This window comes from Anabas testudineus, chromosome 17, assembly GCF_900324465.2.
Source record: "Anabas testudineus chromosome 17, fAnaTes1.2, whole genome shotgun sequence".
Taxonomy (NCBI): Eukaryota; Metazoa; Chordata; class Actinopteri; order Anabantiformes; family Anabantidae; genus Anabas; species Anabas testudineus.
Genome location: NC_046626.1, coordinates 13,576,359 through 13,632,988, shown reverse-complemented (window position 1 = coordinate 13,632,988; position 56,630 = coordinate 13,576,359). Strand labels below are relative to the sequence as shown.

The 56,630-nt window shown below is 39.1% G+C and overlaps 3 protein-coding genes across 4 annotated transcripts; 2 read left to right on the top strand and 1 right to left on the bottom strand.

Annotated features, from left to right (window-relative positions):
* The first annotated feature begins 1,043 nt into the window (after positions 1–1,043).
* pcmtd1 (protein-L-isoaspartate (D-aspartate) O-methyltransferase domain containing 1) lies at positions 1,044–13,539 on the top strand. The gene is made up of 6 exons (XM_026374318.2): positions 1,044–1,262; positions 6,144–6,608; positions 6,858–6,960; positions 7,781–7,952; positions 10,321–10,444; positions 10,796–13,539. The coding sequence occupies exons 2-6, from the start codon at positions 6,302–6,304 to the stop codon at positions 11,167–11,169; spliced, it is 1,080 nt and encodes a 359-aa protein (XP_026230103.1). The 5' UTR covers positions 1,044–1,262; positions 6,144–6,301; the 3' UTR covers positions 11,170–13,539.
* A 1,789-nt stretch (positions 13,540–15,328) lies between these two features.
* sntg1 (syntrophin, gamma 1) lies at positions 15,329–52,315 on the bottom strand. 2 transcript variants are annotated; one of them, XM_026375119.1, is made up of 19 exons: positions 52,231–52,315; positions 39,980–40,329; positions 39,309–39,358; positions 36,932–37,066; positions 35,267–35,323; positions 33,539–33,596; positions 33,405–33,448; positions 32,958–32,999; positions 32,541–32,643; positions 31,901–31,983; positions 31,477–31,607; positions 30,047–30,176; positions 25,396–25,434; positions 23,376–23,492; positions 20,963–21,034; positions 20,334–20,486; positions 20,082–20,174; positions 17,642–17,752; positions 15,329–17,484 (listed from the first exon to the last, which is right to left on the bottom strand). In XM_026375119.1, the coding sequence occupies exons 3-19, from the start codon at positions 39,333–39,335 to the stop codon at positions 17,302–17,304; spliced, it is 1,578 nt and encodes a 525-aa protein (XP_026230904.1). In that variant the 5' UTR covers positions 39,336–39,358; positions 39,980–40,329; positions 52,231–52,315; the 3' UTR covers positions 15,329–17,301. The 2 variants fall into 2 exon arrangements, with proteins under 2 accessions (XP_026230904.1, XP_026230905.1); XM_026375120.1 differs by lacking the exon at positions 52,231–52,315 and adding an exon at positions 47,204–47,399.
* snai2 (snail family zinc finger 2) lies at positions 51,931–54,192 on the top strand. The gene is made up of 3 exons (XM_026375121.2): positions 51,931–52,177; positions 52,303–52,824; positions 53,234–54,192. The coding sequence occupies exons 1-3, from the start codon at positions 52,099–52,101 to the stop codon at positions 53,413–53,415; spliced, it is 783 nt and encodes a 260-aa protein (XP_026230906.1). The 5' UTR covers positions 51,931–52,098; the 3' UTR covers positions 53,416–54,192.
* Positions 54,193–56,630: the final 2,438 nt, after the last annotated feature.

Sequence of the window (56,630 nt, the reverse complement as noted above, 5' to 3'; positions counted from 1 at the left end):
GATCATTTTACATTTATGGGCCCTGAACGGTTATTGAAAAATAAACTGTGTGAGATGTTCACACGAGAACACACATTAACACCACCGTGGTGCCCTGACCAAGGCCTTTAATCAGTGGCTACAGGTCAGACTGTGGTTGTACTGGGCAGTTTCCAGCTGACAGATAAATGTTAGGTTAAAAAATATATTTCCTTCTGGTTTGCACTGGAACCAAAGTGCTTAAAAATGCACTTGGTCAATTTCCACCTCCATAATAATAAGTCAGCATTTATCACAGTTTTATGGTTATATTTCTTATTTAGAATCTGCATCTGCAAAAAGTACTAGTGATCTACAAGAAGCTCAGAACTGTAGTTAAGGACAGTACATGAGTAAATGTACTCAGAGTTACACGGAGATGTCTTTAAATTGTTCATTTTATCCAGTTTGCATGTTAGATGTTGTAATCAGCAAATGTCGTTTTGAATTTCTTTGTTTGTTTTGTGTAATTTTCAAAAATTATTACAGAGATTATTTGATCAGTAAAATAAGTTTTTGGTGATTATTCTAATGAATTAAATCAGACTCCAAATAAGTAAAAATGTGCACAGAAACAAGTTATAGGGGCCACAGACAGATAGATAGACAGACAGACAGACAGACAGATAGACAGACAGACAGACAGATAGATAGACAGACAGATAGATAGATAGACAGACAGACAGACAGATAGATAGATAGACAGACAGATAGACAGACAGACAGACAGACAGATAGACAGACAGATAGATAGACAGACAGACAGATAGATAGACAGACAGACAGACAGACAGACAGACAGACAGATAGATAGACAGACAGATAGATAGACAGACAGACAGACAGACAGACAGACAGACAGACAGATAGACAGATAGATAGACAGACAGACAGACAGATAGATAGATAGATAGATAGACAGACAGACAGACAGACAGACAGATAGACAGATAGATAGACAGACAGATAGATAGATAGATAGATAGATAGATGTGAAGCAACAGTGCTTCCCTCTAGCGACGTGCAGACCACGTGACCTGTGTTTACATCCTCAGCTGTTTCTTTCTTCTTCCACTCGGACTCCACGACTCGTCCTTACTACTTTACCCCTCCAGACAACTAGCTGGTTAGCTCTGTTAACTAGTCCCTGTGCTCTCAAAGCAGCCGCTTCACGTCAAAGTGACTGTCACTGACCGTCGCACTGAACGGTGCATCCGAGCAGAGAGTAAATGCGACACGGCACTGTGAGTACCCTTTTTCCCCCATTTCTTTTTTGTCAACTAGCCTCCGTTTTCCAGGGAGGTAGCCGGCTGCTGTCGTCTGCTAAGTGTGCGGCTGATAGTTTGGTTTTATTCAGGGTGACACCGCACCGAGGCTCCTGTTGTGCGTGTGTTTGCGGAGCAGCAGCGGGATAAAGAGGAGAGCTTACCTAACCTGCTTTGTCTCTTGTTTTGATGATGGCGCACTCAGGCCCAACAAAAGCTAGCATTAGCAGTAAGGGGGGGGGGGGGGGGGGGGGAAACTGCGACTCGGATGGCGTCGACACCACCTTTAACTTTAACGCACGACTGTCGGTGTAAACCCACCGACCTCGACCGAACATTTTGCAAACGAGCTCTCCGCATGTTTGCGTCTTTGGCGTCCACGCTGCACACAGGCGAGCTTCAGGAGACTTGGTGGCACTGATGTTGGTCACAACAGGCGGAAGAAGCTCGGGAGAGAAACACATTTATACGTAGTGTTTTTTCTAAGGGGGGGTGCATCATTTTCATACATCTACCAAACAGTGTAGTGTGTCGTGTTGATAACGTCACTCCAGCTCTGTTGCTCACGAACCGGTGGAGCCAGCGGCTGCAGATTGAGGTTAATCGCACTGCAGAGAGCCGCGTTATGGTCGACAAGTGGGACCAAAACTGGATGAATGCACGGAAACAAACGCGCAGAACAGCGTGCGTGTGCGCGCCAGGCTGTGCCGTGCACACGCTCCGCTCGTGCATTTTTTATTTTTTTCCTCACAGGTGTGCACGACTGGGATTAAGGAAACGGCAATGATTAATAACGCTTGAGCACATCTCATAAAAAAAAATAAAAAACGCTGGTGTTGTTTTTGCTCCCTCGTCACACGCAGTGCGAAAGAAAGTGTTTAGCGCCCTGCGATTGGCCGACAGGCTGCTGTCTGTGTGGCAACTGCAGCATGTGACCATGTGATGAAGCTGATTGGCTTCGTCAGGTGTCAGTTGTGGCACATTGAGGGAACATCTGTGAACGCCAGACCAGGAAAGGCTTGAAACACCTTTGCGCGATCATCTGGATGAGTTTAGTAAGTTCAGACCTGCTGTAGTGACCTGCTGCTGCAGCAGAACTCCTCCAGATGACATCATGTGTACTTGATGTCATCCGCAGGAGTTTCCCAGCTGGAAGTAGAGGATCCATTATGGCAGCAGTGACTGTAATCCAACGAAGATCTGAGTAGTTCTTCCACCACTGTTCAGAAATAATGCTGCATAATGCTCTGAATCACCACCAGAGATCTTGCTCGCATGCAGTCGACAAAGTCTTTTGTTTTCTCAAAATTTCCCACAAGTGTTTTGGAATAAAGAAGTAAGACTGGGTGATTAATATCTGATTAATCTGTTTTAATAATAATAGTTTTAAAGGATGCAAGCATGCAAAGAGTGTGTTTCAATGTTAGCTTCCTAAATGTATATGTCAAACAAGAATAGAGTCAAGAATAAAACAGGAACAACAGTATACAAACAGGTACAGTTACCTTACAAATAGTTAACAGCATATTGTGGTTGGAATTTGAAAAGCCTACAAGCCAGTTATGTTGACAGATTCAGTAAACCGATTACATGAAATTAGGCATGGACCATGGCCTCCCAGTGAAGAAGAAGAATGAGGAATGAGCTGTGGTGGATGCAGACTGATGTTCTCACCTGTCATTGTTCGTCTCAGTGTCTGTTTAAGCATTATTGAAAATACAATACAAAACCAGTTATCCTTTAGGAGACCAGGCTTGCAGCTTGTGGTTATATAGTTTATTTAAACTATCAGTGTTGCCCAATCATCAGCCAAAAAGTGGAAATATTTTCAGTCGTATAGGAAATATAAAAATAGCAGATCTTCACAACTGAGAAGCTAAAACCTTAATTACTGACCTATCAGTATGATGGCGAACCTGAATGACTTAAGCTGCAGCCCATACTTAAAAATACAAATAAACAATCAAACTTATTTGCTCAAGTTTTATCAAGTCTCACGAGTTTTATCAAGTCTCAAGAGTTTTATCTACATAAAGAAAAGAGAAATTTCTTGTTTTGTCCTATTATCAGTCCACAATCTCACTATTCACAGCTTGAATATATATATTCATATGCAACAAAGAAAAACAGGAAATAATTTTCTTTAAAAAGCTTAAAAGCCAGTAATTTATTTTAAAGTGTGTTTTTTTTTTTTTTTTTTTGTAATAATATTCATCATTGTTGAAAATGCGGGGGAGAAATGAGTCTTATTTTGTAGTAAACTGAATCATTTTGGACTATTGGTCAGACAAAACATGTTTACAAGTAATTGTAGCTTTAAGATACATTTTACCAGTGGTGAAAAAGGACAAATAGAAGATCTGACACAACATGCAGGCTACATCAAATAAGAACATCTCGGTGTGCTGCCTAGACAGGCTTTTGGTATTTACTTACTGCACAAGACTTGATCTTGGGTTGCCTGAGGCTCTGTTACAAGTTTCGTCATCCTGCACGGTTCAATGTCGCTAACAGCCGCCGGCCATGACCTGAGATGGTGTCTGTGCAGTTTCCATACATACCAGGGGTGAACCCAGGACATCCTGTTCATGTTTACCAGTGAATTCCTGTTTACAAAGAGAAGATTTATCTGATTAGCTTGGCTACAGCAACAGATGTTATTATCTAGCTGGTTTTTCATGTTGGAGTGGATGAATAATGACTCCTTCAAGACTCTGGATTATCATTGGTAAGACTGTACAGCAGTGCCCAACACCTTGAAGTTTTGCTCTCTTGACCCATTTTCCTGGATTCAGGCAAATCAAAGTACTATGCATTACAGACGGGGCAGAGGAGAAAAATCTTAGATTTAAAAAAATACACTGCTGTACAATCAGCGATGGTGAGCGAATCAGTGATTCTTTCTGCCTCAGAGAAAGAGCCGATGGAAAATTGCCTTAGCAGGCCTGCCACTACAAAGTCACCCCTGAACTGAAGCCTTATTAGCTGAGTCAGATGTGGAGATGCTGAGGAGGCAGAGGGGGAATTCAAGAATATCTCCCTTGGCTGCAACACAGTTACAGTATCCCCAGCCTCTTTTGTGCCAGTGTGGGATACTAGCTATCAAAGCATCTATAAAGTGTTTAAAAACCTGCTCATGTGAGGAATTTAATAGAGAATCACAACCTCATAAAGCCAGCAGCTCAGTATTTTTAATGTAAATACGTTTAAAATCACCAGGTTGTGTAGCAAAACATCTTTTCTGCGACTCCACCTCACAGGTAATGGCCTGTTGTTAGCCGTCCAACCAAAACAAGATTTTACTTGAGTTTTTGTGCAGAAACCGTTCAGTACTTTACAAAAAACAAAAAAGAATAAAGAAGATAAAAGTCTGGAAAATGAAATGTAATGTAAGAGGAAAATCTAAGCATAGCAAGACAGTTTTGCTTCTGTGTTCATCAGCTCAGTGTTTCAGTGATCAGACATTAGGCGTATAATATAAAAAAGGAATTTTAACAAGAGCATGGCCCCTGTGTGTAGTTTGATCCCAGTTTTAAAGACATGCATGTCAGCTGGAGCAATATCTAGATGTTTAAGTACTCATAAAACTGAAAGCACCTGCATTCATTTCCAGTTAATACATTGACAGATCTGTTTTGGAATTTTGCATTAATCACAACATGATTATAAAGAGTTTAATTTTCCGTGAGATGTGTTTGTGATATTTATATCAGTGAATTTGTATCAGATAAAACTAAATATTTTATAAACCTCTTTGTAAAACGCACAAAACTTCAGTTCCCCAAATTATTGTCCTCATTATCAAGTTCAGTGAAAGACAATAATCAGCTGCGTCTTAGTGGGATTCATTCCAGGTCTGTTAGTTTTAGCTTTATACAAACTATGGAACAGTGGACTATGAGTATAAATGTGGCTGTTATTTTTCTTTACCCTGTATGTAGCTATTACCTCAAGGTGTATGGCAGCTCTTTGTGCATGAGTGACTCAATTGATTTTCCAGAAACATTGCCATATCACAATATTTATCAATACTGCAAAATAAAATGACAAGCTCCATAACAGATGATTTATCTTTTTTTGCCCATCCCTAGCATCAGCTTTACATAACCTCACATCAACCCTCTGGACATAGCACACAACACACGCCACAGTACAGACTTAGTACTATGACACTGTGTGTAACCATAACATGGTTTGCTGGTTGGTTTGGTTGTTATTCTCTATTATTCTAAATATTCATTACACTGTGCATGCTGGTGAACTGAAGAGGCACTTGGGCATGTCACTGCAGGAAAGTCACTGGTGTAAAGTAATATATTAATAATGGATCTGTGCCATTAAGTGACGCAGCATGTGTAATACCAGGGCCCTTGAACTTGCACGTATAAATGCAATGCTGACGTAATAGGGCATATTAATTACACCTGTGCTTTTCCTGGTATGGGAAGACAGTGTGTTCTGGAAGAAAAGGCCCACATGTACTAAATACACTACAGTAACAAATAAATAAGCTAAAATAAATAGAAATAGTTGGCTGATCTCTGGGGTCAGGATGTGATATCCAAAATACATATTTGTTTTTGTCTATATGAGGCCAAAAAGAAAACAATTTCATTTTAACACAAATACAGCTGAATTGTGTAATTTGGTTTTATGCACATGCAATAAAACAAACTCTAAACTGATGAAGTGTTTAATGCAAAAGAGAAGTAATTAGTAGCCTAGTCTGTTATTGATTCTTCTGTTTCTCTCACAGTTTTGCATCAATCCCAGTTGTGTGAGAACATTAATAAATCTTTACTTTTCTAAATATTTAAACTCCCAAGGAGTCATTTATGTATTTTATTGAATTTTTCTCAGGTCACTTGCTGCTGGGACATGACCGTCATCTGAACTGAAGTTTAAGGAGTCACAGCGGCAGGATCCTTCAGCCAGCCGTTCATCTCCATGCCACTCTGAGGAGGAATCGCTCAGCTTGAGTACGAGTTTGTCCCTTGTGTTTCTCTTCTCTTTACGACATGGGGGGAGCCGTGAGTGCCGGAGAGGACAATGACGACCTCATTGATAATCTGAAGGAGGCTCAGTATATTCGCACAGAAAAAGTTGAACAAGCTTTTCGGGCCATAGACCGCGGGGATTACTATCTGGACGGTTACCGGGACAGTGCCTACAAAGACTTGGCATGGAAGCACGGCAACATACACCTGTCTGCTCCATGTATATACTCTGAGGTGATGGAGGCCCTAAAACTGAAGCCAGGACTTTCTTTCCTCAATCTGGGTAGTGGAACTGGCTACCTGAGCACAATGGTGGGCCTTATCATAGGTAGGCATAGTGCACCTTTTTTTTTTTTCCACAGCTGAATGTGCTGGAAGTGCTCAGATGTTCTGTATAATCAAGATAACACGTTTGACTGCGAAGGTACAGTGTGTACCTACTGTACAAAACAGAATCCCTGATAGCACTGTTTACTTTCCTTATTTATAGAATTGTTGTTTGGCTATAAAAGTTTTTATAGATTTTTAAAGATAATATTGATCCTGTTTTGTGTTTTGCCCCCCCCTCCCCCACCAGGACCATATGGTGTGAACCATGGAGTTGAACTTCATAAGGACGTGGTTGAATATGCCAGAGAGAAACTGGATGACTTCATAAAGAATAGCAACAGCTTTGATAAGTGAGTACATGCTTTAAACAACTTAGCTTAACACAGTCTGGTAAAAGGGAAACAGGTAGGTACCAACAAAATCTGTGCATCTGTAGCTCTCTCATTAAAATCTTTTGTAATGAGAAAATAGATGCTCGTCTGCACTGAAATTAGTTTGTATACTGTCTAAAAAACACCATCTATCGATCACTAAGATAATAATTTACAATACGTAGGCTGATTTTTACTTTAGAGTGGCACCTTCTTTCTTACTTTCTTCTGCAGAATATTTTGTAGCTAACATGTTTTATGTTACATGTTAATTTGTAGAAAAACTGAATTGTTAAAATGCAGCTTTACAGGGGTCACGTGTTGGACTATTTCTTGGCCAGGACCAGTTGCTAGGTAACCAGCAGAGACTCAATGAAGCTACTTGTCTTTTTTACGCTTCAGTTTTTGTACTAATGAAACATGCAAGATATATCATATTAATTAGTGAGGATTGTATGAGCTAGTTAGAAGATATTTTTACCTGCAGACAAAGGCAGGATGTGTCCAAGCCCTGATGCTAAGGCTTGAAGTCAAAATTAATAAGTATATATCCCAAAAAGTCAAACTGATCCTTTAACGAGAAGTACCTGGATTGACACCACAGCAGTTACAGTTTTACCTGCCAGGTTTGCGGATACGCACCTCGAGTCTTCGTCTTGCAAATTAAATACATTTAAGTCTTTAATTCTACTCATTTAATTTCCATATTTCTGTCGCAGCTTACACATTCTGAAAGAAAGGAGAAAGATGTGTTCTGTGGTTGCTTATTGTATTTTTATTTTTTTTGTCTTTTTCACAGGTTTGAGTTCTGTGAACCCGTCTTTGTGGTGGGGAATTGCCTTGAAATCTCAACAGACAGTCACCAATACGATCGCATTTATTGTGGCGCTGGAGTGCAAAAAGACCACGAAAATTACATGAAAGTACTGCTCAAAATTGGTGGCATTCTTGTGATGCCTATAGAGGATCAGGTAAGTGCTTCGTGCCATCAAAATAATACAGAATCAGCACATTGGGATGGCTGTCCAGAATGCTAGCACACGAGTGAAAACAGGGTAAAATAGCTTTGACCTACAAGACTGATGATGGAACTCTCACATGCATTATTGAGACACAACGGCTCCTGGGTTTGAGCAGCCATGTAAGGAGCTGTATAAATAAATGTTTTATTTAAAATGGTGAGAATTCAGCATATTTTTGGTTATTGGTGAAGAAAAGAAGGTTGTCAGCAATCTTTTCCAGTAAGAAGGGTAAAGATGTTGACAGATTCATGGTTGGATGGATGATTTGGGGCAATCTAAAGCATTTAAAGGGAAAAGGAGCTGAAATAAAGTAAAACTAGGCTTAGATGAGATATTGTAACGCAATATTTTATGGTGGAAGTTATTTAACCAAGGCCTGAGTATACTCTTGGAGTGAGTTTAGAGAGTTCAGAATACTCAATCAATCGGATGTGGTACTGTGTTTTCAAAGACGGTGGAGAGCGTTATTAAGGAGCATGCACACATTCACATTATTAAGCTGATTTCTGATCGTGGTGTTTGTAAGAGCGCATTAAAGCTCTAAAAACTATATTCACTCAGGCTACTTTTATACAAATACTAATAATTTTCAAAATGTGCTATTTTGCTTTTGTTGTGGCCTTTTTTTTCTGCTCCAAGCGGCTTGGAGCACTTAAAATCACTCTCCAGAGGAACAAATAGGAAACATCCCACTGCAGTAAAGGGTTCGGGAGAACAGAGCTTTTTGAAAGTGCCCGGTGGGAATGTCACAATATCAGAAATTTGCTAGATGGTACTAGAACCAGTATCAGTATCAGTAGTACTAGTACTACTGAAAGTCTGCCGCTCTCCATACCATGTATTTCTACATGAACTCCAGCATCAAGAGTGGGAGGGAGCGTTCAAATTACAAAAAAGCCATTCCTGTCATTTAAAGCAAAACGATATTGTGCCAAAAGAGCTACTGTATGGTGCATAGCATTTGCAGTTTCTGAGTCAGAAATAACAACTTTTTTATTTCATTTCACAAATACTTATGAACTAATCTTGACCTGCTTTTTTATTAATATATCTGTGCGGACTTATTATCTACTATAGAGTCATAGATATGCATATTTTTGCTGTTTAGAAGAAACAATATACAAAACAATAAACATAATTTCCTCATCAAAGATCAACAACAGAAAACACAACACAAACATAAATGTCAGCCCAGAAAGGTTTTTATATTTAACTCCCTCACTTTTCACTTAGTAGTGTCGGTATAATACATCATATGATACAAATGTCATTGTTAACGTATTCAGCTGCGAGGTGCCCCCTAAAAAATGTCATCTCCATGCTGCAGCCCAGGAGTTGCTGTTGGCCTTGATCAGAGTGTATTATTCATAACCTTTACTCAGAACACTATTTTAAACATGTCTACTTTGAGCAGAAAATGTAAACACTTGTATCGTGGCTATATTGAATAAAAAGTACCTATCCCCTTGTGTGTACAGTAAATCAAAGACGGCCATGAATAGAGGCATCTACTGGACCTACCGGTATTAGTAGACCTGCTGTGTGTCAGTTGAATGCCCCGACCATATACACTACCATTATCACGACTCATGCATGATGAGTTCCCATTCTCATGTGGTTTAACTGCGTTTTGATAGCTTTCATACTGTGGCTTGGTAATTACTTTAGGCTTGAGCCACCAGATATCTGTTATCTGCAGAGAGCCTTCTCTTGCACAGCAAACATCTCACACCAGCAGACATTTTGATAATGTGTCTTGTAGGCGTCAGCAATAAGACAGTATACTGTGTAATACATAGAACTGTGACAACTGGAGACCAGCAAATTTACTGTCTTGATTATACTCGATGTCCCACTGTGTTAACATACAAAGCAAGTGTAAGAATTGAGCTAATGCTAATTATGCTGACTATAGGAGCATGATGTATATGTCTCTTAGTACACAGTGTATATATCCGCCATCCATAATGAACACCTGCACTGCAGAGTCCTCTCTTAGGCATTAAGAGTATTATTTAATAAGTAAATACTGTATTTCTGCAGAAATAATTGCTACAGTGCATTTTCCTCATACGAGTTATCTTTATGCAAGGAACAAATTCTCCAAAAAAAAGCACTAGAAGCAGAGTCACATGGGCAAAATATCCTCACAGCTATTATTTATATTTACCAGCATGTGTGCAAACATAGATATAGATAGAGAGTTATACAATACATATTCTGAAGGAACTGACCTTGGCTCATGTTCTCTAAAGTTATACAATATTTCAATTCATAAATGTTCGGTGTTGAGTTCAGGTTTTGTGTCTTTATGCAGCTGACCCAGATAACTAGGACTGGTCAGTGCACGTGGGAGAGTAAAAACATCTTGGCAGTGTCCTTTGCCCCCTTGGTCCAGCAGAGCAGAGCTGATGGAGAGAAGCCTGACGCTGTCCAGCTGCGTAAGTGACCCCTCAGTTAACAAAACAAAAAAAGCTCGGTCTCATTGAGTTATATTATGCCTAACCAGTCCTGAAGAGTAACACAGGCAGTGTTTTAATGTCAGAAAATCCACGCAAACTGATGTGATGTGACGACTCCTAAAGCAGTGTTTGCTTTGGCGAAGCTCGCCCTGCAGCTGCTTCACTGAGCCAGTTATTCCCTTTTCCTTGAAATAGTGAGACACAGTTTCCTCTTTGATGGTCTCACTTGTTTGTGCTGACCTAGTTGAAAGACTAGTGCAGCTGTATGGATTATTCTTATTTTTGTGGCGCATTGCCCTGAAGGACTGTGTCATCTGTCTTTGTCCTCAGCCCCAGTGACTGTCCGCAGCCTTCAGGATCTGTCTCGGATCTACATACGCCGCACCCTCAGAAACCTGGCCAACGAGGACAGTCAGGGGAAGGGGATGGTGCAAAGAGTCCCACAGAAGCGCAAGCGCCGGCGGTGCCGGCGGCGACGCATCAACACCTACGTTTTTGTAGGCAACCAGCTGATCCCCCAAATGGTGGAGAGTGAGGAGGAGGAGCACACTGAAGAAGAACACAAGGAAGTGGAGGAGGAGGAGGAGAGAGACATTGGCGACATTGAAATTCTTAAGCAAGTGAACGTGTTGAGAGACCAAATAATGGCTTTACCGCTGCCTGAGTCACTGAAAGCATATTTGCTGTATTACAGAGAGAAATGACTGATCGACTTGATATTGATTCCTGGGCGCAGCGTCTGCTGAAATAGTTTTCTTCACCCTTTTCAGTACAAATGTAGCATTATTTCCATTAAATCTTGATGGTAAAACTGTGGAATGGAAAGAAACGTCATAGATAATATTGGATAATAATGTTATGATTGTCACAAGTTGTTAGTTTGTGTTGACACTTTCCTTTTGATTTGTTTATTAAAAAAAAAAAAACAATGTAAAAAGTATACTTATAAAATAGTTTCAGAAACCCATTTTGAGATTCAGATTTTATCACAATAAGTCAGGACTTCTGCAGAAGTGTGCAGATTTAAAATTGTATAAAGAAAAATGAAGTTCGTACTATATTTGTTAAAAGATGATCATGCTAAGATGAAGACTTTTATTGCACCTTTTTTAGAAGCTTTAACTTACTATCGGTGTCTGATGATTTGACGATGCTGAAAGAAGCAAAAGACACTGAAACGAGGCCACATCATCCCATTTGGAGCCCGAGAGTAAGGCGCTCTTGCATAATCATGAATGGAGCACTTATGTCATTACTCTTCTGGATTTTTCATTGTAGAGCAACGTGTTTTGTACCTTCCTATTACTATAGATCACTGAGAGACCAGATTGGTTCATGATGTTTTCTACAGGGCACCTTTTAACGTAACTTTTTTCTACAGGGTACTTAACATACATCCTTGTGTTTTCTCACTTTGCATATGAGTAGCTGACGGACGTCCTACTTTATTTAAGGTGTTCAAGGCTCTCTCCTCTCCGTGGTTTTCTTTCCATTTTTGATGCAAGTAATATATTCATTTGATTAATCATATCAGGGGTTCAAAATATTGATGACAGGTGTTTAACCTTGGTTCACATTTTCAGCTTGTTTATAGAGGGAACAGGTAATGGGGACATGTTATAACAAGTACATGCATGAATATACTGTATATGTCTTCGGTGTTCTGACTTTGCATCTTATGAATGGTCACAGGACATAATGTCCCAAGTGGCCAATTCGAAAATGTTTTGATGAAATGAAAAAAAAAAAGTATTTAAAGAGGATCAGATGGCCTTCAGACAAATCTCAAACCCTGTATAGTACTGTGTTTTGTTTTGTTTTTATTGACGACAATGCAAAATTAGAATTGCTGAAGATTTTGAAGCCTTTTGTAGAAGAGTCCAGCAAAGCACCTTAGTCTTCAGTCCTCAAGTGAGAGAAAAAAGGTGCCTTTTTTTTTTTTTTTTTTGCTAAACTGTGGACTGGACTTATTGTAATGTAAATCCTGTTAAATCAAAGTACAATTTGCTTGCAGAACTTTCCTGATAGTGGTGGCTTTAAAAGTGCCAGCATACCCCATCACATTAGGATTTCTGTGGGTTTTCTGGCATAGGAAGATTTAACGCAAACGAAGGTATATTTCTACAGAAACATTCCACAGTGAAAAAAACAAAACAAAAAAACAAAATGGCACATCACCGAGAGATGTCAGACTTTTTCTTCACTTCACCATCACAGACTTTTCTTCATCTTCCTTTACATGCATAATTTAGTATTCCAAAAGCTGAGTTGAATGTTGTTGATATCAATTCTATTCAATATAAAAGTGATATATATGTATTGTTATCATATAATTCTGCATACAGTTTAATTTGCATTTGGTTTGTTGTAGCGCCCTCTTGCTGTACTGTATCTTGACACTGGGAACTCTGTAGATTAAAACTCCACTGCTGTCTGTTAAATAGGTAAGATATATTAGTGCTATAGATCTTCATTTTGTTCTGGTGTATTGAAAATTATTTTGTTTTTAAACAGGGCAAATTATTTTGTTAGTAGTTCTTGTGTATGAAGAGGTAACATTTTTTTTTGTTTTTTTGTTTTTTTTTTTTTACAATCATTGAAAAGCTTTGCAAGTAAGCAATAATGGAATAATTTATCAGCTTATAATTACCCATACCAACATAGTCCCATTTGGTTCGGGTGGTATCCATTAAAATTCACATGACCAATTACAGGCATGCAACAGTTTATATACCATTATTATCTAAAGCGTAATTGCTAAGTAGAGAGCACATTAAGTATTGAAAGCAGGGGACCTACAACCTCAACTCTCAGGTCACGCCTTGCACCAAAGTTAATGGGACTGCTGTGATTACATTTGAAGTGGACAACATTCGACTACAAAAAATGGCACCCAGGGTAGTCATAACCAATTCAGCACTCTCATATTAGGCTAATTCGTTACGAGCCAAAACAGTTCTGTTAGAGTGTATCAGGCCTAGGTTGACTTTGCATAGAGTGTGCAGTTCATTTTGAAAATGTGTTGTTTCTTCGTAAATGTTTGGCACAGAAATAAAAGTCACAATCACATCGTGCCTCTTCGAATCATTGTAACTGCTCTTTTTTGTCTCATGCCCGTGTTTTTTTCTTTCTTTCTTTTCCTCCCTCAGGATTTTGTGCTAAAGGAGTCAAATGAGTCACCATGACAAACAGAAGCAGAGACAATAGTACAAATGTCAGTGTGGAGTCTACTGAAATAAAGCTTCTTACTGCAACTTGTACCTGACTCTGTAGAGCAGATTATGTGATGAAGGTCTCCGGCTGGAAACATCACAGGCACTTACCAGTACCAATTTACCTTTATTGTGTTATTTAAACAGTTTTGGATGCTGTGTTTGCCACAGATAAATCTTATCTGTGGCAATAATTAGTAGCTTGATTTCCATTGCATTTCTTATACTTATGTATTTTGTGCAATAAACCTTGTGTTCTATGTGACATTATATGTACGTAGAGCACAAGATAGATACTTTATTTAATCCCACAAGGGAAAATCAGGTGTTGCAGTAGATTTGTATGTGTTAGAAATTTGTTTTACTTTTGTGTCACATTAAGCATCTTTATAAGCCACCACAAATTTGCATGTACTGTACATGTGCATGTTTTCTCGTAGCACATGCGTCATTCACAAAATCAATCTCCTTTTTTTTAAGTTCTGTGCCGTTCCCAATATAAAAAAAAAAAGCACAAAGCAAATTTAAATACTACTCATTTTCTACCTCGAAATTGAGATACCATTCAGTTTGAACAGTAAGTGGTAAAATACCAAATGTCAGCTGGGTACAAAGAGACCTTTTCTTTTTAGAGAAGTTACAAAAGACATAATTCTATGTATCATATCCTGTTTTTTTCCTCTTTCTGAATGCATGCAGTTTTGGTTCAATCAAAGGCCACTGCCTTTTGTTTTGAGCAAACACAAATTCTCTGAAAATACAAATTCTGAGTCATTCATAATAGGGAAAGACTATAATTAAAATTTTAATACTATGTGCATATCTTTTAATTTGAAACCACAAATTAGCTTTTTTTCAAATGAATATCTTTCTTCTCACTCCATTTTCTTTCATGTTAATCAACAGCATAATGTTTCTAAACATCCTCCAGTGAACTTTAGACTATAGTATAATATGCAAAATACTTGAGGGACTTGAGTTTATTTAAGATAGTTGAGTTTTGATATACACAGGAGCATAACAAAGTTTTAGTTTTAGTTTTGTACTGAAAAATATAACTTAATTTGATAAAATATAAAATTGTAAAGTTACTGTACTGTAGACTTTGCATTTACAACAGCTTCCATGATGACTGGCTCTTGGAACACCACAACCCTTAACAGGAGAAGTGCTTAGTATAATGGATGGATGAATTTATATAAACATCATTTTGTTTATTCGAACATGATTCTGTAAAGCTAATGTTTCAAAGTTGAAATCTGATAAAGTTGCTTCAAGTATGGGTTCTGCTAAAGAAACTCTGAATCCTAGCAATAAAACTCAAGAGCCTGATTACAGCTCCCATAAAATTCTAGTGTGATAAAAAAAAACTTACACACATAGATATTTATTTATTATAAATATGTCTTTTTATTAATGTATTATTATTTCTTTCATTCTTTGTTTTGGTCAGTTCTCCTGCTGAAGATTTTACATTGAATTGTAATTTTAAGCCAAGTACTTAAGACTCCCTGATTAGTACCATTCTGCATGAATACAGAAAACAACCTCAACAGAGTCAAAGTTAAATGGTGGATTTGGTCAATTACACAAAAGCAAAATAACATGTTAATAAGTGAGCTTTGGAGGCGCTGGTAGGTGTATCGTCTTTGATGTTCCAGTTTATATGCAAAGATACATTAATGAATGTCATAGTTTAAAATTTAATTGAGATTAGTATCAATGCCACTGTCCAGAAGAAACCAGTAGGATTGTTTTTCCTAAATGTTAACTACTGACTAAGTAAATTTTAGTACTTGGCTACTTGCCTTTAATAGTATAAATTCAGTATGTCCACAAAAACACCAGAAAACATTTCAGTACAATCAAAATAAATGATTTGAGAACTGGTTGTGACTAAACTGAGCTTGATGTGTTAAATCAGAGGAACAGTCCGTGAGAAATAAAACTACTCACAAGTGGCCCGTGTTATAAAAGGTTTCATTTATTAATTTATTATACAGCATATTTGTTAATAAAACTTCTGCAAAAAATAAAATAAACCTCACTCTCTACATCTTGTGTTATAAGGGTATATGCGACCGAGATATTTTTAAAGCACAAAAGCATCACTCAGACTTTCTTTGCATAGACTGCACCACCATTAGTTTCCCTCAGACACTGCTGTCAGCTTAACAAGCCCGCACAGTACGAAGCACTTTATTGACCCCATTTAATTTGCTATCCTCTAGAGTTTACTTACCCATGGGCCTCTTGTGTTTGAATACTACTTTGTAAATTGAAGGTAAGAGCATGATTAATTGCGCTAATTGACCTGAACTCTTTGAATATGATAGTTTATTTGTCACTCTGCTGCATTTATGAACAGCTCCACACTGAGTGAGGTTTAAAGGGGCATCTCGAACCATGGAGGGCCGTGATGCTACTTTTTTTTCCTATTGTTGTTGCGGTGTGTTCTCATTTGTCAGTTATTATTTACAAGAGGAAGTCAAAAAACATGAGAGTAGTTAAAAAATATTCCATAGGTGAAGTTTTTTCTTCTTAATTGGTCCATAGAGCAGATGATGAAGAGAGGTTGTGAGCTAGTCATCTGGTGAACATCAAATTAACAAATGCAGTAATCCCTAAGAGTAATCCCTCACTATAATTCATAATTCTTTGAGTTCATCTGCATGTCAGTGTTTATTTACACAATCAAGGCTTGGTGAAAATGCTATAAATGTAATGGAAGGTGGTCTTTAATCATGTTTGGAGTGATTTGTTAAATTAAACGTGATTCTCAAAGGGTCATTTTTCATTCATACAGTAAAACCGACAGCATGTCTGTCCACTAATCTAGTAAATGGCTAAATGCTCACCTCACACTCGGGTGTACAGCATGTACAAAGACATATAAATGAGGTTACTGAGTATTTTCATACACACATACCATCTTACACAATTAATTTTTCCCACCAATGCTGCCAACAACCTAACTATATGATTAAGTTTTTGTATTGCAAAATCAGGCCGATACCATTTAGTTTTTAGTTTGACGAATTACACTGTTTATTGGTGGAAAATCTATTGAATTATGAATGTAGGTAAAGTTTTTTACCTCAGGAATACACAAAAAAAATGGAAATATAAAGCAACATCATATCCAGTGTCTATAAATACCCTTGCAGAACTGTGCAGTGATGTGTCGTCTGAGGTGGAAAAAGTTTATCTTAAACTCCAAATCTTCAGTAAAATTACTTAAAAAAGCAGACTAGTTTGGGAAAAACTACATTTCTCTTTGTGATCCTGTCCTTTGTGATGTGTTGATTATGGTGTCTGAGGGTCAAGAGAAAAACAAATTCACTTAAAAACTGTTTTATCACATGTGTCCATAGAGTCTTTTTCTGTGAATTATTCAAAGTAGAGGTTTGTGTTTATTGTTCCAGAAATCCCAGAATCCCTGGTGTTTCTTCAGAGATATTAAGTGTATCAATCCCAAAGAGTTTTTTTCCACCACTGTATACAGCTGTTTTCCACAATGTCACAATCCAAACATTTTCCAGTTCTCCTGTCCACCACTTTAGGGCCAAAGTCACGAATGTATCCAGCACCGTTTCAAAAGCGGTCTGGAGCGAGCAGCGCCTGTCAAGTGGCGTATTTCAGTTTTGGTGTCTGTGAATTGCACGAGATACTGGAAAGAGAGGGAATCCCAGTGCTAGTCGCAGTGCCATGGCTCTCCACAAACATCGGATCCAGGCAAGCAACTTTGGCAGCAAAGAAAGCGTGGATGCAATGAAGCACTGCGAAGAGATTTGAGAACTCCAGTTCCTGAAAGAGACCAAAAAAAAAAAATCTGTACTGAAGTGCTACATAAGTATTTATATTCCAAAGCTTTGTGGCTTAGCAACAGCAGTGAGACCTAACTAAATGCAGTGATGATGTTTTCCCTGACGTGCAGTATTAAACGCCTGTCCAAGTGAATTACCTTTGCTTCAATAGATTTGGACTCTTGATTTTGGAATAAAAACTTGATCTTGCTTTTTCCATCATCAGATGATCCTTTCAGTTGGGAGAACTTATATCTCCACAGTACTGCCTGAAATATAAAGAAATTAAAAAGATTATATGAATCAAACTTTCACCGGTAAACAACACCACAACTATAAATCTTTATTTACTATAATATCATTTGTGAATTCTTCCTTGTGTCACTACTTTATGAATATTTAAAGTTAAAATCCACACGGATCCAATGAGAAATGGGGCACGTCAGCAGATCAACCGGATACTGACTGTCATGTGATATAAACTTGTTATTTTTTGCCATATGGGAAATTTAACAAGCCAGAGCAATTTCACCTGAAATAGCAGCGCTTCAGTGATTCAATTAGTGTTGAACTGAATCAACAAAAGCTGCACAGTGAACCAGACGACAGTTTCCAGACGGACTTCTCAGGTCGACAAGCTGTCCACGCTTTTCACATGAATATGTATCTGTTCACATCACTCTGCAAGGCTGTAGTGTACTATAATAACTACTGTAAATACCAATCTGATGAATAGCAGCGGTAGAAACTGTACACTAAAGTACTGTACACTGTACTGCTGCTAATGAATCTGAATTTTTCTAATAAACTAAGGGAGTTCCTGTTAAGCTAAATTAGCTACTGTACTCTAAACTTTCTTAGATAACCTGCAAACGTGCATAAAACATAAATAATACAGTTCAAATTAGGGCGACCTTAAACAATTACAGTGAGAAAGTGCAACATGCACATGAATGCAAGGTAAATATAAATTCAAAACCATAACATATGATAACGAAATGAATCATTATCTGCATAATGTTTCTTTTTTATACAGCTTCTTAAATACTTTTACTAGTGAAGGATCTGAATTATTCTTGCAACAGCTAATTAAAAATCATGTTTCTACATAAAACTCCTTGTGATATTTTTGGAAAATATCTTTTTGTCTTCTTCATGAAACATTATCAGTGTCACTTTTCCTACTTTGCCTTTAAAAAACCCCTCTGACTTGTTGACCTAGATAGAAGTCATGATACCTCCAGCTCCTTCATGTCAATTACTAGAGCTTCACATCTCTATTATGTGAAGTCTCTCTTCTCCTTTCCTCATAAAGTAACACTTTCATGAGTCATTTTTGGTTTTATCTTTGTCAAAGTTAACATTATTATGTGAGAAACTTACAGTAGTTTCATCAGTATCATCAAGAAATTTGTTAATTTGGAAGCATCATCTGAAGCTATTATTTCCATGATAGTGGTTATTTTACAACACTATTTTATGCAAGACACAATAATCCATCCAGCATATCATACATACTGTATGTCCATGTGATACATGCATCCAAAAAAAAGCAGTCTGAAGGCCTTTTCAGTCAAATGCACATTGACCTTGTTGTGTTTGTTTGCTGCTCCCACTTGCATTTGTTTTCTGACAATATACCAGGTTAATTCAACAGCTGGCTCTAAAGATGTCTTCCCATGAGAAGATGAATCGTCTGACTGTTGACTGATTAGCTCACTTTGCACAACTATCATTCCACATATACGAATGCTGTGCTTCACACATTTCATGCCTTTTATTTAACAGATGACACAGAGTGCTTTATTCATCCGTCAGTTCTCAAGGGGCTGGAGTCTATCTCTGCACTCCCACTTACTCCCAGGTTTAATTTATACCTTTAAAGCTTTATACTGTATATTATAAATCACTATGCAATAGATGTCTGGGTTCTGTCAGCGAGGTCTAATTGAGATTTATTTTAAAATGTAGTGAGTTAAAAAGCTGTAGCTAAAAGACCAGAGCTGTGGAACATCTCACTACGTCCTGAGCAAACAGATTACATCTCAACTTGTAATTGGATTTGTGCTGTCTTTGTCTAAAACTAATTTTAGCATTGGTTTTGAAATTTGCCAATAGCAGCTTTTGATCATGGAGTAATACCACCCTGTGTATTGTCTTTTACATATGACTGTATTTTGTGCATTTCTCTCTGTAAACAATATGCTGGCAACATTTGTATCATCCTTGGGGGACATCGCTGCTTCACATTGCAGGAATTGGGGCCAAAATCTTAGAGAACAATATGGCAGCGCTTGAGTCCTGTTCATCCACATAATGTGCACCAATGGAATAGTCTGCATGGGCTCTCAGACTTGGGGAAAGGCCAAAATTAACTGCAGGCAGGAGTGAGAGGTTTGAGCTGGGGGGAACCAGCCGTCAAAACAAATGTGCTCATACTCCCAAAGTGCTCACAGTGCAGAATAAGTTAGCAGCACCAAAAAAAGAAAAAGGGAAGCTGAGGTGTTGTGATTTGTTTCATCACACTGTCTACAATACTGTTGCCTCCAATCTGTTTTTCATATTTTTACTGTTGTTAAAGGTCTGTTCAGCTCCCACCTTTGAAGCTGCATCAAAGCACACGAAGCCCATGCCGAAGTCAACTGTTAGTCCCATAAGGTGACTCTCCATGATACAGGCATACGTTTTGCACTAAAGAAGAGAAAAACAAGATGTTACTCACTAGGACACAGTCCAGAAAACATCATATGAGCATTATCAATCTTTGCACTAAAACAACTGAGCTGGAACCGCATGCTAGATTGAAATCATCACAATTCGCTGCACGTTGCCTACTGTTCAGGTGCGGACCTGTATCCTCTCCACCTCCAGGAAAGTGGCCATCTGAAAAGCCTTTTCCCAGATCAGCAGCTCACAGTCCAGCTCCACACTGAAGAACATGTCCTCCCCGCTCTCAGTTTGGACACTGAAGCAGTGCTTCCTTTTGTCCAAGAGGTCATTATCCTAAGATAAGACAGTAGTACTGCCATGTTAATCAGATGGACAGAGACGGCAATGCAGTTTCCTGAAGCTAAAAGGAAGTTTATTTCCCTAACGACACAGTAAAAAGGGAGAGCACTTCAGTCAGTTTACTTAGATGAAGTTAATACATTTAAATGCATGCCCTAACAATGTCTTTATAGCTTTATGCCCCCAGATGACACAGTGTAATAGGTACGGCAGCAAAGGTCAACCTATATCTGATTTAATATGTGAATCTATATGAATTAAATTAATCATAATGAGCTTCAAGCTAATGAAATGTAGATAAATCTCAAAACAGACAATTCAAACCAGCAGAGAAAGAAGAAAATGATTAACTTTATGAGACTAAAGACCACATTCAAACGAATAAATGAGTTATAAAATATTCTGCTTTCTGGTTTATATTCTCTCAGTGTATTACTGTAAAGGAAATTTAATAAAAGAGCCAAGATTACCTTTAAAATCTTGCACATGATCTCATACACAGTAAAGCTTTTCTCTGCTCTGGTCCAGTCCCATGTTGTCACCTGAAAATGGCACATTTTTGTTACGCTCCATTAGAAGAACAGCTCTATTTGAAGGGGGAATAAAGCAGAACAACAGTCAAGTAAAACCGACACATTTATTTGGACAAATGGCTCAATTGGAAATACTATCAAATGAAATTTCAACTGACTAAACTAGTTACCAGTGCTGTCGCTGCAAATGTTTCAGTTTACACTGATATATTTACTACTTTAACATTGCAGTCTGAAACTATGGGCCTTCAGTTTTAGTAAACAACTGTGGATATGGGGTTCTATGTGCTGTAGCGAACACACATAAGCTAATATGAATAATAAAAACTAAAGCTAGATTTATACTTTTGCATTAAATTTACCATAATAACCAGAGGCAATGCATTTCGTCTACTATAGGAAGCCAGAGAGGTCATGATTTTGATCATAATTTAAATTTTGGTCATCTGTGAAGTTTTATCTTCTTCTTCTCTTCACTGTTGTCTAGTGCTTACTCAAGTGGTATGGTTGTGTTTTCTATATTATTCTGTATAGTTATACAGTTAGATTTTGGAAGGTCTTCAACCTTACACTGTAAAGTGCCTTTAGATGACTTTTGTTGTGATTTGGCGCTTTACAAATACATTTTTATTGAATTGTCACGCGGCACTTTCGCCAAAACACTGTGCGAATGTGTGGCTCATGTTGAAGTTGAAGCTAAAAGATCAAGAAGTTACTTTAACTCAAACTACTGCAATGCAGAAAAGAGAGAAGAGGTCGGAGGAGAAAGTACGACCACTGAACCACTAAAATGAGAGTGGCTTACTTAAGTAAGTTGGTAGATGACCCGTGAGAAGGACAGGAGTTACAGATGCTTTGTGGAGTTTATAAAATAAGTCTTTTCAATACAGCACTGTTTACATCAACATCTGTATCTGAGTGTGTGTCTTGTGTTATCTTCTGTTGTTTTACTTTTCTTGCATGTGTTGTTTTTTATTAAACTTTGTTGTGAGTTTTAACTGCATTCTTCAGATTAATTGATTTGAACTTGATACAGCCTTTTTCTGATTTCTACCACAAGACCAACAGTTTTCATCTTGCTTTTAAATGTTATCTTAAAACAGTTTGAATGAGATTTTATCAGATCTGGCCTTCCTTCCTAATGATCAGTCTGTGCTAAAATTAAAAATAACCTCACACCATGGTGTGTGACAGATACACTGCGACAGCAATAAAAAGAATCACAAATATTATTAGACGTATAAGCTATAAAAGCTTTAAAGCCTCTCAGGGTAATGAGTGTCTCTAACTTCAAGCTGTGTTGCAGCTTCAAACTGGGTAATAAGTGACAGGCTACACCCACCAATCTTTTCAGATCATGAGGATTACAGATCAGAACATAGTGTTTTTAAATGCTCAGTTTAGTAACCTGATAGATACGAAAGTAGTTACGAAAAACACTGGAAGTGGCATAATGCAGTGATTTACTAACGGTCGGGTCATATTCTTAAAATAAAATAAAAGACCCAATAATAATAATAATAATAATAATAATAATAATAATAACAATATATCCTGTAGTATGACTCATCTCTTGGCCTTAAAGTAACACTGTTGGAAATCAGCTGAGCATGCTAATGTTTTCAGATGAACACATAAATTCAGTCCCTACAATTTAGCTTTTTTGTTTTTTAAAGGATATTATAAAAACACTACCATCCAAACTTTTAAACTCATATTGAGAATAGCTTTTACTAAAACCTACAGCCTCTTTTAATATATTCATGGCTCCAACATAGGAAAAAAGCTAAATATTGGTGATACTAAGCTATTATTGGACAGTCGCAGTTCAGGTACATGGTCATCATTAATGACTGAGCTCAAAGTTGTCATCTTTCCACTGAAGGAAAAATATTTCTCACAGGTTACTGGTCTTCAGTAATAAAAAAAAAAATAAAGCGTGTCTCAATGTCTGAACAAGCAGGCCTCTATATTCCAGCATCCACTCACATTAGCATATTCCATTTATATCAGTACATGCAAGTTGAGCAGGCAATTTCAGTTATCTATCAATCTTTTCCCATCTCCAGTACCATCGACAGCTTATCCCTCTTGTCATAATCACTTAAGTCGCTGGCAGAATGTAAACAGATTTAATGATCATCATCAATCAAGAGGAAGATCAATGCAGCACAAATGATCATGAGCAAACTGTTTCCTTATTTCCAGCAGGAAGACATTTTCTCCCTCGAACATACATTAGCATCCAATGAAAAATCCCCAGCGGAGTCGAGGAAAATCAATTCAAACACAGAAGTTTTAGGATTTGAAGAAGACAAAAGCGCACAATGATAGAAAAAAAAAAACTCACAGGAGGTGCTGAAAACTTGAAGAGTGAGGAACCCCTCAAAGCGAGGAACTTTGGTGAATACATTCGGTCCTGAACGGAGTCCTGCTCCTTCTCATCAACCCAGCCCATGTAGATAATCTATCAAAAGGTTAAAAAACAACAACAAAAGGATCAAACTCCAGAGTAGAGATGAGAGATGTGAGCTTAGTTTGACTAGACTGACTTCTGTAAGGCTCGCAGACTTCAATTCATCAATCGGATCTTACAATCAATCAAATCCTAGAGAAGTCACAGTACACGCACATCAACACATTTTGTTCTGTATCATGTTGAAGAAATTACAAGTGAAAAGTCCCACATTTGTAGTCAAATTTGCTTCTGTTATGAATTTAGAGGCCTGATAAGAACGATTCCTGACAGAGACATTTTTTGTCTTTTGTAGAGAAGTGAGAATACATGCATTAAAAGAATTAAGTCTTTTACTGTATCACTTTGAATATACTTCAGATTTTATGTCCCACATTACTGCTAAAACATTTATTGTGTAATGAATTTAAAGGCTGGCTTCTGTTGTTAAATTTAGGGGGCGCATAAAAAACACATCACTCAATAATTTATGCATGGAACTGATAATTTTCTGTTCCACAGGAGGAGACTACAGACACACAGGAAGTCAAATATTTTTACTGAATCACTTTGAAGAAATTTCAAATGTGAAGTCCTTCATTTGTTCTTGAAAACTGCTCCCAGGAAAAAAAAAAAAGTAAGGCTGAATGAAAAAACATCCAGAGATGTTTCACTGGTCTAGAGGAGTCTAAGCACCACTATGCAAAGAATAAAGCATCATATCAGAGAAATATCAAGATAAAGATCCAACATTTGGTCTAGAACTGGCGTCCAATTGAAAACGTATTCTGTTCGATTGGAATCAGACATTTTTTACAACCAAACCATTTAGACTTGAGAAAGGAGAAAATCAAGTGCTATCAAATGCCTGATAACATTATTGTGTATTTGTTTCATCTTACTGATGTTTTTATTTTGATTAATTCTTAAAAAGATTTTGCCCAAAACAACAATTTTTCATCAATAATTAACCTTCAAGTGTAAGTCTTAATAGATTTCGAAAGCAGCCTGTGACTCATTTGTCCATGTTTGTTTTTATTGTTTATTACACAATGTGGGATTTATTCACATGTTATTTATGATTACCGCTGTCTTATAAAATACTAATCATCTCATTATACATCACACTAGGACCACAACAGACGCATCATAAAATCATAGTCAGTCAAAAGTACATGTAAACTTCTTTTATATGCAGTATTACAGAGTGCTGCAAGCATCATATTATATTATATTGTCTTAATTAACTCAAGTCAATGTGAAATTTATTAGTGTTTTACGTTATTTATCACCCACTTCTACTGTACATGCAGTAAAGACGTAGGCCATAAACAGAAAAATAAGGTTAGAGAGATGTAGACAAAATAAGCAAAGCATCTGCTGCAAAATATTTCCAACACCATCACTACTAATTAAAGTCAGGGTGATTGCAACCCAAGTAAAATATTTGCTTTACTGCTTGGAGTTCTTTGATGGATTTGCAAAATAAGTCAATGAAAGCTTTGGTACAAACAGTTGCGTCTCCTGCTGTTTAATTTCTTAAAGGAATTGTCAAGTGACTTTTCTTTTTTTTTTTTTTGTGAAACAGAAACTAGAATGAATGAGTAAGAAGTGCTCGCTGTGTTTGGACTGAAAGATGACACTGACAGTTAACTGACTGAAGGCACTTAAGTTGTTTTCTGATCATCTCTCAGTGGATGAACTTGAATGACGCAAACGCACTGCTAATGTTGCAATAGCCGGGTAAGACGGAGCTGTGTCCTTTCTCTTACTGACTGACCTGGTTAGATTTTGCTTTTGATTTTTAAGATAAGGATCCACAAATGAAAGTAAGCCAAAGCTAATAGACAAACTGAATAGGCAGCACGCGCTCAGCTGCAGATTGAAAAAAGAGAATTAAAAAAAAAGGACTTACCTGCTGGTTAACTGGAAAATTTCGGTTAATCTTCTTCACCTGTTAAATTTAACAAGAACATCAATGACTCATTAAAATATCTCCTGCTAACAATCAGACACTAATTACTGGCAGAATTTCAAATATTTGAAGGAGCCCGTGGGGACTCACAATCAGGGTGGAGCTCATGTCTGAGAAATAAACACAGTATCCATGCTAACATGTGAACCACAGCACCGAAGCAATAGAGCTCCTTCATTTATCCAATGCATGCAAATTACAAAATGAGATAGATAGAGTCATTTCCACAAGGACCCGAGGCTCTTACTAAAAAAAAAAAAAAAACCCATTTAAAAAAATCCATTCTCTCTGTGGTAATAAAAGCAGGGAAACTACAGAGAGAGCAGTCAGGCTTTAAATTAAAACATTCTGCTCAGATCACAGGTATCACTCGCTCCTAATCCACACCGCTATACTATCAATATAACTCTTTCTTAGGAGCTGAACACCAAATTAAGCCGTCCACACCAGCTCCCGTCCTCCTATAGAGGCGAGAACAAGTCACTGCTACTTAATGTGAACTGCTGCTGAAGTTTGAGCTGGGGGAATAAACAAGATGTTGGAGGAAAAACAAAAAAAGCAATGAAAGCTGTCGTGATGTGAGCAGGGTTTTGGAGCAGTGACAGTGGGTTTGTTCAGATTTAGCTGTGGAGTTGTGACCGGTCACAGTAACTGCAGGTCTAACCCACACCTGACACAAATTAGAGAAGGTTGGAGGATCCGGTTCTCGTTCCTTTTAGAACAAATCCTTCCACCACGGCACAAAAATACATGCAAGGGAACTTTGACAGGGGTTCATGGGTGCACGCAGGCGTCTTGTAACTAATGTCTCCTCTAGTGTGTACACTATAAGTACACAGAGAGTTCAGAGTAAAGTAGTTTGCAGCTGTAATTATTTGAACATTATGCATCTTTCTGTGCAGACGTCTATTAAAACAATAGTCAGGTAAACTGTTGTCACTTATTAAGGACTTACTTTCACTATTAGATGTGTTTGGTCATCCCCTACCTTCGCAGAAGGATTTGTCTATTTTGTTGTTTTCCTGTTTTAATGGTTATATTCATATTTTTGTGTCACATCTCGTGGGTGTCTTCCAAAGTTGCAGCTATTTATAAAACTCCTTATTAATGCTTCCACAAACTAAATGTTCAGAAATGACAAAATGTGTGGGCCCACATTTCAATTTCTACTTCCACTATTTCGTTATCTAGGCTTCTCTCAGTGGGATGCACCCCTTAATACAGTTTCATGCTATTTTTTTTTTCCCATTCACTGGGAGACTCCCGTGGTTCAGGACTTCGACCTTGATCCACAACAGCTCTGGTCCGAGTCCTGCTGGGGACCTTTGTTGCATCTCTCTCCCTCTTTTCCTGTCATCTCACTAATTGTGTGATCTAATAAAGGAATAATATAAATATACATTTTATAAAAGTTTATTTTTATAAACATTTAGAGAACCCAGGTTTTTGTTAGTTTTCAAGAAAAGTACATTTGGAAAACATTTCTCTGTGGTTATAGTATGGTGTGGTATATAAAACACCAGACTGTCAGGTGAACTCTGGCTCTTCATTGTTTTCCATTTCATCCCTTTTTGCCTTTTTAGTGCATATTTCTACTGGCACTGCTGTGAGTTTTAATTTAGTACCTCACAACGCAACAATAATGCCTGTAAACTTGTATGAGGTTTTCAGAATTAGGGCTAATATTTGTATGTTTAAGTACAGTATTTGATAACTTCTATAATGGCTTTCAGTTGGTATCTAATGTCATTTAATTTTACTTACAGTTCAACTAATAAAACCAAATGACTAACTTCCAAATAAGCATCAGTAAAAAAAAAAAAAAGAAGCCCATGTTCATGGAGTCAAAGTTCACTGACAGGGACAGACAAGCAGTTAACAGCAGACCTGCTAAATCTCACTGAAGGACACACTGAAATTGCCACAGAATTGAATCAGCACCTCTGAGTCTTAGCTGAAAAAAAAAAAAAAAAAAAAAAACCTGAAAAGCTGGAAACCTAAAGTGCAGAGCTGCCATTCAGAAAACACTTGTATTCAAGGCCAAGGCACAAAGACGCATAACCTGGTGTAGGGAATATTACGCCTCAACAAAAAAGTAATGAATCATTAGATATGAGTCATACTTTAACCTCATTTCTACATCTGATTTGATTCAAAATCAAATTTGGAGACGGCCAAAAATCCCTTCAGCCAACAATTTCTGCAGCTCTGGTGTGTAGCCGACAAGTGGGAGTCGTTATGACCAATGGAGCAAAATGCTTCCCTTCATAATCTTCCCATATTTGCTGCAATGATGCCTTTAAATGCACTACTAAACAAATTCAAGAGTGGTTTCATGAACACAGGATGGCCTCTCCGGTCACCAGACCCGAACACCGCTGAACCTTTATGGGAGTGGATTCCCTCCTCCATCATCGCTCAGAGAACTGGAGGCGTTTTTGTCATGACGAATGAAGTAATATTTGATTACAAACAGCTCAGTTCAAGTGCCTGACGGCAAAGAAGAAAGACTGAAGCTTTTCTCCGAGCAAAGGATGACCCTCCACTTCAGTCGCTCCATTATTTTCATATGTTTTCTGATGCTGGTGCTATTTATGTCCAACACATGTGCAACACATTCAACTTCACTTCTTGAAAAAGGGCCAATCTATGAATTTTCATTATCACTGTTAAAAACTGGTGAAACTTTGATTATACATCCCAAGTATGTTCTTTAGTTTTATAGTTTCTCGTTTTTTAAGGTCTTTCTGGGACTCATGGCTCATGTGCTGTAAAATCAGTCAATCAATAAATGACTTTATTTGTCCTTAAAGGGCAATTAGCCGTGCAGAAGTGATATAAAAACACAAAACACATAAACACATCAAGTGATAAAAAGCAAAACCGATCAGAAACAATCAACCAAGAGTTGGGTTATGAGTAACAATATGAACTTATATTACTACATGCTTTTACCATCTATGGTATCTATCATCTATTACTTTTGCATATATTCTCTCTATGTTTATATCTATGTATAGAAATCTTTGGTTAACATCAAGTAAGGAATATATTTTCCTTCTCACTCTCTATTTGGGAATTCCTTTTAAGAAACTTTTTCATTACTATAACCTGCTGTCGATAATTCCTTCCTCCAGTTCTGTCCCCGACTCCCCTAATCACCGTTTTTCCCATGTTCCTCAAACCAATCGCTTTGCTGACTGTGTTCTTTCTTTATCAGTCTGCTTCAGACCTGTACGTTTACCTCCTCTCCTTCATCACTGTATTCCAAAAGTAAATCCCAGAGTGTCAACCTAACCTTTCCTTTTACTGACTTACTTCACCAGCACCAACATTTAAACCTCTGGGGATTTTTCCTATCTATTACATTTGTTGTTACGTGTTTCTATACCGCGCTTATCTGTGAAATCCAATCACCAAAAGCTGCATTTGGTAACTCAGTCAATGCTCTTTGGCACACTTTATTGATCTCTCCTTATAGAAGTACAAATTTACTGTGTACTTAGTCAATATTCATCTCTGCAATTCAATTTATAACATCATCAGCTGTCAATGTATATACAGTAATACCCAAAACACTGAAAGCTATTAATAACCACTACCAAAACTAATACTTCAGTCGAAGCATATTTACATAATCTGACTGGGTAAAACTACACTCAGACATATGTTCTTGCTGCAGAAATCAGTATCTCCAAGTCACTAGCACACTCAGTAACACACCTCGAATGCCAAGGCCAAAGTGAGAAATACACTCTCCATTGTTGAGGCCATTCTGGCAGTGAGTCATCTGTGTTATGTTTAGTACATCCCTCACTTCATCCACTCCAATTAACCAGGGCTCCATTATTCCCCAGAGACTCAGACACGCACAGCCATCACTCTAACACACACACAGTGCCACACCAGTGGACATATAATTACAGATTTCAGTTTTTCACTGCTGCTCACTCAGTGTCGTAAGGACAGCCAGAGTAACTGTTTATTCAATATCTAGAAATCGGACTTATATGTTAGTTTACTAAGGTGGAAGAACATTCAATAAATTCATTTGAAATGTTGATAATTGTGTCAAAATGAGACTCTTTTTGTACGAGCCGCCACACATGATGGTGCTTGTTAACAGTATTTGTGTTTGACTCCCCTGCTGAGTATCATCACCCATCTGGAAACACAGAAACACACTTTTTTCAGCTGTGGTAGAGCTGGAAAAACATGTTCACTGTAATAGAAAGAATACTGCATCATTATTTTGTGTTTCTTGCTGCCTCTTGGTATCATTATTATATAATTTATTATGATTAATTATCGATAATACAGGTGCAGGGGATTAGCTGGATGGAGGGAGTGTGGTGCAGTGCGATTGCTGTTATTGTGGCTTCAAGCTCTTAGAAATAAGTGTGTACTTTACTCGTTGTGTGAAAAGACATTAGTATATGTCTATTTAATGTTGTGACATTTGCACTGGGACTGTTAGATGAGCAACAAATTGAAAGTCTGTTGCATTAACACTCAACCCAATATCTTATTGCTTTACAAGCGGGACCGCAAGAGGCGGCAGAGCTAACAAGTATTATTGTTTCATACTCACATTGTGCTTGGTGAGACTGGAAATGTTGGTTGCTATCGCCTGAAGCCACTCCAAGCAATCTTCAACAGTGGGAAACTGGATAACTCCACTACAAACTCCGTCAACAGCTATAACCTGGAAAGCATTTTTCCTGAAATAATAAAAAAAATCTATATAAATCAAAGGATAGTTTGCTATAACATTTTGGAGTAATTTCTAACCTTCCTGGAAGAATTAACTTTACACTAATTTCAAAAGGAGACAGGAAAAAATGCGTCTTACATGCAAATTGTAATTGTAACCTTTCATGCAATAGGTGTTTTCTACAACAATATTAAATTTTTATTTGATCAAAGTTACTGTCCATGTACAATATACCAAAACATATCTAGTAAACTATAACTCTATTTCCTTTAAGTCCAGCATGACTCTGGCGGTGGCTCTTCGAAAACTTCTCTTTTCCTCTGAGATTCAACAACGCAGATTTGAACACTGGCTGCTTTTCATGAGCTACTTCATAAATATGAATGTTGTGAAAAGAATCATATAAATCTATTTTCTTGCATCATAGAGAAATCTCTGTAAGAAATCTAGGATGTTCAAGCATCCTTAAAAATAGAGTTCAACATTTTGGGAAACATAACAATTTGCTTTCTTGCTGAGAGAGTCTCGATAAGAAGATCAATACCATACATACTACCTCCTATAGCTGTAGCCAGGAGACTGTTAGCTTAGCTTACACAACACATAAAAATAGAGGTTGTGTGCCGCCTTAAAATCACAATTTGTTTTCCATTTACTCAACATAACGGCAAGGAATTAGTGAGCACTTAGAGGTGCTGGTAATTACATAGCTGAATAAATGAAGAAATGTTGAACTGATCCTTTAAATACACATTTTGGAACTGACCATATTCGCAACGTTAAAACAAAGACCATCATGATAAAGCAGACTAAATATTATCTCTGGCATCTGAAGTCTAAAGTGCAGTTTAATCTTGATTTTATTATGAAATAAATCTACAAAACTCCGGTAATAACATTAATCGAAAAACATATGGAATCTGTTTGAAGTGTTCACTTAATGGGCTTAAACATGCCAAACCACAAGTGTGGTCCATTAAGACCCAATCCACCAGATTACTGTTTCTATCATCCACAGAGTAGCAAAATGAAGATGTATTTATTGACAGTTTAATGTTTTATTACATTAAGGATCCACTGTTCAGGAGGTCTGTCCAACTGTACAGCAGATCCACAGAACAGACAAGAGGTGTACTAAATAGCTGCAGAGCATATTTTCACAGATGGAGCTTGGCCGTGTGAAAACCTGTTACCATTTAAAAAGGTAAGACAACTCGACACTGGCGTTCTGTAGAGCCTAATAGGGAGACTGCAGCTCTGCAAGCGAGAACAGACACCAACCTTCAAGATTAAGTCCCACAGCTCACCTGCAGACGTCAGAACCTGGGATGTACTGCGACAGCCGTGAGTGTAGCAGTGGAATAAGGCGCAGGTCCACCCATCTCTTCTCCCAGCGAAGCCCAGGGGACGTGGGCCAGGACGAGCAGGACAGTGTGTCCTGCAGAAGTGTGAAAGACAATTTAGAAGAGCTTGTCGTTTCCAACCTTGCACATTTCAAACAGCTGACATGTCTGGAGCCTGCTGCTGCTATTGTCATGGGTGCACAGACAGGCCGAGCGAGCTGAAGCTGATTCACTCTCCACAAGACGTAAAGGTAGAGCTTACTTGTTATCAGCGAGCAGTGACAGTCGCATGGAAACAACTTTCTGGTGGTGGGGATGCTGCGGCATGGTTACAGAGGGACATCTACAGAATCAGTCAGTTAAGTAAGTGGCTAAAGAAAAAAAGTACCGTGTTGTTAGGATGGTAGTTCAAGTGCAGGCCGCTATCACACAGAGGAGAGGAGGTCCCGCTGCTCTGGTCACTGGGAATGCCTGAAAGTCCAGCAGTAACACAGAATAAACAGGCAACACCTCCATTTCTTTCAACTGCAGAGAATCACAGCCATCAATAAAAGTGTGTTACTTTGTTTTCCTCACGGGCTCCTGCTCTGTGCCAATTTGCATTCAAGCAACTGGTTAGATGGCCAGTCAACCTGGCCTATATACGCATATAAAAGGATTTCTATAAAGCTTTCATCTCTGATGAGAAGCTGAAGCTTTCCCATGCAGGAGCAATCAGTTGCACCACAATGAGCAATGTCAATTCTTTCAGTTTCTTTAGCATCCTTTGTGAAGTGGGATCTTTATTTAGTGCTTGTCAGGAGAACCAAGTCCAAAAAAAAAAGATTAGCGGCTGAATTTATATTTCTTTATTTTTCTCAAAGTGGCTCCTCAGGCTGCAGGCTGGTTGTCCTGGTTTATTGTCACCAGGACAACCAGCCTTAGATGGAAAATAATACCAGCTCTAAATACTCGTGGTTAATTATTGTTCCACAGCCATAATGGTGATTATATACTTTAATTAAAGGGTGTGTGGAGAGGTTTCTTACATGTGCAGTCCTCACACAGGGGCAGTTTCAGAAAGGCTGGCGTCTTCTTTAAGAAAGAGACAGTGAGAGTCACTTCTTCACCAGCATTTCTCAAAACCTGGACCTGGAAGGTAAAAACATGAGAATATTTTTATTGCAGGAGCTGTAAACTGCAAGGTTTGCTGCTGATTGCTTGCTGTGATCAAATATGGTGTGCCAATATCTAGCCAAGAATGGAAATCCAAGATAAGGGATTTACACAGACTTGAAGTTTTATGCTCCTTATACATATTTCTTGCAGTTGCATAAAAAAAAAGGGATGAAACAGCCAAAATTGGATTTACATGTCAAAAAGATACAAATCATGAAGTGAGACAAGATAAGCTGCTAAAAGAGTTGTTGCAGTAAGAAAATATGAGATATGAGCTGACAGCTTACCACTTCCTCGTGGCGATAGCTTCTAACGTTTATTCCATTTATCTAGAAACAACAGTAACAGGGTTACTCTAAATAATACTGCTGGCATCATATCACTGTAGCTCTATCTTCAAAATGATTAATGAAGCAAGCATAATAACTGTTATGGCATCTGCGCTGAAAAACTGTAAACAAGAGAGTCACATCCTCAGTTGCCATGAATACTGAACATCTTTGGCTGAATTCTTAATGTTCATCACATGAGCTGAAATGTGGCAGATTTTTGTTTTTTCTTTTTTTGGTGAAAATGCCTGTACCAAATGAAAGATTCGGGATGTGACATTTACCTAAAGGGATACAAAATTATTCAACATGTTGCACATGAATTATTAAAGATGCAGTATGTGTTGTTTTGCAGAGTAGGATGGGTTGTGTAAACAGGCGTTAATGGGAATTTTGGCATTTTACCTGGAGGATGCCGTCTCCGATGAATAGCAGCCCAGAAAGTTCAGCTAGAAACAGAAAATTACTTCAGAACAAAAAAACAAACTTGAGGAATAAAATGACATGAGTGGCAAAAACGTTTCCAAAAAACAACATACCTTTTTGTTCTTTTGATATTTTCGATATCACAACAGGGATTTTATGCTCTGCTCCACCCTGTGGAGACAAATTAAATTAAATTGAATTACAAACGTTTCACAAGTTCAGACAAAAACAAAGACACTCAATTTACAGTAAGTCCCTCTGCTAATACTGCAATTTGACAAGAAAATGATCAATGACAATAATAATAACGCAAACAAAAAAACCTTTTAAGAGGTTCAAAAACTATCAAATAAATCATTAGATAAAAGGGATGAAATAATTAAATGAAAACAGATACAACGTGTTGGAAACAAAAATAAAACACACATTTTGGCTAACGTTGGATGAGTGGCAGCTTTTGGATTAACCCTGAATGCAGGGATGACATAAATGCATGTCTGACTTTCTCAAGGTCAGCGTGAGAGTGGAAGGGTCTGATTTTTGAAACTCTCCTCAGCTGGAGGAAGTGTGATTGGACAACAATCTTGTGATTTGTATGTCAAAGAATAAATAACTGTCCACAGATACATCCAGGTTTCTGGCTGCCAGCTTGATATTTGTAGGCAAGAAGCCAAGACTGTTCTGTAGAGGTGATGTAGCTGGAGGGTGTTTTAAGATATCCAGCACTTGATTTATGAAAAACAAGACGTTACGTTTTTTAACATGCAGAGCTGTCCACATACACTGATGACGATCATTGTGTTTGTGTATTAAACATACATGTTTCAAGCCCAGGTGGCCGAGAACGGAGCCTTGGTGAACGCCAAGGGTCACAGGAGCCATTGAACGCCTTAACAACAAAGTTATAATCCAGTCTAAAGGCCATTTCACATTTTCCCCGTCTAAGTGTCTGCTATGCTATCCATTATGCAAATTTCCACATCTCTCCAGCCTGTGAGGGCCCAGACAGACTCTCTACAGACGTCAGTGTGCAGCTCAAAAATGTGTGTCTGCGCAGACTGTCCACCGTGCCAGAAAGATAAACTAGTGGCTTGTTCCACACTGAAGGAATTAAATATGTATTTAAGCATCGTTGACAGTGCTCTTATGGACAGTTACACATGCTGTTTTATTTCTTACAACAAACAAAGGCTGCTTGTCTAGTTTCCATCGTGTTTTTCAGTGTGCATGTGTGGAACTTGTCCATCCTCCATTAAATGAATAGTGTGTCTGATCAATCTGAGGGCAAACAGAACGTATGGGTAGGCCTTAATATGTGTTTCCCAGAGGCCAACACTATGTTCATAGTGGTCTAATATAACATGCTGCAAAGAAACCTTATCAATAATTAGGAAACAATTGTTTTTCCACACTTTTCTCTACAAATCAGAAGAAATAGCACTGTTGTTTTGTTTTTTAAGAGCAACAAGAGGGTGGACTATTACAGATGCAGTGTAAGAAGGTATGTTTACCATGGTTATGACAGTAGCTCTGACTGTGAGAACAAACTCCTTTAGAAATCACAGACAAATGATCTGAAAGGCTTGATGAAGCTTTTGATTTAGCAACTGTGTCCTTAAAACCTCCCAAACAAACAGCCTCCAACTTGCTCAGTAGGATGAGAGATCGTGATGAGGAGTGATCACCAGTGACGCGACAGATCAGGAGACTGATATTATTAATTTTGTTGATGAAAACAGAGAAAAGCTGTTCACAAATGATTGGAGAGGCGTCAATATGTGGGCTGGCTGGTGGGTTGACGTGTTCAGACTTAATTTAAAGAAGATGGGGATCTAAATTACCTTGATGCTCAGGCCAAACCCTCCAATCGTCTGCCTCCTAATCGTTACAGTCCTCTCCTGGAAGAGATTCAGTTAGAACAAACAAATGAGTTCACACTGATGCTGAACCCGTGAGAGCTCTTACAACAAATGAGAAGGGCACCTGCTAAAAGTACAATTCAATCATAATAGATGAATAATATTGATCAAATTATCCATGATAGAACCTAACAAATAAGGTTTCTGCTTATTTTTCCAGTTATAGAAATACATGGGAAGATTTTCTAAACTTATAATGTTACAATCTTAACATGATGTCTTCCCAAACGTTTGTTCATTCTTGAAATACACTCATTGCCACAAGATACTGTGGATGGTGACATTGATGTCACTTATAATTGTAAAGTAAATATAAAACTACAGCCAGGAGGCAATTAGGTTAACAAATAGAAAGAAACAGCTCATACACAAAACAATGTTTACATATCATATGAAATATAACATTTATATAACAAGTACTGTGCTTTGTAGTTGGACAGTGTGTTTTCTTAAGAGTCAGACTGGCTGCTTCCTCCTTTCTTTCAGTCTTTGTGCTTAGTTAAATGCCTCCTACCTCCTGCTCCGTCATGACAGTGGTTTCAATCTTTCCATCTACAATGTCAAACTATCCCTTTGAAGTTTTTGTTTCACACGCACCACAATTTGAACACAGTTCAGTTTGTGGCTTTGATCATCAGTTTGATTATTCTGGATGTGACAGTGAGAGTTTGCCACACTGCAATGTATACTGATGTTGAAAATACCATTCCATTTTGAGATAACAAGTTCAGCCTGGATTTAACTAAGTAAATAGGTACGAACCTCCCATTGGATAATTACTGCATGGATGATTATTTTTCAGCTAGCAGCAAGTTATTTAACCCTAACTGATGCAGAGGGTAGCTTCTCATTTCTAAAGCAAACATGTTGGACGATACATCCTGTGGAAAAGATGTTAATCTGCTTCAGAAAGGTGAAGATTGGTTATGTGGTCTAATGAGTCCAGATTGTTTGCAGCACTCTTTTCTGTTACTCTTGTACAAAGATGTTTCATATAAAGAAATGTGACGCCTAACATTGCGTTCTCACTAAAGTTAGTGCTGACAGTAAAATCAGCAATTTATGTCAAAAGTTAAATTTAAATGTTTTAAAATAAATTGGTCACCAAAGCTGAAACAACTGCGATAATACTTTTTGACGTGCCTGAGTTGTATGACTGTGCCCATGTCTTTGCCCTTTACATTAATTAGAAATCATGTGTCAGAGGCGCTTCCACCATTTGTCTTTGAAAATTTATATCCAGTAAAATGTTATTGAATGAACAACGCCATTTTGACAAAGGTCATGGACTGAGCAGCGCCACTTTTAACACAAAACTGAGTTTAATAATATAAATAAAAAAGGCTGTCAGGCGCGATGACAACTGTGGCCTAACACCATGATCCACTAGGTAGTGGGTCACTACACAGTTAATAACCACATGATTTATGAGGAATAGATTAATTGATGTAGATAACATATATATTCATTATCTTTCTAGTGTAACATTAATCTATTCTGCAGTCCATGTTACTGGATTCATTGTACGGGCATGTGAATTATGGCATGTCTGCACTGAGTAATTATGTGATGGGCTGGGTTACTTACACTTGAATAAAACGGCTCTCCTGACACACAGATGACATCTTGTTCTTGAATGGTCAGAATATCTTTGGCCAAGTGTAGTCGAATATTAAATGGCTCCTCATTACCTTCTTGCATCAAATAAATCCCAGTCTTTGTCTGCAAACAGTCAGAGAGATAAAATCATTCATCATCCTTCCATGGCTAAATTAACTGGCCATGAAATGAAATGTCACTGAGAATATGCGTCACAGGATGAACATGGAAATTAAGATCCAGAGTCTGCCATTCCTTTTTACAACAAATAACAATATTCATCATTCTGTATAATAAACACATATTTAAACCAAGAAAATGCATAACGAGCCGACTCTCTAAGAAGCTGCTTTCTTATCCTTATAATGTTTTGCGCTGTCAATGTGCTTTGTGTACTGTAGTGCTGTATCATTCATTCTACTGTAAGGATGATGATGATGACAAATTAAGAAGCTGTGAAATTGAGTGGCTGGAATCAAGCTCACCCTCCAAATTTGAATTTCCCTTATTTATACTGGCAAGTGTGAGGGCTGCGTGTGTTTCCAATGATCCATTTAAAACATGCTAATCCGCATAAATTTGCATTCTGCATATCCTTCCTCCTCTCTGGCTAATTGCGATGCCTGTCCTGTCCTTGACTTAAAAAGGTCTAAATGAAAGAAGCACCTTCACCTGACAAGACTGCTAATAGAAAAAGGCCAACAGTGTCAGCATCCTTGTCACCCGGGATACACCACTCATCAGTTAACAAGGCGGTCGGTTGCATTGCTCCTGTTCTTAGACGGAGTATCTCAACTGCAGGTCAAACTTGAATCAAAGTCAGTTTACCGAGCATATTATCTTTCACCCCTAATGAGGAATGGGAAGAAATGAGCCTCTGCCTGCAGCTGCAGGATGAGAAATGAAATGAGTGAGACATTAATTCACATTATACGAAGCAATGTGTGTGGAAGAGTCATTAGCCGAACAAATTGAGGGCAGTAGTTCCATACAGTAAATGTACATTGCTGCATCAGACAGCGTCGCACATGGTTGAGCTTTGTTTGACCTGTTGTAGCACTTGCATTGTACATAATTACCCTTATCTCCTATGTTTCACTGTTACTCTCCCCTCAAAACACCCTTCCATTATTATCTAAATCAGCGTCTCCCATCTGATAGCGTGCATGACTGCCAGCAGCAGCACATACAGAACCAGCACATCTCTTTCTAACCCAAGGATGTAATAGTGAGGGGAATAAAAACCAAGTACCCCAGGCTCTAACATGGGGAGGGCCCTCAAAGCGCCTGGAAGTAAAAGTCTCTTTTTATCTGCAGCTTTGAACTGATTTAATATTTTTAGCAATACAAGTAAATTAATACTGTTAGCTCTATTTCTAAACTATAATAAGTGCCGTTCCTCGTGTAGAAACATTGACTGAAATATTTTATTGATTCCTGGAATGTTACAATATTTCTCCAGTAATAACTTTTGAAATAGTATTACTAGGGTGTTTTCTGTTTTATTATTGTGCTCGCTGATGCAATTAACCTTACACAGCATCATAAAGCTGTGTAAGTTTAACAATTTAGACTTGATGTCTATATTTGGACTAGGAGCAGCTTCAAAGTGATTAGCCTTGCTTTTTACTTTTTATACTGGCACAGCCTTAGCTGTCTATATTTAAATTGTTCATTTGAGCTTTATTCTACATCTACAGTGGTGCAGAGGTTCTACTATAGTCTCTGTGGGAACATATTCTCCTTAATTCTGCAAATTTAACATTGCACTGATGTCTTCTTGTCATAATAAAAACACATCTGTTTCCTTACAAAATGCCAAATACCATAATCTATTCAGCTTAGGGGCCAGAATAAGACAATTAAGGATTTTAAAAGGGAAGAGAACTCCTTCTCCAAACTAAACGGCTGATGCTCAGGACATCAGGTGAATTTTAAACATAGTAGATATGTACTACTGGATATTACACAGCTGGATAACAAGAAGCTTTCTTTTAATGAAGTATTGTTTTGCAGTTTGAGAAACAGCCACAGAGCATAATCAGCTGCAGCTCAATCACTGCATCTTCTCATGTTACTGAGGATGTCACAAAAGCTATTTCAATCAGTCGTTTGCACCAAGCAGTCTGTTTTACTGTGTGTGTTCTCTTGTTGATTCATGTGTAAAAGTGGACATATTAAAAGAGTAGGCCCACTGGGGCTGCATATTTATGGACCACATATTTATGTGCTGTGCCGCTGTTCTAGCCACTTTCAGTTGTAGTGAAATGCTTAATGCCATTTCAGGTGGCGCAAAAATGTCAAGGCAGTTTGTATAATACCAGTCAATTCTGTCAAAATGTTGCATTGATTGAATCCTACCAACCTCTTCATTTGAAGTCTTGAAATCCATGTGCTACTATGCAATGGGGGATACTGCAATGGAGAAAAACACGATTGAGTTAGACTATGGATGTAAATGCTTAAACATATGACCGACTTGCTGCAGCAAAACCACACAGGCACTTTAAACCAGCTTTGCTAGCAGGTTGCCTATTTTCATTATAGTCCTGACTTTCTCATATAGACAAAGGACAGGAATAGGTACAAGATCAGCTGTGCAACGAAAAAAAAAAAATCCACTGAGCAATCTTGGTAGAAAACCAGAGACCATTAAGCGGTGATGAATAATTTAGTAACAAAGGTGAGAACCAAGGTATCCTAATAAATGTTTCAATATCTAATCCTGTGCACTTAGAAATAAACTGTTACCATACCTTGCCAGAGAGAACAGAAAACACGAGGAGAAAATACCAATGACAGTAACAATAAATACCACATCAGCTACTTTTTTAAATCATCTGTTTTGCTCTTTACAGACAGATCCATAAGTTATCCCTGGAAATGTTGTGTCACAGTCATTTACATAAACCTGTTTTAAACCACTCGCTTTTAATCAGATGTGACTGCCACTTGACTCCACGAAACAAGCACAGAACAAAAATGGCTCACACTTGAATTACAGAGCGTTGCTGCAAAGGCAGTCGGAGACCTCACCTCAGTAGAAAGGCCCCCAGCTCTTTGTATGGTGATATCTAGCCATCAAGCAGTGAGTTGATCCCTGATCTGAGCCGTAGCAGAGGACCTCCCCGAATCATGGCTGTCAGATGGTGGTGGTGGGAGAGAGCGCAATGCTGTCACCTCTCCTGGCTGGCTGTAGGTGTTGGAGGATTATCCCAGTGGAACTGGTGCTGAAGAGCAGAGTGAAGCTCTTGTGTAGTGTGGTTTCACTCCTGGCGGTCCCTGATCGGTGGCCGTGCTGCAGTAATAGGAGGAGGATGTGCCTAAGGAATCATCCTGATACCAAACCCACTTGCAGGTGAGGCGCTGCAGTGAAACGATAAGAGCTAAAAACCAACAGAAAACAGAATTGGTCTAGTCAAATAAAGCTCAAAAACACAACTGAATGTTGTTGATTAAATTATTCTGACTGCAGCTGAAAAGATGTAATCTACAGTTGCCAGAAAACACAGACAAGTGTGATGTCAATATAACTGCTGCATGTACAGTATGTGGGATGTTGAATCAGAAGCAATTCACGGCTTTATTTCCCAAATAAGCACACGGTACAAAAGGAAGACTTAAAAATGAGAATCCCATCTCTGTGATGGAGTATCCTCTCAAACACCTCACTTCTAAAAACCTGTAGATTCATGTGCACCAATGCCAAAATGCAATTAACTCATATTATTCCATTTTCTTGGATTTCTGTATGCCAAGCACAAATGACTCTTTCAACGTGTTTATTAAGTTCCAACAGCACACCCTTGAGAAATCCTCCTCGTTAGTATGCATTGTTGGCTCGACGCCACTTTTTTGTTGTTGCGCTGCAGTGTTGTTGCTGTGATCATCGCTCCGCGGGATTAAACAACAACTTATAGTACAGGCGTGTCAAATGTACATGCCACACATGAAATCAATGACTCGACACGAAACCTGCACACCTCTGTAAAACTCTGGGGAAGAAAGAAATGAACAAGAGCGAGTGAGTATTTAAAAAATGTAAAAGATTAAACTCAGAAGCTTTGACCTTCAGATAACAACAAATGCAATGAATCAGTGCAATCACATGTGTATTATCATATAATCACGAACTTTGCTTAGGTAGAAGAAAAATATCATCCATTTCAAAATGAGTACATGACCCGGGGCAACTCTATAACGATGAGTCTTTGGCTCTTTGAATTCAATTTTCTATTTTGCTTGCTTGTCATTGTCTGTGTAGTAGTTTGCGTATTTTGCTATGTTTAGGTCACTTCAGCTCCCGAATCATTATCTTTGGCTAAATATAGTTTTTTTTTTATTATTTAAATACATTTTATTTATTTGTTAGGGCTGTGTTGTTGGATGTCTGCTGTGCACTGTAAAGTAAAAACAAGTGAACTCTAGGCAGCTCATTAATAGAGATTAAATATGTTGATATATTTTACAGTTGGTCGTCTTTTAGGGTTTTAGATTAAACTAATGTAGTCTGATATAAAAGCTCTGCAATGACTTTCACCTTGTTGAAGGGCAGATTTTGTAGAAACTCTTGATTCAGCTTCAGTTAGGCTGCTATAGTTTGTGCTGCTGTTTGATTGCGTTGCATTATGTTGAGAACTGTTTTCAATACTGTGGTTGAACACAAACTCTATATCTAATGGTATCTAATAAACAAACAAACAAGCAATGAGCATGTATTTAATAGTTCAATGTACTGATGAATACATCACATTACAGCACTCAAAATAAGCTATAAAAATGTGTAAGTAGGATTAATATGTTTTTAAGTATAAGAGGAGCAATTCTATAAAGTTTGACCTTAATTTTCAGTACAGATAGATACTGTAGATACTGAATGTGATTTTTTTCTCACTGATTTGTTAACCAGGTTTTATTGACTGAAGAAATCCAAATACAGGATTGCAGTTTTTTTGTCTTCACTGTGCCAGAGATGTAAGAGAAATCAGGACATCATTTGCGGACCTGCTTTAAAAATGAATGTGTTCACGTGGTCAGCTGAAAAATGTGTCTGCAGCTCTGCGATGAGCACTTTGTCTTAGCAGTTGCCCTCCTCAACATCCTGTCAGACACAAGCACTTCCCTTTATTTCTGTGAGGATCCAAGGATTAAATAAGCAGCAACCTTTTGTGCCTTTTAAAGTTGAGTCAGCGTAACTCCTTTTACAACCACACCATCAGATATTTTCAGTCCTACCAATTTGCCAAGCAGTGTTTTTAGAGAAATGCTCTAGTCTTTGACACAATGGCAGGAAACAGAGGGAGTGGAGCAGCATGAGATTGCCTGGATGATGTGGAGATTGTAACGTGACATCTCCATCTCTTAGACCTGAGGACAGCTGTGGTCCGTACACCATGATGAATGGCCGTTTGTGCGCGCAGGTGGAGCAGCTGTCTGCAGAGTGCTCCAGCAAATGTATTTTTACTGCTCCAAAATTGAGATGGCTTTCACTCACTGCATGTTCACTTGTGCTGCAACCTGGAACACATGGTGCCTGGCAGTGCAGCTTTTTAATTGGCCAAGAGATGATACAAGATCTTATATTACCTGTATGTTAATGCATCCCATCTCAGCATCAAACTGGAATTCACAGGATCTGCCCAAGTCATGTAATGTCATGTATCCTGTATCTGTTAAACATGACGTGTATTTCTATATACTACTTCAATTGATGGTTAGACAGGTGCATGGGGCTTTTTTGCATTTGTGCTTCAGTGACTTTAACTCAGCTGCAGATTACATTCTCAATTAATCAAGAGCCCCTGGTGACCTTCAAATTTCAATATGTTGTTTTGTCAGAGTCCCAAACTTTAACATCTTCAATTGACAGTAACGTAGATTCAATTAGTTCTAATAGTTGTTTCAGCTCTACACAGCTTTAATGTAAATACTGGGAAAACTAATTTTATGGTTAAACTTGTGCGTTTTTCCTTTTCACCTCACAATTTGTGACACATTTATAAAGTGAACCCTCTGCTTTTTCGCTCCAGCAGTGAACAAGCTTGTGTCAAGAGGCAGCTGTTTGAACTGTTCTGTATTTACAGAGCGCATCTCGTATTCAACAGGGTCTGTTTCGTGTGCCACTAGAGGTGCTACTTCTCTGCCTTTGCTTTCAGATTACGCTCAAGATTCCAGCAAGATAGAAGGAGTATCTCATCAGGTTTTCAATTCTTTCTGAGTATTTGTCAAAAAATAAGCCTTTCATTACCTCGTAAGTCAATACCTGGGGCCCCAGGAACAGCCAGAAGTGCTCTCCATGCCAGATGCTCATGAATGATAGGCAGAGGAGTAAATTAGTGATGGACACATTTATAGACTGAGCTGCTGACCTTCCTGACTATGATGTATGTTTTCTGGCAACAGGGAGCCACCAGATATCAGGTGGGTGCCAACTTAAATCAGCAAGAATCATTTCACAAACTGGTTCCCTGTTATATCACCATCAACTATAGCCGACAGTGTTGCAGTACTGATAGATCCTGCAGCATGTTTGCCATTGACAGATTTCGCAGACGGACAGTAATTTTATTTTTGTTTAACATGATATTAAGGTGCATTGCCTGTGAATACATTTGACTTTAGTCTCAGAGTCTTCATTAGCTTTAAGAATTAGCCTTTAAATCACATTGAATTATGTAATTGATGCTTCTATTATATTATATATATATGAATACATCCCAAATATATACACATACAGTAGTTATTGTTGTATTCTGACCAGTGAGCCCTGAACAGCCTTGCAGGGGAAGACTTAGAGGCATGGAAATTGCACCATGCTGTGTGTAGAGTACATGAAAGGATTAAAAAGCTCAGCATATTGCTGAAGGCTAGGTTACATTGAAATGAAGCAACACAGTCAAGGGACACATCTGCTCACTTACTAAATATAAAGTAAGGAAATACAGAGCTATCGCTCTAAAGCGCTGGCTAATTATTTAGGAATCTAAACTGTGTGAAATGAAACTAATCTTAAGGATGTAATTTCAGTTCTCTAGATCATAAACTTTATAAAGTAGTATTTTATTGTCAATAAAAGTGTCAGTGAAAATCTTATGAAGATTTGAAGTTCAGTTTATTTCCTCAGAGATTTTCACAATTACGCTACGGTTATTTTTGAGCTGCAAATTGTAACCTATTCACTTACAGTAGTAACTTTCCTTTAAACTAAATGACTTGACTGTGCAAAAGGCTGGGAAAATAAGACTACTGTGTCATTTTCACTTTGCATTTCTTTTTGGAGAGTCCAAAATGCAAATATATTCAATTTAATACCATATAAGGCAGAGAGAAGCATAAAATCTGCACATCTGTGAAGCTGGAACCAAAGACTGGCATTCATGCTTCAATTAAATAAGGATCCAGATTCTCGTTGTGTGTTCAATTTCACAATGTTTAAAGAAAACTGTGACTATGGTGGCCCTACTGTTTGTTCTGCTATCATAAGCAAAAAAATGGCAGAGCTGGTTAATTGCTTCTTGTTGCTATTTTACAACTCACAGACTGGATGAATTGCAAATGCTCCCAGGAAACACAGTAATGCGATTTACAGGGTACAAGACGATGCCTTCCATCAAGGTTGAGCCGCTACTGTATATCGTGCTGTCAAAGCAGCGGGGCTCAACAAATAAGCAGACTCTCCACATTCATCAAACGTGACCTAAAATTGTCCGGCCCCGGGCTACTTACACATTGTAAAGCAAACAGGAAGCACGGCTTGGACGGCGCTGGAGGTACAGATGTTATCTGTGAGGGTTTTGTTACTTCTATGCCAAACAGTGTGCTGCTATCATAAATCATTATGTATAATCTGACCCCTTATTGCTTTTCTACAGCAGTTATCACCGATGTGGAAGCTTCAGTGTGTTGGTCTGTGTTGCAGTCCTGAACCTCTAAATCAGATGGGCTGGTATATGAGGCGCATATAAATGAGAGTTGTGTCTTCTGTCTTCCTCCACGAGAGTTTTTTTTTTTTGCATTCGCTTCATTAGCCATCAGTCTCCACTACACCAGACTAATGGTTTTCTTGTTGCATGACAGTGACTTCGTGGCCCAGACCACTAATATATTTTCCGTGCGCTCTCTCTCGCTGCCTCTGAAATATCTACAGTTTCTTTTATTTGGGCTGGTCATACATCATACTGTATGCAATAACAGCACACGGCTTCTCCCCTGTGCATTCAACATCTGGAGCGCTTTGTATGGATGGTCGACCAAACAGTTAGAGCAAAAGCTGCACGGAAACATCAGGTGTGATCTGTTTTTCCCTCTCTGCTGCTGCTGGGCTTTGAGGCTAGACTGTAATGAAGATGTCCAGCCATACAATGACATGCTTTAGGCTCTCCCAGCTGCCCTTTAGACAGAATGATCACTGGAGGAAAATGTTCCAGGATTGCTCTATTCTGTGATAACAAACGGTTTTCTTTGAATGCACAAAAGCGACCAAGATATATTTAATTTCCCTTCTCTATGATGTTTCACCACCACCACTGTCAAGCTTTTGGTGCACTGTTTTCAACACAGCGCTCCTTATTACGGTCAAAATAGGTCACCGAATGAAGCCACTTGGTGAAAACAAAAACAAAATTGTGCTTTACTCCTGGAACTGAAAGTGTAACTGTTGAATATTCAGAACAACTCAATTACAAACCGAGCTACCGCTTGGTGTTTGGGGACTGCAACAGCACTGTGAATGTGCCAACGTACATGATTGATGTCAATATCCTGGCGATGCCTTAGGACAGCTTATCCCATGTACATTTCAAGCCGTTTAACTATTTGGGATTTTGAAATGACCCAGTGGGATTCGGCTGTGTGGAAAAAACGTTTTGTTGTGCAGTGTCGACGCTGTTTTTTTGATCATGACTGATGCCAGTATGCCAGATCCTGACAGTGCTGAGTAAAACTTTGTGGCAAGTCTCCTTTTTCCAATTATCAGCAGATCCAGACTGTGACACAGTATGAAGGATTCAGACAAGTTGTTTCTGGCCCTCGCTCCCCACCTGACATATTGACCAGACATGACAGACATCATTTGACTCAGGCCTGATTTTCTGCCAGTGTACCTCCGTCACTTGACTAAACTGCTCTTTGATTTAGGACATAAGCAGAAAGAGGAGGGAGGAGATGTGTGTGCTAGGGCATAAAATTGTCAATGACATGTCAACGTCTCTCCCTCTATAGGATGTGAGACCTCGAGTACATCAAAAAGATTGCTCCTGACCTACAGTGTGACCACCAAATGGGTCCGCTCAGCTCAGCTCAGCTCAGCTCAATATGCTCGTGTGAGCAAAGTACCTCTTATGCTGAGGATTCAAACCTGAAACCACTGATGTGGGGTCTAATTTCTACATCTCAGTGGCTTTCTCAGATACAAACTGCACTCAATGCCTGTCACCCTAGCAGCCCATAATGAAACACAACAAGCTCGTCCTATAAGCGCCCTGACACGCCACTTTATAGTTAGAGAAGCAACATAAATCTTGTGGAAATAGTGGAGGTTTCAGTTGCTTTTTTTTTTTTTTTTTTTTTTGCGAGGCTAATAAAACACTGGACCAGCAGCAGCAGCAGCAGCAGGATGTGGTGAAACACTCTTCAGGTTTACCTCACATGTACGCTGATGCCTTTTCTAACAAGAAACTGTGGAGGACTGATGAGATGCTGTGAACAGTTCACTGACATCTGAGCTGTGTAATGGCCTGTTTGAAAAAAAAAAAAAAAAAAAAGTATATATGCTGTGGATTATTGGCATCCAGTGCACAGGGAGAGTACTTGAACGCAGCTGAATGGCACTGTGGATTTAAACGGGGTCTGCTGCCACTGCACAGGCTGGATGAACTGCGGGTGCTGCTTGTGTACCTGCACTGAGCCAAACGTTAAGGTTTCTGCAAAAGCCCCAACATATATTTCTGCAAATCATACCGAAGCGATGTCTTCACCACGAGGCCCCATCCTAAGTGAACTGCTGAACTCCAACTGCAGCCACACAAATGTGACTATTAGAGGACGTGACGCTTTATAATCCGTCGGATCATATAAGTGACTGGTGCATACATCTCCGTGTGCAGCATTGAGGAAAATGACAATCCCAAAAAAGTAGATTGGAAATGAATTAACGTGTCGTTTCATGGAGGTTTTGGCATGATAATTAACTACCTACGTCCGTCATGCACTGTATTATGGGGCACTGTAAATGGAAAAGCGAAACAAGGTCTGTGGGCTTACCTGATTTTCTAGTAACAGGTGGTGATGCCTTATTAGTCGGATCCCTTTGGACTCCAATCCCTCATGTGACGGCTTTTTTTTTCTTATTTCAGTTTATGCAACGGGCGGCTAAAACATCTCTGCGAAAATCACAATGCATCCCCTGTGGCAGCATCGCCCACACGGCATCCTGGTCCACTACAGTGTAGCAATGTGCACAAAATAAAAAATAAAAAAAACAAAACGACAGGGAAACAGTCCGCGCTCGCACAGAAAACGCGATTTGTCCATATTTCCTGGGCAGCGGCGGTTTCAGGGATTCCTCACCGTCGACATCTCTGGCAGAGCGTCCAGTTTCACAGCTCCGCGTCTGTCTCCCTCTCTCCTCTCTCTCTCTCTCTCTCTCTCTCTCTCTCTCTCTCTCTCTCTCTCTGGCATCGTGCTGCCAAAATGAAGCTGGAAATCACATGCGGCTGGTTTAACGCGCGCGTCAATCGACTTCGTTTACCCAGGGGCGCCCGCACAACTCTGGATCCATGAATTTTACATGATCCTACTTGTTACTGGGTTTTGATTTTTTTTTTTTTATTTTAGAGATGTCTGATTTTCTGTAAGCACATCACACCCCAGCTAAAGACACACTAACATCTAACAAAAGCGTCTTTCTGACGGGTACATGTACGTGCACTGCGGTCCTCTGTGTGCGTGTGTGCATCTTGGAGATGCACATCTGGGTTTGCCCGCTCACCAATTAAAAAAGACAAAAAGAATTTGCCATTTTGAGTAAGTTCATTATGCATTACAGTGCAGCCTGTGTGCAACTTTCTGGACTCCATAACATTTAAAAGAAAACACGCATGGGTGGATTTTCTCACTCACTCCTGCACATTTGCAGAGTCCTGACTCAGTTCTGTATTGTCAATGAACACAGACACACACAGTTGCACTTTGCACACGCACTGCACATATGCGGCCAGTCACTCCGTAGTATTTGGACTCCTTCCCCGAGGCCCTTGCGTGAGCAGCTGCGCTGGCTGACCAGGTGCACCTCATTGTACATGCTGTCATCGTGCCAGCTGAAAGATCCCGCTGTTTCCCCACATGATGCAAGTTGACTCCACTGACGTTTTTGTGCTGCCTGCCAACCTCAGCAGCACGTCACGGGCACCGCTTATTCATAAACCGAGGAGCACATGGACAACCCGAGATAAGTCTTTTATTTTGAAAGGTTCGTTAATTGCAGGTCAAAACCTGCAATGGTGGGTCTTTGTCGGTCCTGCAGCCCACAGCTGTTATCGGGGTCATCTTTGCCAAGGAGGATGGTGTGATTTGGAGGTAATAAATGGATGTGCTTTGTGACTTCACGCTTAACTATACAACAGAGGCATCTACACAGTAAGTGTCTTGCCACCATGAGACTTTCCATCCTGTCCTTAATGGCCGAGCTGTGATCCATTAGCAAACCAGAGCCAATTCACACCCAGATTACAGCTCATTTCAGGTCTCACCAGAGGCTTTGTAAGAGCACTCCGCTGACCTTATTGCACCTTTAACAATCTCGCCTCCCCCTGCCTGGCTCATACTGATATGCAGGATCAGAACTGACCCTGAGCAAGTAGATTGAGTATGAGCCACGATGTGATTCGCATTAAATACAGTTTCTTTGTCAATATCATTGCAATATCCAGTGTTTCTGCTATCAGCTACATTCATTAAGGCTGCTAACTCAGTCTTCATGCTTTGGCAATCGCAGATCTCCTATTATCTCACATGAAAGTGTTTCTAATGAGCTTCACACATTGAGGTATGCAGACTATAAATCTGGGGGAAAGAGAGAACTGGTATTGGTACTCAATATCAGCATCGGCAGGTCCTTCAGACTCCAACTGAAAACATGTTTCTTCATGGAGCTTCTTACTGCGCCAACAGAAAATAAAAGAATATGCTGAGGTTAAAAGCATTTGGGCTTCTTCACAGGAGAGGTTCATGTGTTTGTGTTTCTGACTGTGATTTACTGAAACCACACCGCAACCAGACAGTGCAGTTGTTGTGTTGTGTTGTGTTGAAGACAGTTCCCTGTCATTATCTGTTTTCCCATAACACAATCAGATGCAAACCTTATGTCTGACCCCAACCAGTAATCCCTGTTGTGTCTAACTATAACCTAACCATAGTCCAAACCCCAAATGTAGGCTATTGTTGAACAAGAAAGGAGCCACTACACTTGGTGGTTAAACATGGATTCGTTTTAGTTTGACACACAAAATCACCCATGTCAACTTGAACTGACAGCTCTGTGCAGCAGGTAAATTAAATACAGAGCAGCATCTTAAACACTAACACATGCTCTAGGTCTCTTTTACTCTCAGCACTTGTAGCGGCTGCATCCAAATAGAACAAGCGACTGTAGTGTCTCTGACAACACTTTGCTGTGAAAAGATAAATTACATTTTACTAAAGCATCTCTACCACCTGCTACTGTTTGATGATCAGGTGATAGAGATTTAGGAAAACACCTGCTGCATCTAATGGCACCTGTACGCCACGCTCCTCCACCTGTACTATAGTCTTGTTGTACTCTATGGAACAAGTGGCACATTGGCTGGATTGAAGTGAGCATTTGTAAAAAGGCGACGCCACATGTTGCGGGCATCAGTCGGGGTTTGGGAATATTTTAAACACAGTCATTTGTTCTTGTTGCCAGGACACTGTCAATCAAATCTGATCAAACCGTAGCCACACAATCCTGTTAAAGCACATTAGCTGAGATTACATTTGACTCCATGCAATTTAATGCACACTAAATTTGACCTGTATGTACTATATACTTTTTATTCACAATACAGTATGTACACAAAGACATTCACATCCATAAAAAAGACACTCTTCCACCCACACATATTTGGATTAACTGTAAACAAAAGCCTGTGTAGGAGAAGCAGGACACTAGAAGCTCATACAAAGACTAAAACAAACTAAAGAAAAGATAAACCGAAATACAATAAACACAAATAATGGATGGAAAGGCAATTAAAAAACAAAGAACAAGTTAGTGAACAAAGAAAAAATGTAAATGCATAAGACAGCACCGACGTGTGGCTTTGAGCTGACGTGTGTAATAAACAGATGATGCTTGACCAGATAATCCAAAGTATGTCGGTGTTTAGAGTGAGCACCATGTCGCAGGTGTTTCATTCTCCTACTGTGACACCGCCCAGGACCAAGGACACACAGTTCCCTCTCTGTTAATTAATTTTTTTTTTTTGAGCGCACAAACTAGTGCCTCTGCTTTTCAGAATTACTGATATGATTTGAGTCGGCACCCCGTGCTTTCACTCCCCCTTCATTACTGTCAGTAGATCAGAATCCACATGCTCCGACTGTGGAGAGCAGAAGTGAAGCATGAAAACTGTCACCTCACCGTGCATGCTCTGCTTTTCTTGGCTACAGTTTGGTTGGTGGCGTATATTGACGTCCAAGTATTATCTTTTATGGTACACAGCATTTTCTGCAGGACAACCACCGAGCCACCATCCCTCGCCTATATCCTGCTTGCCATACAGAGCGCTAAATGTAACAGCAGCGGGGAGTTATTATGCATAGATAACCTTCCCTTCCCTTTATAATCCAAGCAGGCACAAAGGGAAACTATTCATGATCTGCAATTATGTTTTCTAGATAAGATAAGCAGTTCACAATTAACTTAAGGCCTGCCCCAGACATAAGGAGCTTTTCATATCTGCTGACCTAGCCAATCAAACTGCTCCAGGAGCTACTTTTCAATATCACCATAGCTAAGCCTTTGCCTTTGTCTTTTTCTCTTTTTTTTTCCTGCTTTGTTGCTTTTCTCTGTCAGAAGAATGGAGTTGAACACAAGGGGGCGTAGACTGCAAAGTTTGCTTCCTCCTTGTCCAGTTCACCAGTAGCAGCAGGGATAAATCTGATTATGGTATCATGTCTGACCTTGAGAGGAACTACACTTGAATTTACATTCCAAAGAGGAATGCCTTATTGCATTATTGGCAAAGAAATGTGTGGCTTTCTCCACACGCATCTGCATTAGGAAGGGCCGTCCTTTGGCAGAGCCATAGAATGACAATGTGGACAATGTGGACAGCAGCATGCAGTTTGCTCCAGCTGCAGCTTGATCATTGTGCCACATGTGATAAATAAAGAGCACAAATGTTCCTTCTTCCCTTTTATTCAGACATTATCATCACCATTCGGAGAGCTGGTAGCTGGTATTCTCCAATTCAAATATGCCACCCATCCAGGATAATCAAGTCCCCAGAGGTTTATAACACAACAATAATCAGAAACACCATGCACGCTGTGTGCAGTGATTGCATTAGCGATGGCATTTTAAATATCCTGCCCTGTAGCTCTTTTCCTGACCCCTTTCTTCTCCCCTGCACTCTTTCACGATCTTTTTTTTTTTTTTTTTTTTTTGCACTTGCAGAAATGTTTCATTTGGATATTTACTCCAGTTAGTGCCACTTGGAGTAACAAGAAGTACTAAAAGTATGATGCCATATGCACTTGCAGCTCTGAAACACACAAGTCTCCCACAAAACACCTGTCTAACCGGAGTGAACGAGCTTTAACCCAGCCCCTAGGGGGGGATACACACTTCTATAGGCTTTAAGCTCCGTGGTTAAAGCGAGATTTAATTGGTTTGAGCTCGCAGTATATGTAAATGGCAGTGCATGACTCCTCCCATGCACCTGATAGGGAGTATTTACAGCTCTTTACAGCTACTCTGTGCACTGTTTCCAAAGAGCGCAGCTCCGCACCATGACACTCCACTGGACTTAAGCATTAAGGATTTCCGTCTTCACCGACTAAACTGGAGCTTGCTGCTATATTGAGAGGAGAAAAAAAAAAGTTTGCCTAAGTTGTCCACTTGTTTTTCCAAGATGCCACGCTCCTTTCTTGTCAAGAAACACATCAACTCCGCAAAGAAGCCAAATTACAGTGAGCTGGAGAGCCCAACAGGTAAAGTTTTTCAAAGTAAAAGACCCTTTTGTTTTACTTTTAAACTTACTGACCTGCTTTTAAATCTGTGCTCTTCAGTCAAGCGATGACAGCCGCTGATTTCACTGTGCCCTCTTTATTTCTAGTGTTCCTCTCGCCGCACATCTACAAGGGCCTCCCTCTGCCTCTCATCCCCCCGCCGGAGATCCTGAGCCCGGCAGCGTACAGCCCCATCACAGTGTGGACTACCAGCAACTTGCCGCTGTCTCCGCTCCCCAGTGACCTCTCCCCCATCTCTGGATACCCATCATCGCTCTCCGACACCTCCTCTAAAGACCACAGCGGCTCTGAAAGTCCGAGGAGCGATGAAGACGAGCAGATGCTGCCCAAGCTGACAGACCCTCACGGAGTAGAGGCAGAGAAATTCCAATGTGCTTTGTGCAGCAAGTCCTACTCCACGTACTCTGGACTTCTGAAGCACAAACAGCTGCACTGCGACGCCCAAACGAGGAAATCCTTCAGTTGTAAATACTGCGAGAAGGAGTACGTTAGCCTGGGAGCTCTCAAAATGCACATCAGGACTCACACCTTGCCTTGTGTTTGCAAAATATGCGGAAAAGCTTTCTCCAGACCGTGGCTGCTCCAAGGACACATCAGGACGCACACTGGTGAGTGAATGGGATAATAAGAGAGGGGCCTCCTGTGCGAGCAGTCACACAATTCAACCACCAGATAATTGGCTCCACAGTCACATTGTTATTCTGCCACAAGGCTTAAAACAAAAACAGCTTTGTTGTGAAGCCCGAACAAATTATTGTTGTGAATATAAGATATGCTGAACTCTCTGAATTGTTATTCCTGCTTTTAGATTTACTTTATGCTGTGCTGAAAACTAAAATATAGCTTTTGTGACAGATGTCATGCTACTGTCACTCATCAGCAGCAGAACACACTCAGCAGAGTGATTTTCTTTGAAAGAGTGTGTAGCAAGCAGCTAAAAATAATAGGCCAGGGAGCCTCTGTGTGGTATATCTGTGTACAATCACTGACAATGTCTTGTCTTCTCCCCATTGACAGGAGAGAAGCCGTTCTCCTGCCCTCACTGCAACAGGGCTTTCGCAGACAGGTCCAATCTCAGGGCTCACCTACAGACCCATTCGGATGTGAAAAAATACCAATGCAAGAACTGCTCCAAAACTTTCTCCAGGATGTCTCTTCTGCACAAGCATGAGGAATCTGGTTGTTGTGTAGCACACTGAACTGGAATAACTGTTCCACCACCAGACAACAAATAACAAGCAAAAAAAAAAAAAAAAAAAAACCCTCTCTGGTGCTTCTCCTTTATTTTTCCAAGCCAAGAAGAACTGTCAGGGAATCACATCGATGGGGGGGGGGGTGTTCCCACATATGCAGACTTTTTTTTTCTACAACAGGTCGATTTCATTTCCGAGCGAGAAAACGACTCTGTGCTCACATACTTCTCGTCTCAAGCAGTGTTTCTGTGATTGCAATCAGTGTCGAGCTTTGTCCAAACCATGTACTCACCTACCTGTGCTATTCATGCACTTTTCTGCATGTCTAGAATGTTTTATATGCCTTCACAATGTTATCTTCAGTGTTTGTACCAATGTCTCTCCATGCCTCCACTTTTCATTTACACAAACCACACAAGTGATACCAAAAGGTGCATTATGAATGACAGTATGAATATGAATGCTGACCCATTGTTACTTAGGGAACAAGTGCAAACTTAGTTTTTAGGGCGAAATTATAACTTTTGCACAGTCATTAGAAAGAGTTTGCCAGCACTCAAATAGCAATAGAGTTTTTTTTTCTCAAGTGCCTCAGTTTTACTTTGCAATAATATGTATTTTTCAACAACAGATCCCTTTTTATATGTTTATATATTGAATGTAAGTGTGACTGAGATGATTGTATATTAGCAGTGAAAACTGTGATGCTGAATGATTTTGATATTTTCATACTTTCATGACACTTTAAAAACAAAATAAAGTTTCATGACTTTTTGTATAATTTCTGGCATCTTTCAAGTCACTTTTTCCTGCTGCGAAGCCTCCCTGTTGCTAGGGTGCGCGAGCATGACTCAGCAGGATTTGCTGATTGTAATACGCTTCAAAGTGAATAACTTGCACAAAAGTAAATGATATTTAATCCAGCTTGCACCATCTCATGTTAGGGGGATGTAAAAATAAGGAGAGAGGTGACTCAGCTCTGAATCAGGCCTCAACCTGTTCCCTGTGAACCTGTCCAGACATCAAACAATCTTGAAATTTAACACATACTAGCTATATTGATCTGCACTCACTTGTTAGACCCTTTGAGGGCCCATGAGTCTTTCTTTACCCAAGTGTGTTTAAAGTTGAAATGTGAAGGGGTCGTTTTTTTAGAGAAGGCGATCCTGAATTTGAAACTGGTGTCATCAAACTTGTTGCATCTAACTTGACAAAAACAGAATAATAGTGTTTTTCTATCTTCCTTTCTCAGTCGCAACAATCACTGCAGGGGCACAGGCCACTCAGAGATCGAGATTTTAGTATGTTTTCACACAAAGCTCAAATTTGCATTTGCTTTGACAACCTCCATGAATTCTGGGATTCATGCCATCAAGGATTAAATAGACTTCCTCAGGCTACATTTTGTTGTCTTTTACCACATTCTGCCTACTAGCAGCAGATAGAGATTACAGCACAAAAAAGCGTAATGCCTTAAGGGATACAGTCAAACTTGAACTCTTTCTAACAAACCCCAGAGTGTGTTCCCGCTTCCCCTTCTGCCCAAAAAGCTGCTGACCTGAAAGATGCGATCTGACAAACAGACACTTGTTTTTCTGGCTGCGAGGGCCTGAACTCCCCTGTAGGTAGATTTTCTTCGCTGTGAGTCATCGTCAAGCTATTCCAGGTGCTCACCGCCACTCTTTGGTTTGAGCCAGGTGGCTCCAGGGCTCTTCAACCTTGCTGAAAAGCAGGTGCAACCAGAGGGATAAAAGCCACAGCCACAGGTCCACTGATACTGTACAAATCTGAGCCATGACCTAAAGTGGAACCGCTACAAGCAGCAGGTCCTATTATTCAGATCATTTGCCTCATAAAAGGAAAGTACCATCAAGAGGGTGCTCTAAACTGAACCGAGGTTTGCCGGCACTATTTGGATCTTTCATTGCATAGGCAGCACTTTGTCATACTGCTGCTGAAAAAAAAAAAAAACACATGAATACATAGTGCCAATTAGCTTTATAATCTTGCAAGATTTCTCTTTTACAACAACAATTAACCGCATGACTGATTTCGCAGATAACAACAACGTGTTATCCAACATGAATATTTGATTTAGTCGTTGTGATGATAGTAGGAGGGGAAGGGGAGGAGAAGGAGCAGGAACTCATTTGTTTTACAGCATATGGCTATTAGAGGATGTGTGAAAGAATGTGAGATCAAATATTTGTTAGGTGCGGAGACTGTTAATAGTCACACTGTTTATCTGTAGATGCCAAATACAGGTAAAATACCCTGTGGGTGTTTGTGCAATTAGATAAAAAGGATGAAGCTCCTGTCGAGATGTTGTGAAGATAAAGGTGAAATTTGAGTTGTTCCATTCCAGGAGTCGACAAGAACACACATTTTAGGCCTCAGTTAAGTTGTTTATCATATTCAGTACAAATCAAATGGGATTTTGCTACTTTAGCTGTCTGTTTATTCCATTTAACTGTGAACCAATGTGACAATGAGAAGACATTTGATTTGCTCTTTCTCATAAGCCAAACTGAACATATCTGAGGCCTAATTAAAGTGCAAATAAGGACTGCAACTAATAATTTAATTATTGATCAAGTGCAGTGTGCTGTATATTCTCGATAAACAGGTTGTTTCAGAAATTTCAGAAAAATTCCAGGGTCGACCCCACAATCGTCTAAAATCCAATTAGGTAATATTTCAGAAAACATCCAGAGCTGAGAGAGGGGTGGCAGGCCGGGGCACAGGAAACAAAGGAGCACAAAAAAATCCTGACAGCAAATTACTTAAATGATTAATAATCAATCAGCTAATTGATTAATTGACTAGCCCTGCAGCTGAAGTGCATATAAAAAATGATTTTGCCATTCATTTTCTTTATTCTAGCTTTGGCAGCCCATCCATTAGATTTTTGATAATCATTAATGTCTGAATTCATACTCAAATACTCTTTATTTGATCACACACATCATTTCACATGTAAAATAAACGTCCTCACTCTTCACATTAAAGCGCCAAGGGCGACATTAAACTCCAGAGCAGCCTCAGAGAGCAGCGTGTTAGATGTAAAGCCGGGCATGACTCTCAGAAACCTGCTGACTTTATGGCGAATCAGGGAATATGATTCCTTTATGACCATCAAGTGGAACAAATAAAGCTAAGGGCGCCCTCTGAGGTCTGGTTGTCCTAGCCGAGAAGTGATCCCCAGCCCTGCCACATCAGGG

Bases quoted from the DNA above. Each gene is read 5' to 3' on its own strand.
- pcmtd1 (XM_026374318.2), top strand. From the start codon at position 6,302: ATGGGGGGAGCCGTGAGTGCCGGAGAGGACAATGACGACCTCATTGAT. The intron at 6,609-6,857 runs GTAGGCATAGTG...CTCCCCCACCAG, and splicing joins AATGGTGGGCCTTATCATAG to GACCATATGGTGTGAACCAT. The intron at 6,961-7,780 runs GTGAGTACATGC...TCTTTTTCACAG, and splicing joins AATAGCAACAGCTTTGATAA to GTTTGAGTTCTGTGAACCCG.
- sntg1 (XM_026375119.1), bottom strand. From the start codon at position 39,335: ATGGATTTCAAGACTTCAAATGAAGAG. The intron at 31,608-31,900 runs GTACTTTTTTTC...ACACTTCTGCAG, and splicing joins ACTACCATCCTAACAACACG to GACACACTGTCCTGCTCGTC. The intron at 25,435-30,046 runs GTGAGTATGAAA...TAAATTTAACAG, and splicing joins CCAGTCTCACCAAGCACAAT to GTGAAGAAGATTAACCGAAA.
- snai2 (XM_026375121.2), top strand. From the start codon at position 52,099: ATGCCACGCTCCTTTCTTGTCAAGAAACACATCAACTCCGCAAAGAAG. The intron at 52,178-52,302 runs GTAAAGTTTTTC...CTTTATTTCTAG, and splicing joins TGAGCTGGAGAGCCCAACAG to TGTTCCTCTCGCCGCACATC. The intron at 52,825-53,233 runs GTGAGTGAATGG...CCCCATTGACAG, and splicing joins ACACATCAGGACGCACACTG to GAGAGAAGCCGTTCTCCTGC.